Raw genomic sequence first — 72,089 nt, 5'->3', positions numbered from 1 at the left:
GGCTAGCGGCGACCTTCTTTTGTAACTCCTGACAAAAACAACACGAGAAACTGTAAAACCTGGTATCCTTTGGAGATGTCCCTGGGACAGTGACCCCGCACCGCGTGATGCACACCACCCATGGTGTTGTTTTCGATGATGACCTGATGGAGCTAACAGAAGCAGAACTATTAGAAGGCTGGGGCGATCAAAACGTAATCAATGTCAAGAAAATTCTGCTAAGGCGCGACGGAAGAGAGATTAAAACAAAACATCTAATACTTGCCCTTGCTTAAAGTGTGCTCCCTGAGAATATTGAGACAGGGTATGTGAAGATCCGGGTCAGACCATATGTCCCAAACCCTCGGAGATGTTTCAAATGCCAGTGATTTGGCCACAGTTCACAGAAGTGCCGAGGCCGCCTAACCTGTGCTAAATGCAGTGCTCATGAGCACTCCTCCAAATCGAGCGAAAACTCTCTCCGTTGTGTAAACTGTGGTGGGGAGCACGCCGCGTACTCGCGGTCGTGCCCATTATGGAAAAAAAAGGAAAAAGAAATTGTGACAATAAAAGTAAAAGAAAACATCGCACTCAAGGAAGCACACAGGCGGGTGTCCTACCTGCCTAAAGTCAGTTTTGCCGAAGTGACGCGTCAGGGGGCAGCGCCACTACGACCTACGGTGGCTGCCTAGCCCACACACAGTGGGCCGGCGGTGACGCCATCCGTCCCCTTGGCGGCTGCAGCTAACGCTGCTCTGCCACCCCAGCAGAAGGGACCATCGACCTCCGGGCCGGTGGCCTCAAAGGTCTCGTCTACCGCGACGGGGCCTTCACGCGCTCGCAAGAGGCGATGGACACAATAACCAGCCAGACGGCGCCGCCAGTGCCCAAGGAGCGGCGAGGCTCTCGTGATCGCTCAAAGAAAAAAAAAAGGATCTCGCGTCACGGTGCCAGGAAAGGGCCCACGAGCTAATCTTCCTCTCTTAAACATACAACACAAAACACATTTATCATAATGGAGACACAAATAGTAAAATTGAATGTTAGAGTACTTCTTCACAACCTTGAAGATATTAGGGAACTCCTACACAAACATAATCCAAAGTTGCTGTGTGTTCTGGAGACACACCTGAAACCTACAAACACAAATTTTCTGCGAAATCACACCATCTTCCGAAAAGACAGTGACGAGGCTAACGCCTCGGGCGGTATAGCAATAGTAGCCGACAAGCCTGTAGCTTGCCGACACGTCGCCCTTCAGACGCCCCTTGAGGCAGTGACAGTTCATACCATTCTTTTTAATAAGTTGGTCAGTGTATGTACCGTTTATATACCCCCGAACCATCATCTCGAAAAAACAGTCTTTTGTAACCTCATTGATCAGCTTCCCGAGCCTTACACACTCGTGGGAGATTTTAACGCTCTCAACACGACGTGGGGAGACTCACGATGTGACGCGAGAGGTCGACTCATCGAAAACTTCCTTTTAAACTCAGGTGCGTGCCTCTTGAATAAGAAGGAACGAATGTATTATAATCCTCACCACAATTCAAGCTCAATAGACCTGGCGATTGGCTCCGCTTCTATATTCCCTGATTTAGAACGGGGTGTAATTAAACATTCATTCGGAAGTGATCACTTCCCAGTAACGCGGAACTTAATAAACCAACATGACTTCCCTCCGCTCGTCCTTCGCTCGAAACTGGCCTCAGTTGGCTGGGAATGCTTTAAGGAATTCACCTATTTGTCACAAGATTTTATAGATAATTTTAGCGTAGATCATGCTGTTTAATACCTTACCGCTTTTATCACTAACGCCACCGAAAAGTTCATTCCTCAAACAAGTGGCACCCCATTCAAATACGGGTCCCCTGTTGGAATGACGATTGTAGAGAGGCACAGATGAGACAAAATAACGCTTGGGGCAAACTACGTGAATGTCCTACGGTCGAAAATCTAATAGAATTTAAACAGGTTAAATCCTATGGAAGAAAGACGCGACGACAGGCGAATCTGGCACGCTCGCAGATGCTTCTCTCTGCCATAAATTCGTACACTCAAGAAGCTAAAGTATGGGACGGGCTGAGAAGGCTAAATGGGCAAGAAATTCATCCGTTGTCCATGTAGTGAAAGATGAAGCGAATAACTCGGAAAACGAAGCTGACGCTCTTGCCGAATACTTTCAGCGCATTTCCAGTTCTAACCATTATTCCGAGGCATTCCTAAAGCGCAAACAAGTAGCAGAACGCAAGGTCATCGACCGCAAATGCAGACAGAACGAACCCTATAACCTGCCTTTTAACATTGCCGAGTTGAGAGCCGCCTTTTCTGCATGTCAGAGCTCTGCACCTGGACCTGACAGGATCATGTACGATATAATTAAACACCTCCCCAGTGATACTCAACTAACGCTACTCGCACTTTTAAACGCTATATGGGCTGCGGGGTAGCTCCGTACTGCATGGAAAGAAGCCCTTATCGTTCCGACTTTGAAACAGGCAAAGACGCCACATTAGTAACAAGTTACCGCCCAATCGCCCTCACAAATTGCCTTTGTGAACTTTTAGAAAAAATAATAAACCGTCGCCTTTTACAATTCCTTGAGTCAAACAAAATTCTTGATCCATATCATTGTGGTTTTAGAGAAGTACGAGCCACAACCGACAATCTCGAGCGCATCGGAGCAAACATTTGCGATGCCTTCGTACATAAAGAATCCTTCTTATCCATGTTTCTTGTTATGGAAAAGGCGTACGGAATGCTGCGCGACCTGTCGGTGCTGGACATCCGCGGCAATAAGTTACACTTTATAGAAAGCTACCTTCACAACCGTACATTCCGTGTAAAAATAGGTAATGCACTGTCGCGTACATTCATACAAAAAACTGGGGTACCCCAGGGAGGCGTGCTCAGTTGCACGATCTTTGTCGTTAAGATGAGCACGGTTCGTACATCATTACCACCAGCTATCTTTTATTCAGTCTACGTAGATGACAGAAATATGTTTCAATACCTGCAACCCAACAGTCTGGCAGAGACAAGTAAAACAGTGCTTGAACAAAGTTTCTAAGCGGGCAGACGAGAACGGGTTCAAAGTGAACCCCAACAAAAGTTATTGTGTTCTTTTCGCCAGGAAGAAAGGGCTTGCTATAGATTCCACTGTCGAAATGTATGGGCAACAAATACCTGTGAACAAAGAGCACAAATTTCTAGGTGTTATACTTGACTCCAGGCTTACTTTCATTCCACACATAAAATATCTTAAAGCAAAATGTCTAAAAACAATGAACTTACTTAAAATTATATCCCACTCAACATGGGGTAGCGACAGGAAGTGCTTATTGAATCTTTACAGGAGCCTAATTCGATCACGATTGCACTATGGTGCAGTGCTATATTACTCTGCCGCCCCGAGCACTCTAAAGATGCTAGATCCCGTCCACCAACTGGGTATTCGTCTGGCCACTGACACATTTAATTTAAAACAAGCCCCGTCGAAAAGTCTATACGTAGAGTCAGATGAGTGGTCACTCCATTTTCAGAGAACATATATAAGTGTCACGGATCTCCTCCGGAGAACACTCTGGCCGAAAGAATGGACTAGGCGACAGGTGTACCCACACAGACGCACATTTAATACAACCCACGCGGCACGAACAGCAGCACACAAACCTAACAAAACTAACACACAAGATACAAAGACTGTCAGTACACACGTCCCAGTAACACTACACTAGCGTTCTACTGATAGTGGTTGGCGTTCATGCTCACGTCTGGTTCGATGCGGATGTGGTGTGGTGCGGGTCCCGTAGCCGACGTCGGAGTGGCGTTCGACGTTCTAGGGCTGGCGTCGCTGGAGGCGTCGTTGGTTGCGTCGTACACACTCCCGGTCCAAACGCCCGTGGAGGTGTGGCCGATGATGTTGGCGTTGGGGCACCACCCGGAAGGGTGGCAACAGCGGTAGACACAGCCCTGGCCGTAGCAGGTGGTGGCGTCCTCCGTGGACTCCCCGGAACGGGCTCAGGAACGGCAGGAAGTCTGCGGTGCAAAGCCGTAGAACACGAGCACACCGGAGCAGTAGCCGGCGTCGCTCTCTTCCGGTCGAACCGTCCCTGACCCGCCGAGTCTCCGCTGCTTTCTTCTCCCCCTGTGTCTCGCCCCTCCTCGCTCTTTTATAGCCTTCTTGTTAGTCCACGTAATCCTTCTCTTCGTCTTCTCTTCTCCACCAATCGTCGCTTTCCATCTCACCGGATACTTCTCCACCAATCATCTCTTGTCACCTCACTGGAAACTTCTTTATCTTCTTTCGTCTTCGGTTAATCCACGTCATTCTTAACGCCATCCTCGTCGTCTTCTGGAAACCTTTCTTCGTCTACCATTTTGTTTCATCTTCCCTCTTATATGTGACAAGGGCCCCCTCTCTCAAGAGTTCTTCCCTGAAAAACTGCTCAAGTCGTCCTCCTCTTCAGGCCATCCAGCCAGCCGACTATCTTCTGTGGCGATTCTGGCCCCAGCACACCACACAGCACAACGCAGATGACCAGCACACACCAAAAGCACACCACTAACACCTCACTGCCGTTGTCCATACGGTGTTCTAAACATGTTAATGTCCACAACTTAACTGCTTTTTCAGAACAATGCAATTGTCCACATGGTGTCCTTAATAAACATGTTAATGTCCAAAACACACTCCTTTGTACAATCGCGTAACAACCAAACCAACATCAACAACACGATGCACCCCTGAGATACAAACACAGCAGCAACAACAAGATACCTCCCAGAGATACCTAGAGCTGCTCAGTTGGCTCGACTCATGAAGTCCGCTCCAACGTTATCCCTGCCTTTAATATATTCTACCTGAAATGAGTATTCTTGGAGGGCCAAACTCCATCTCATAACTCTACTATTGTTCATCTTGGCCTTGGTTAAGTATTCAAGCGGCTGATGATCCGTTTGAATTCGGAAATGTCTCCCATAAAGATAAATGTGAAACTTCTTTACCGCCCACACCACTGCTAAGCATTCCTTCTCAACAGTGGAATAATTGCGTTCAGAAGCCGATAGTCGCTTACTTGCAAAAAATACCGGATGCAGCACGTGATTTTCTTCTTGCAAGAGTACGGCTCCTAAAGCTCTGTCAGATGCATCCGTGCGCAGCACAAACTCCTTATCCAAATTCGGAGCAAGCAGAACGGGCGGTTTTGCCATATGCCATTTTAACATCACGAAAGCGTTTTCATGTTCAGCAGTCCAATTCAATTTATTGCTTGCCCCCTTCTTAGTAAGTTCCACAAGCGGATCGGCTATGTGGGCATAATCGGGAATAAAGTCCCTGTAGTAACCTGTTAAACCCAGGAACGACTGTACTTCTTTTTTGGTCGTCGGTGCCTGGGCTTGCTGTATTTTGACCAGGATGTCGTCCTTTGTCGCTATGCGGCCCATCCCCAGCTTGTGTCCTAGGAAAGAAATGGCTTCAAAGCCCACCTCACATTTTGCTGGTTTTATGGTCAACCTGGCTTGTTGAATTCTATCTAATAATTTTTCCAGCGTAATTATATGCTCTTCCCACGTATCTGTTGCCACAAGGATGTCGTCAATATAATGTTCTACATTTTGAAGCCCCTCTAACACCTTCCTCATCAGCTTTGTGAATATTGCGGACGCTGTCTTCAAACCAAACGGCATGAATTTAAACTGGAATAAACCTGCCGAGCAAGAAAAAGCAGTCTTCTCTTTAGACGAACCTTCCATTGGTATTTGCCAATACCCTTTAGCTAAGTCAAATTTAGAGAAAAACCTTTTGTGAGCGACCTTAGCGAACACCAGGTCCGCTCTTGGTATAGGTTCGGCATCGGCTACTATGACGGCATTTAGCCGACGAAAATCTACACACAGTCGGTTAGTACCATCGGGTTTTTTGACAACCACGAGGGGCGCACTGTATGCTGACCACGACCTCTCAATCACACCAAGCTCCAACATATCCCGCACCTCATTTTCAATGGACTCTTGAACTACTAGAGGTAGTGGATATTGTTTCACGCTGATTGGTCTATCTGAAGAGAGATCTAGTTTGCAACTTATGACATGCGTTTTTCCCGGCACATCCGAAAAGACATCTCCCTTGGACTGAAGTAGGGCCTTTATCTGTGACCTTCTGTCTTCATTCAAATCGGGGTTTATTATCACCTTATCCCATCCTACAGTTTTCTTTCGACTGCACGTGGGTACCTCGGCAACATCATCTATCTCCTCTGCCACTACCGCACATGCTACCTCGGCGGTGCACCGTACGGGAACTCTTTCTTCGTACTTTTTCAACATGTTTGCATGGAAAACCTTCTTGGTGTTATTTACTAATAACTCATAATCCATGTCGCTTTTCTTCTGTGTCACAAGGTAAGGACCCTTCCACTGCATCAGTAGCTTATTATGATCCGTAGGTAGCAGGATGAGAACCCTGTCGCCCGGCTTCAGATTTCTGTGCGTGGCTTTCTTGTCATAGTAGCCCTTATAGCGTTCGCGCGCCCTTTCCAAGCTTTGATGTGCAAGCCTACATGTCTCCTCCAACTTCTCCCTCAACTCAAGAACATATGTGTATGTTGTCTTGAGATCTGACGCGATCGCTTTATTGGCCCACAGCTCCTTGAGTATTGTAAGTGGGCCTCTAACGGTTCTCCCATACAGCATCTCGAAGGGCGAGAAACCAAGACTCATTTGTGGCACTTCGCGGTACGCGAACAAAAGAGCTGGGAGATATCTATCCCAATCCTGAGGCCTTTCCTGGCACATTTTCTTAATCATACCTTTGAGGGTACCGTTGAACCGCTCTACAAGGCCATTACACATGGGATGGTAAGGCGTTGTCAGTAGCTGCCTCACTGACAAAAGGCGGTTGACCTCCTTCATCAGCTCCGACGTGAAGTTCGCGCCCCGGTCACTCAAAATTTCCCTCGGGAACCCATAACGCGAGAACATCTCCACAAGACCCTCCGCCACTTGGATACTGTCAATAGTTTTCAATGGAACGGCGTCAGGATAACGAGTGGCCACATCAACCAAGGTAAGCACATATCTATTGCCTCTGGCGGATACTGGAGAGATTGGCCCTACAATGTCAACGGCCACTCTTTGAAATGGCAGATCGATGGCCGGCATCTTGCCCAGAGGTACGGGACCAACTCTACCCTTCGGAACTGTGCGCTGGCACACGTCACATGATCGAACAAAGCGTTTCACATCACTCTGGACGCCTGGCCAGAAGAACTCCTCGGTGATTCTTGACACCGTCTTTTGGACGCCCTGGTGTCCCGCCATAATGGCGTCATGTCCTAAGCGTAACACTGTCTCTCTCATATCTTTCGGTAGAACCAGCTGTTGGACCCGCCTTCCTGAGCTAAATGTGCATTCCCTGTGCAGAAGACCATTTACCACTAGATATTTGAATGACGAACGGCTCCTCTCCCGTTCCACTTTTTCCCCTATTTTTTCGAAGCAGGTTTTCAAGCTCGGGTCTTCTCTTTGCCTAGTTGCAATTTCACCCGGTGTTATGTTCAGGCACATCGTAACGGGCGTGGAGAGCGGACGCTGCGTTGCTCTGGCTGTCGCTTGAGCTCTTGTCTCCACTGCCGACGAGAAACTGACTGCCCCATCACCCGCCTGAGCTGTCGTGGGCCTTTCCTCCTTTGGTTGTTCTTCAACGTCGAGCATCCCACTCGGGATCGGGGTCCTCGACATTTCTTGCCCCCGTAATGTTTCCCAAGATGAGATCGTAGATGGGCTGCTCCACGCATTTTGCCGCTACCTGTCCGGTATAATATGGCGTGGACACGAGAATCCTGGCTTCAGGAAGGTACCTTACTGTGCTATCCACAAGAGTGACGGCTGACGTTTCCCCTGTAAGATCCTCGTCCTTCACCAGGCTTCTCCGAACCAAAACTGTGTTGGCTCCGCTGTCTCTGAGCACCAATACAGGACGGTCCCCTATTTGCCCAACCACCACCGGCATTGCTGCTTTCGAATGGGGTTCTCCACTCACCACCTCATTGCCCAGTGGCGTTTGTTCTCCCTTCGGCTGCGGAACTTCCGGTGGTGTGACAAGTTCTGCCCGAGAGTTGACAACGCATGCAGCTTGGTCTTGCGCTCTATACCGACACTCATCCACAGTGTGTCCTCTCCTTTTACAACCCTGACACACAGCCTGTGTCTTTTGAGCAACGTTACTGGTTCGACAGTCAGCTGCACGGTGTCCCACCTTGCCGCAGAGAAAACACCTTACTGGCGCCTTAGATGCACCGCCATATGTTCTTGGTTTTGCCGCATCTGTCTCTGGGACCTTCTGTGTCTCCTCCCTCCCCTTACTCATATTTCTCAGCCCCTGAGCCTCGAGGAATTGGTCTGCAGTGTCGGCAAACTCTTCCAATGAACACAACTTCCTTTCTTTCAAGAATAGTGACAGCTTTGAGCTGCAACACGCTAAAAATTGCTCTGTGACCAGCTTATCACGAACCCCTTCAAAGCTCTTTTCCGTGTTGGACATATCGATCCACCTATCGAAATAGTTGGTCAACCTGCAGGAAAACTGCTTAGCGGTTTCCGAATCCTCGGGTTTCGCGGTGCGAAATCTCTGCCGAAAACCTTCTGCCGTAAGCCTGAATCTTTGAAGGAGTGCCTTCTTAACCTTCTCGTAGTCCATGGACTCAGCAGCCGGCATCCTTCCAAACACATTCAGCGCCTCCCCGACTAAGCACATACTCAATGCCGTGGCCCATTCACTACGCTCCCAGCCTTGCCCCAAAGCTATCCGCTCGAATCGTTGCAGATACGCGTCCAAATCATCTCTTTTGTCATCAAAGGGAGCCATCAACTTTCTTGGACAAACTCGGGCCGGTCTAGGAAATTCGGTACCAGCTAACGAACGCTGATCATCGTCCGTGATCCCCTCATAGCCTCCTGCGATATGCGCCTGTTTCCACAAAATGAACTCCTTCTCTCGTTCTATCCTTCTTTTCTCCTGTTCTTCTGCCTCGCGAGCTCTTCTAGCCTCTCGCTCTTCTGCCTCGCGAGCCTCTGCGCGTGCTTGCGCCCTTTCCTCTCTCTGCCTTCTTGCCTCTTCTTTCTCCTCGTCACAGAGACGCATCGCCTCTTCCTTGCTTAGCCCTAGCTTGAGCGCCAGTTCCAGCGTTTTTGCCAAATCCATACTTTCAGCCGTCGAGAGATCGGAAAGATCCGAGACAAAGCAAGAAGAAACAAGGAAATGAATCCTGGCAGGCTCGCCACTTGTCTTTGTCACGGATCTCCTCCGGAGAACACTCTGGCCGAAAGAATGGACTAGGCGATAGGTGTACCCACACAGACGCACATTTAATACAACCCACGCGGCACGAACAGCAGCACACAAACCTAACAAAACTAACACACAAGATACAAAGACTGTCAGTACACACGTCCCAGTAACACTACACTAGCGTTCTACTGATAGTGGTTGGCGTTCATGCTCACGTCTGGTTCGATGCGGATGTGGTGTGGTGCGGGTCCCGTAGCCGACGTCGGAGTGGCGTTCGACGTTCTAGGGCTGGCGTCGCTGGAGGCGTCGTTGGTTGCGTCGTACACACTCCCGGTCCAAACGCCCGTGGAGGTGTGGCCGATGATGTTGGCGTTGGGGCACCACCCGGAAGGGTGGCAACAGCGGTAGACACAGCCCTGGCCGTAGCAGGTGGTGGCGTCCTCCGTGGACTCCCCGGAACGGGCTCAGGAACGGCAGGAAGTCTGCGGTGCAAAGCCGTAGAACACGAGCACACCGGAACAGTAGCCGGCGTCGCTCTCTTCCGGTCGAACCGTCCCTGACCCGCCGAGTCTCCGCTGCTTTCTTCTCCCCCTGTGTCTCGCCCCTCCTCGCTCTTTTATAGCCTTCTTGTTAGTCCACGTAATCCTTCTCTTCGTCTTCTTCTCTTCTCCACCAATCGTCGCTTTCCATCTCACCGGATACTTCTCCACCAATCATCTCTTGTCACCTCACTAGAAACTTCTTCTTTATCTTCTTTCGTCTTCGGTTAATCCACGTCATTCTTAACGCCATCCTCGTCGTCTTCTGGAAACCTTTCTTCGTCTACCATTTTGTTTCATCTTCCCTCTTATATGTGACAATAAGCTTCACCTGTTTTCTCAAAGTGCACTCTGATCAGGAACATTCTTGTTCCACAGCCGTTAACGACCTGACGTGTGCAACACTTTTTCGTAATAGACCTTCTTTGAGACTACCTTTCTCTCTCCGTGTGAGAGAACTTAGCGAAGAAATGGATGTCCCAATTCTCGAACATCGCCTAATGTCTCCAGCTAAGCTATTACCGCCCTGGGAGTGGCAGGTGATAGACTGTGACATGTCCTTTGTAGAGGTCACAAAGCATGCTCCTGAGCTCGAAATCGCTATTTATTTCCGTGAACTTCAATCGAAGTACTCCTGCTCCGACTTTTCTACACAGACGCGTCAAAGTCACATGCTGGCGTATCTTACGCTGCTGTTGGTCCCTCTCTATTTAAATCTGACGTAGCGAACCCCCTAACAAGTATCTTCACTGCAGAAGCCTATGCAGCACTGTCTGCAGTAAAACATATAAAGAAATTAAAACTTGACAGAGCAATAATATACACAGACTCGTTAAGTCTTGTAAAAGCGTTAATGTCTTTACAAAAGCATACAAACCCTGTTTTTATTGAGCTTTACTCAATCTTGTGCAACATTTATTTATCTCGTAGACATGTAGTGATATGCTGGGTTCCTATAGACCGTTTCATCGGGCGAGGAGGATAGGGCGCGCGGAGAGCCTTTCCTCCTCTCTGGCTTGGGCTATCCGGCGCGGCGCTGCTTGAAAGTATTGCTGTGGTGTGCTGCGGAACGATTTCGAGATGTTTTAGATGGTACTTTGTGAAATTTACGCCGTGTCCGTTTATATAAGGTCGTCAGGGAAGCCTTTCGGTGCATCGGTAACTACAGTAGGCGGAAATATCTTTTGGGGGCGCAAAAATATGACGCGTTTTATCAGCCGCGGTGTACGTACATTATCAGTCGCGGTGTGTGTATGTGTTGTGAACCATTTTGCTTATATCGGTTTTAATTCAACAAAGAAAAGCGGTGTGTCTGTATTAGCAGCATGAAATGGTAAATCTGCTCAATATCTGATCGCTTGGCGTAGGGAGTAAAACATAAAGCATAAGAGCGCATGCTCGTGCACGGCCAACCTAAGGCAACCACGAAGCATCTAAGCGGCAGGCGCAATCAAATATTTGTGATACACCGGCATCGTTCTCGCGCATTTCAAGTTTAGTAGGCTTCAAATTACCATATGTCTACGCTAGCCTTCCTGCATCAGGCCGATGGCGCTGCTCAACAAAGCGATCACTGCGGTTGGTGAACCAGCACGGTGCATATGTAAGCTGTGCGCTTCGGCATTACCTTTTTGGCCTGCATACAGCCATAATATATGAGGGATCGCATAAAAAGGATGCGATGCCTATTTTTGAGGACAAAATTTCCGTAATGCGTGTGAGTGCGTCGTAGAGAATGGAACGAACACAACCGAAAAAGAAATTCGGTTATCATCCTCTTTCTCGAAAAAGCAAGAGAAAACGGGCTAACGCCGCAATAGGGCCTCGCATAGTCACGCCGCACAACGTTTATAAATATGTAACCGCTGATGCGGTATGCTTGGACTATGCGGTATATAGAACAAAGATATATGTAATCCTGCACCTACCACTGCTTAGGACGCTCGCGCAGTTCGTAAACAGTCCCTTTGCTGGACAAGCGTAATTCAGACTGTAAGGTATGCTGCTATCACTTGCCAAAACTATTTTATTCAGGGGCGGAAACCTCATCCATCGAACCAAGTAGTCACGCAATGTAACCTGCAGCGAACAGTTTGAACGCTTGTCAAAGTATAACATCACAGCTCCTATCGTGGTAGAACGATACCCACGCTCACGCTGTTACGATCGTCGCGTATGTTTCACGGCTCCTAAACCGCAGCTTAGAAATAGAGGATAATACTGCAATAAGGTCACGTTAGTGACTGGAACATTCAGAAATACACAATTCATCTCCGAGGCTGATTGTAGACTCGAATATGCGCGCACACATCGTGCTGCGTATTCCGTCCACCTCAACGCCAGCAGAAATTCCGGCCATGACTCCTTAAACCACTTCAGCACGTCTCACAGAACCGTTTACCACATAGAAGACGCACGTCATACTAAGCAGACCGCACGACCGCGAAAACAAACGCCAGAACCTGCCGCCGAGCGTATACCTGCCATGCAAAAGACCGCTTTCACCCAAGCCAGTATGGCGCTGCTCATAGGCGGCGCCACTGCGTTCACAATATGGCGGCGCCTACGAAAAAACGGTCTATAGCCATAGAGGAATCGAAGGTAATGGGCTTGCCAACGAAATCGCCAAATCAATAGCACCACAAGGTATTATTTCTGCTCCTGTCCCTGCCACAGACATGGTGCCTTTCCTACGAAAAAAACTGCGAAGCCATTGGCAACGCTTGTGGGAAGCTGAAACGAGCAATAAGCTTCACGTGATTAAGCCGAAATTAGGCTTCTGGCCCCCATCTACGAAAACACGAAGAACGGATGTCCTATTAACTAGGCTCAGAATAGGCACACATTTGGCAATCATAACTTTCTCTTGACTAGTAACGAGCCTCCAACCTATGGTAGATGTGGTGACATGCTGACCGTCCTCCACGTCTTCCTGGAGTGTCGGGAAGCCGAAAGAGACAGGAAGAAACATTTTCCTCTTGCATACCGCTATTGCGTCCCTCTTCATCCGGCTATGTTTCTTGGTGAAGAACCGCTTTTTAAGACCGAAGCAGTCCTCGCTTTCTTGAATGATGTTGCCCTACATGTTATAAGCCCATTAAATTCGTAGCGCATCCTTTTTCTAGAGGATGTCGCTACGATAGTTGTTTTGTATAGCACGTGCCTTTAGGCCCTTGTGTTTTAAGGGCTTTGGCAAGGCGGTAGTGCTCTAGCCAATTTTAGCATCTGATATATTTTGTATATTGCATAATTCTTTCCCAGTGCGTTTTCCCACGTCATTGGTCATTGCTATAACCTCATTGCACGTAGATTTTACGCAATGTACAGCAACTATTTTAGGCCCCTTTACAGTCACGTCACATCAACTTCACAGAACTCATCAGTCCACTGCGAACTCACTAACACTAGCATGGCGCTCTTTGGCCATACTTGGCCCTTGCGCCACTAAACATCACACATTAATTCCTTTTCCATCCGGCTCTCTTTTATGCTCTTTTTTTCCTCAAATGCAACCACGTCATTGCCTTGGAAAGATTCGACTGTTATTTTTCGGGTGTAATGTGTAATTTAATGCCGCGTTCCCTTCCAGTTTGTTTCCATCTTCGTCTAGGTTATGTTGTTGTATTGTTCCAGACTTCCTGCCTAATAAGTTTAAGTGGTTCCAAAATATTATAGGTGGGGCCTTCTTTTTCTCACGTATTTCTGATAACCAAAGTTCACTTTCACCTCTTTGCTTGGATCTGTATTTGAGCCATATATTTTTTTCTCCCAGTACATTTCCTATTTTCTGGCTACTTCATTCTGCGGCAACTGCACCTCTGTTCTTGCCTGCCTGTGCTCTCGGGATGCTTTGTGTCGTTCGGCGATCGCTTCTCGCATCTCCCTGTTCTACTAGCTTTTCAATTCCTTTTTTTTTCTCCTTTCCAACGATCATGTTGCTTGTCTTTCCGTATTTCTGTCGTTATTGCACTGAGAAGCTCACTGTATTCCCACTCTTTGCTTGGCCATTTGCCAAGTTCTTCTTCGGCCCTTGTGACTATATTTGTTATTTGTTCAGCGTTCAATTTTGGACTCTGGCCATTCTGCGTTCCTTGCTCTTTTTCCCAACTACATATCACATTTTCAAAATGATGCGTTTATGGTCATTCCCTATGCTGCTATACACCTTCCTCGCCAATGACCATTTCTCTCAACTTATCATCAATTACTTCTGTCAGCACACACACACACACACACACACACACACACACACACACACACACACACACACACACACACACACACACACACACACACACACACACACACACACACACACACACACACACACACACACACACACACACACACACACACACACACATACACACACACATATATATATATTGTGCAACAAACACTACACTCAAATTATGTTTTCTTTGTGTCTTCTCTTCGTGAGAAAAAACATAAGCATGGCCGCTTTCCAAGTTTGATTCGGCGTTGCTAATGCTGAAAGAATGCAGTCAGCGGCCGCACCCCCTCAATGGACAGCCTGGCAACTTTCTACACAGAATCGCGTATGTTGAAACAGGCGGCAGTGTCCGGATTTTCGAGACATGTCTTGCCACCAAGCGAGTGCACTTAGCTAGGCAAGTGTAAGGGCGTCCTCTGCGTTTCAAAGCCTTTATGACAGCTGTGCTGCGCATGTTATTTAAGGTACGCCTTCTGTGTGAGGACGCATACCAGCACATTGTGTTCACATACATACATACATACATACATACATACATACATACATACATACATACATACATACATACATACATACATACATACATACATACATACATACATACATACATACATACATACATACATACATAGTACGTCCTCGACTCTGCAACTTTGTACTGATGAGAGCTTTCATCAGAGCAGACCCGTCGCCGTTCGCAACTAGTCGACGGGATTAAAAACATGAGGGAGAAAAAAAAAAAAAGAAACAGACCCGGACCCCCTCCGAGTGTCGCTGCAGAGTTTGTGTGGACTCGCTAGCTGCCTAAATGTAAGAGTGAGGCCGCCGAGGGAGGGCACTGTGTATGCGTCACGTCTGTCCGCGCTATTTCTTTTCTTTCCTTTCCTTTTTTTTTTTTCGAATGAATTCGAATGAACGAGATGCAGTGAACAGCGGGAACACGACATTGTTCGCTGGACTGCTCGCGCGCAGAGTAACAAAAAAAAAAAAAAAAGAAAGGAGGAGGACCGAGTTTCGAACGAATTGTTCGGCGGCCCGAAGTACAAAGTCGCAGCAGAGTTCCACCTCGAATTCCAGTGCCTCTTTATCACACAATGAAGCAACCGGCAGACTCAACAGCCGACGCCAAATAAAACCACCGCACAATAACCTCTTGCCGCTCAGCGCCGATGAGCTGTCCGCGCGATCGCAAGTGGTACCCGCGCTCCGTTATCTTTTCTTTTCCGCTCGAGAATAAAAGCGCGCACGCCGGGCGAGCGCGCTCGGAACTCGTTGTCGATCGAAATTGAAATACCGATAAATATTCTTCAGTCTCCGCACGCCCGGGTTTACTTTTGTAATTACCGGCCGCCTATCAAACGTTCGTTGTAAGCGCGATAGGGAGAGAGAGAGAGAGAGGTACGATGGACGAAGCGGAAAATCCGCGCAGCGAAATTCCGTTGCCGGTGAACAAATGTTCGGTCGGCGCGGCTTTTAAACGACCGCGTGCCTCCCGGGGCTTTAACTGCGGCGTGTGTCTGGCGCGCGCGACCTGTTCACGTGTGAGTAATAAATTGGTTCGCTCGTCGCTGGGCCGTGCGTCGTACATGCATAGGTGGTATGGTATAGCCAGTACGCGGCGTACGTGTCTGACTCCTTAATTCGCGGCGCGCGCAGACGGAGCGACCGCGGCATGGCTTGTCAGCGTAAACCCAGATTAATCGCTCTCCACCGCTGTCGCAGTCCCAGCGCTATATACACTATACATACGGAGAGCTCTGCGCGTGCTGTCCTCTCGGGCGCAAGCCCGGTTTCCTCTTTTAACTTATTCATGCGCGCGGGCTCGCTCCCATCTGCTGTTTGTCCGTGTTCTTTGTGCCGGCCCCGTCTCTCTGACTTTGTCGCACCTCATTCTCGTTTCCCCCGTCTCTTGCGGCGCTCTCCGGCGACTCCGCTGGTCGCGCTGATTACGCGGCCGTCGCGTGCACGCGAATTCCTGCACTTCATTCCGCGCCATCTTTCTTTATTCACGAATCATATTTTTTTTTTGTTTTGCGTTCGCGTTTGCCTTCGGTCGTTCAGAATAATTACGGGCTGGATCTCGTTTTCCCGTCGCGTAAGCCGCGCTTAATTTTCCATCACTTTTCTGCGTCACCGTTCACTCGCGCGTAGAGAGACACATGCACTTACTTACACGGCCTCTCTCTCGTACGTAGTCCACGTCGTTGCTATAACGGTATAATGTACAGGTATATTATGCAGGCTCGAAAATATAAAATGAAAATAATTTTTTTTTTCAATATTCGGAGTACAGCAGTCGATTTGCCGGCCGCGAACGGTGCCTATGAATTTTCGAGTGAGCGAGGCATTTTGAAATCTCGCGTGGGTATATATAAAGCCGTTATAATAAATATAAGCACTCGCTTTCTAGAATGCCTGACGCGTGTTTTCCCGTCCTTGTTTCGTATTTCCCTTCTTGTTTTTGAGTTCGACAGCGTTTCGAGGCGCGCTTGCCGGTCTGTGGCGCCGTAATATTCAGCTTTTACGGTCCTGACGAAAAAATAAAGTTCTGTGTATACTTACGTAGTGACATCAGAAGAAAGATGTCGGGGCGATACATTTAGATATTTGCCCCCCACCGCCACCCAAAAGCACTCTTCGCCAAATATTCGTTCGGCAGCAGGCCCAGGCATTCTGTCTGAGATCGGGGCACGAGTGTTTACATGGAACGGGCCCCCATTCTTTATGCGGATGCACCATCGAGGGCTATTCTCTAAAAAAAAAAAAGAACAAAAAAGAACACGGTCCATGTAGTTGCTCGCGCCGCCGCTTTTGCGCACAGGCAATCGGGCGGCAACAATAATTCTTTCTGGCACGTTTCCGTTTCTCGCCTTTTTTACCCCATTTTTCTTAGCACCCTCTTTACGTGGCAAGAAAAATGTCCGTTTACTGAGGAAAGACAACATTTTATGGCACGGAACTGCAGTAAACAAAAGAAGATAGAAAGACGAGAATTCTGAAAACAAACTTTACATGCATCGCACATTTCTACCGCTTTTTTTTTTTTTTGCCTCATTTGCTTTTTTTTTTTCTTTTTCAAGCATCTAAGTGTCTGGAAAAGCAGTTCCAACTTGCAGTATTAACTCTTTCGAAGGTCGGGCACGCTTTTCTGTGCGACCTGGAATGGCGATCGACAAACAGAGCGCAGGGACATTACATTATATGCGACGTTATACTATATACTCAATGAACCGAGAAAAGCAGAATTGAAAACCAAGAGAGAGAGAGAGAGAAAGTAAGAAGTAATCAAACATAAAAGAACGAGATCTGTGTGGCATTCCGCTTGCGTTGATATATTCGTACTAGCTCAGCACTTTTCGCCATACACCTATAAGCTATGTTATGTATATGCATACTCATTATTGTGCACATTTTGCATTCTTTTGTCGCGATATAGGTAGTGCGCGTGCGCTGGAAGCCTCTTCAAATTCGTTCGAGATCGATTTTTTGGAAGGAAAATATGTTTCTTTTCTTATATTTATTATTATTATTTTTCTCTCTTTCTGCGCTTCGCATTCGGGCCCGATGAAGAGTGACGAGCAAGTATCTCTTCCGGCGCTTCCGCGAACTGCTTCAGCACGCGACGCTGTGTACGTGTTGTTTGTTTATGTACGCGTAGCAGGCACACGCGTTGCCTGCCTCGCGCACACGCATACCTGCTCGGGCGGCCCCGAGAGTTCCTCCATCTCGCTCGCTCTCTTCCTTGCGTCGCGTTCTGTCGCTTCTGCAATTCCGTGCAGGGCGCCCGAAGGCTATGCGAGTCCTTTCAGCTGGTCGAGAAGCGAAGAATGTGACTGCATGTGTCGGGGAAAGCAGTTCATCGCCCATTGGTCCTCCGCTGATCATTCCGTGATCCTAAGATTAATCCGGTGGCGCGCACACGAGGATTGGCCGCAGACAACGGGCGGTTAGCGCTGCCGCTTCCCACTTTGTGGTCGGCCGACGCGACTCGTGTATACCAACCCCTGCACTGCACCGGCCAAGCGGGACGCATTTTGTACATCACACGTTGCTCTCTCCGGCGCACGGTGGGAGAGCGGGTGAGGAGAGAGAGAGAGAGACTGGCAGGCTCGGTATACTCGCACGCGGGGCGTCGTTCTTTCGCGCGGCGCGTTGACGCCGCTGAAAGTGCCAGGAAAATTGCGCGTCCCTTTCCATACACCGTCACTTCGGGGCTCGGGCGTTGCCGATCTCAGAACTGTTTGTAACGAAGACGAAGAAGCGTGGCGCGCGCCCATAGTTCGTCCGGAGAGCAGGCTTTCTCGGCGATCTCAGCGCGTGGCGGTCTTTTCTCTGAAAGTGCGCTGAGGGATATATGAATAAGTAAAAAGAAAAAAAGAAAAGAGGATTAGGAAGAAGAAGTAAAATGTCGCTGGTCCTTGCAGGGAAATTCGGAGACGGTTATGACGTTCAGGCAGCTGTAGCTGCTGAAGCAACAGCGGTAGTGCGCGGAAGTAGCAGCAAAGTTGAGAGTTTCCCTGTATACTGTGCGAGTAGAAATAGCAGGAATAGCTAGTAAGGTAAATAGAGGAAGGAACGAACAAGAAACACGCCGCTTGAGTACCCTCTATATCGGCGCGTTCTTGCACGGTTGATAGTGTCTTGGCGCAAAGTAAACAATCTGCAGATTCCTTTTTTTCTGTTTTTCCTAGGCGAGCAGTACTTGCACGTTTTGTTTGCCTGATCGATTCTCTCAGGCATCTGGCCTCAGGGAACGATCGCGAAGTCTTGGGAATTTAGTTTAAAAAAAAAAAAACGAAGAAAGAAACGGGAGGGCAGCGAAAGGGAGTTGAGCCAGGAGAGTGTGCGCGTATCACTGCATGCGCGTCGCGTCGAACGTCGATGTGTGTATGCTCGCTGCTCGAGTGGCGAGAAAAATTGAGTTTGCGTGCTCCGAGATATATCTTGGCACACGCGGAAAGGAGCTTCACTCGCGAAATCGCTTTTACTTCGGAGGTTCGTTTCGGGACGCCGGCGGTGACTGGGAGGTTTTGCCCAGCTCTCCATACGTCGTTTCGACAAGCAACGATGTTGCAGTAATAACGTACGGCCGCTGGGGCGTATTACTTCGGGATAATATATCCGTTCTGATTCTGCATTCCTAGACTTGAATCTGAGGCGCATCGACGAAAAGGAAAGGGGGCATTACGTTTTGTTGTTAACCAGAAGTCAAGCTGGTGCTTCAGAAACTTTGATGACAACACGAAACTATATTCGTGACTGGTACGAAACATAGGACGGAATGGATCGTTTCGAGTGGGCACTAAGGGATCATTGTGTGCGCAAATATGTATTTGCTTTACTCCTGCGTCGAGTCTATATGTATAAGGAAGCGTGCTTGACATTTAGTTGGAAAACGGGAACGTTCACGGAGTTCCAAGTATCGAACCCCTGGGCGCTCTGAGGGAGCAGTAGTAGCGGATTTTAATGAAGACAAAAAAAGGAGAGGTCGGTCTGGCGAGCGTGTGTCTAGCCTGCTACTCCTTACTGGGGTAAGGGGAAGTGGGAGATGCAGGGAAAGGTAGGTGGCAGGTGATTATGATATGCTACAATGTACTATTTACATGTTGTTCTATACGCGGATTCGCGTATTACACACAATACACGCAGGAATAATCTTGCCCACACAATACGTTATTGCGCAAGCACATTTCGCATTCTCTTAACGTCGCAGGTCCTAGAGACGACCGTCTATACAGCCAGTCTCACATACGTCGTATGGGGACGGCTTTGCTATTCAGTTTTGAACTCTGCCACGCCGTAACCTAGACATTTGCACGCGTAATTACTGAGAGTGGGGCGTTCCTCAGTAGGAATGCCGGTAGGAATTTTACACCGAAGAGAAGCAGGAGAGATCGTGCGACTAGCTACTTGATATTATGGGAACTAAATAGGAAAGGATTTTAAGAGGAAGCTTTACATCGGGTGGTCCTAGCTAAATACATGTAAAAGGAGAATTTGTTTGTCTCGGCAACCACTGCACCAAACTTGACGATAGTTTGTTGCATTTAAAAGAAAAAACTTGAAATCTAGTGACTGTTGGTGCCGAATTTTTTATTTAGGTCGTCAATTTTTTACAATTGGCAAAATCGCAAATTTTCAGAAAACGAAACTATCAAGTTGACAACCCCTTAACTCAGCAATGAAAAATAATATCGCAATTGTGTGAATTGCATCTAATAATACATCTAAACCGGACCCAATTCATATGTTACACATGAATCTCCAAAAAATAATAATGTGTTGTTACAGCTTTTGTAGAACCCTTGTACACAACGTAACAAATTCATGTAATATATAAATTGACATATCGACTTTGTCCACTTTGAATGATCTAATGGATGCCGTTTACAGAATCATGATATCTGTTCTTGACGGAGAGCTATTAATTTGTAAACTTCATGCTTCTATCTTTTTTCGAAGTCTCGAATTTTTAAGAAGTATTTCAACGAAATTCAATCCTAAATCGAAGTTCCGCTTCCAACAGTCACTGCAATTTAACTTTCTCTTTCAAATGCAACAAGTTACTTTAAAATCGTTCCAGGAGTTATCTCAGAAAATTGTTTTTTGCTTTTTGCATGTATTTGAATAGGCCGCGTCGGAGTTGGGCTCGAGCTAAAGCTTCCTCTTACGGGGGATAATGACGACAGCAGACGAAAACGGCAGTGCCTAAATGCACAAACAGAAACGAAGTCTCGAAACCAGACTACTTCCTCAAGTAAGAAGACTGCAATCAGCCTTGTAGCTCTTGACTAATATAGAGTGTCCCACGTAACTTGAGCCAAACATTAAAAATATGCAAATGCCACGTATCTGAACAGAACCAAGATAACGTGGTTTGCCGTTGCTTGGAGATACTCAGATTATTTTTTTGTATTCCTCCTAATTATATATTTATTATTAATTAATTAATGAATCAACTTCTCAAATATTATAATTAGATTAAAAGTGTCAATGAGAAAATTGCAGAGCAACATGAAAAACTCCCGCTACAGCTTTCTTTTGCTCAATACGTGCTGCATAAAAGTGTTTTCTAAGCCTGAAAGAAGCTCGTGAAGGCACGAAAAATTGCCGCGCAACTTGCCGCTCGAGGCACATATATTGTATATATTCACGGGATTCTCTCATGCTTGGAAAAACACTTCTATGTAGCAGGTATAGAGCAACAGAAAGCTGTACCGGGAGTTTTTCATGGTGCTCTACAATTTCTTCACTGACCGTTTTCATCTAACTATAATACTTGAGATGTTGATTAATCAATTAAGATTAATTATGTAATTATGCGGAATGCAAGAAGAGTAACCCAAGTATATCCAAGCGACAGCAAACGACATTACCTTGGTTCTGTCCAGCTACATGGCATTTGCATATTTTTGAAGTTTGGCTAAAGTTACGTGGGACGTCCTATACAGTATAGTCAAGAGTTACAAAGCTGATTGTGGTCTTCTTACTTGAAAGTAGTCCGGTTTCGAGGCTTCGGTTCTGCTTGTGCATTTAGGACCTGCCGTTTTCGTCTGCTGTCGTCATTATCACCCTTAAAGCCTTTCCTTATTTAGTTTCCGCAGGTTCGTGTAGCTAGTCGCACGAAACATTGCGCTTTAGGTAGATCTCTCCTGTTTCTCTTCGCTATAAAATTCCAACCGACATCCCTACCGATGAGCGCACTACTGTCAGTTATTGCTCGTGCAAATGTCTAGGTTACGGCGTGGCAGAGTTCAAAAGAGAATAACAAAATCGAACATGCTGCATGGAAGTGTGTTGTCTATATCCATTCAAGTTTTTCCGAGTGTGCAATACATATACCTATAGCGCTTCGAAGTGCTGTAAGGGTTTTTTTCGTGCCCATCCACGAAACGTATAGAAGCATGCGTTGGACTTTATTAGGCCCTGAAGTACCGTGCTGTTAAGACAGTCTCTTTGGATTTTCAGGACGGGCTGTAATTTGACGAACCTTTGCTTTGTAAATTGCTTGCAGCCCATAGCCGAGACCGGGCTTTCGCTGAAGAGCGACTGCTTGCGTCGTAGCGCTTGCGTCGAGGATTTTTCTGTATACGATTTGCGGCTGTGATGGCCGCGATTTGTGCGCATTGTAATTTTGGTGAAGCGTATTCGTCATTCTTTTGGTTACCCTTTAAAATGACGCGCCGTGGTTGCTTGGTGGCTTTGGCGTCGAGATGCTATAGGCTCACTCACACTGTGCCTACAATCTGCCGACGGTCGGCGGAGAGCTCGTCGTGGGCACAGTGTGACAGAGGAGCCGACACGAAGGTAAACACCGCTGTCACCGACAGTCGGCAAACCTAAATCGGTGTTGGGTCGCCTAGCATGAGGGAGCCTCAAGCACGAGGTCGCGGGATCAAATCTTTGAATTCAATCCCGGCTGCGGCGACTGCATCCCGATGGTGCCAAAATGCAAAAACGGCCGTCTAAAGAACCCCAGGTGGTCAAAATTAATCCATAGTCCCCCGCTACGGCGTGCCTCATAATCAGATCGTGGTTTTGGCACGTAAAACCCCACAATGTAATTTTTAAACCCTTTCACGCCTACAGTTCCGAGCTAGAATTCAGAGAGCCGCCACCCAAACTGCTATCTACCTCCGTAATCGAGGCCTGGAAATTTCCTCCGAGAAATGCGCACTAGTGCCATTTACGCGCAAACCCCTGACAAACTACAGCGTAATGATAAGTGGCCAAACAATACTACGTGTTCGATCGCACAAGTTTCTAGGTGTCATAATCGAGAGGGACTTGTCATGGAGCCCTCACGTATCATACCTGAAAAAGCGGTTGATAGGCATCTGCCACCTGTTCAAGTTTTTCACTGGCAAGACTTGGGGAATGTCAACAAGTGCCACGTTACAACTATACAGGGTGCTTTTTCTAGGCGTTCTGCGACACAGCTTGCCAGCAATAACCAACACAGGTAAAACGAATCTACGCACAATACAAAGTGTTCAGGCTCAAGCGCTCCGGATCTCTCTAGGCCTGCCTCGGAGTGCATCAACAGTGACTACGATAGCAATCGCTGGAGACTACCTTGTCAAGACCCACATTGACATTGAAGTGCTCAGGAGCCATATAAGGAATCTAACCAGGACTCCTCGTCGCCGCTTAGCCTCTCTAGCAGCGGACAGACTTCGCACGTCTTTCAGCCAAGCGATTACCGCACATGATGAGTCACTGCCATCTTGTTTCACTCCGGCAGCGAGACCCTCGATCCCTCCATGGTACCTCACTCAACCAAAAATCAACCTCACAATACCTGGCATTACGAAAAAAGCTGATCTATCATCACCAGCCCTGAAACTGCTCACAGTATTTTTGTACAATAGCTACCGTGACATGCACATATCTACACTGGTGGATTTGTCTTGCCAAACAGCTCCGCGGCGGCAATCGTGATACCAGCGACAGCCACAACAATCAAATTTAAGACAACTCAGGCGACAACGTCGACGGCAGCAGAGCTCGCAACACTCCTTACTGTCCTTCATTACATTGGTAATGAACAGCCACACAAGTAGACGGTATTCTGCTATTCGAAGGCGGCACTGCAGTATCTACTGTCACCTTTACGACGCGGACCGCACGAGCAGGTAATATTTCCCATTACAGAGACGTTACACCATATAAGTGATGCAGGCCATGAAATAACCTTCCAATGGCTTCCAAGTCACTGCGGGGTCATCGGCAATGAACGGGCCGATAAAGCTGCCCTTTCAGCCCATACTGAGGAGCACCACGCACCAATTCCACTTTCTAGAACTGACGCAGCACGGAAGCTCCGCCTGCTTGCTCGGCAGTGCACCACGTCGCAATGGAATGATCCCCATTTAAGAAATACTCGACTGTACTCCCTTGATCCTACGTCTCCGAGCGCCATCACAGCTTCGCCGTGGAGACGCCACGCTCTTGTATCGACTATGGTTGGGCGTTGCTTTTACCAAAGCCTATGCATTCCGCACAGGGATGACCGACACCGCAGCCTGTGACCACTGCGGCCATGAAGAATCAATTTACCATATTTTGTGCGCTTGCCTGCAGTACAGTCAACAGAGGGAACGCTTTCGCCACGAACTTGACCAACTGGATGACCAACCGCTATGGGAAAAAAGAATTATACACCACCGAAGGGACCTAACGTCACAGAAGAAGGCCGTGCAAACGCTATTGCGCTTTCTGCGATCTACCGGCCTTTGCGAACGTCTTTAAGAGGAAGCTTTAGCTCGGGCCCAACTCTGACGCGGCCTATTCAAATACATACAAAACGCAAAAACGTTTTTCTGAGATAGCCCCTGGACCGATTTTAATGAAGTTTATTGCATTTGAGAGAGAAAGTAAACTTCTAGTGACTGTTGGAAGTGGAATTTCGATTTAGGTCCTGGATCTTGTTAAAAGAATTTTGAAAAATTCGGAAGTTCGAAAAAAATAGAAGAACGAAGTTTATAAATTCATAACTCTGCATCAAAAACAGATATGGCGGTTCTGTAAACGGCATCCATTAGACCATTGAAAGCGAACAAATTTCATGTCATTTTATATCTTACGTGAATTTGTTACGTTGCTTACAAAGGTTCTGCAAAAGCTGTATTTCCATATATTACTAAATTTTTTTAGATTCATGTATAGTATGTCAATTTTGTCCGCTTTAGGTGTACTATTAGATGCAATTCAAAAAATTGTATTATCGTTTTTCGTTTTAGAGTTACAGAGTTGTAAACTTCATAGTTTCTTTTTTTGAACATTTGCGATATTTGGTCAAATTTTAATAAAAAATTAAGGACCTAAATCAGAAATTCAGAACAAACAGTCACTATATTTTAAGTTTTTTCTTTTAAAAGCAACAAACCTCGTCAAATTTGGTGTAGTGGTTGCCGAGAAAAACGAATTCTCCTTTTACATGTATTTAGATGGGAGCAACCGAGCTAAAGCTTCCTCTCAACTGGAACGCCTTTTGTGTGTGTGGGTCTCCATGTGTGCGCGTTTCTTTTTGTTTTGTTTCTTTAGCGTTTTCCTCTCTGTCATCTTTCTAACCCCTATATCTCTCCCCAATGTAGGGTAGCAAACCGGAGACGGATATCTGGTTAACCTCCCTGCCTTTCCTCTTCATCTCTCCCTCTCTCTCTCTTTCTCTTCAACCCTTTAAAATGGCTGTAGAACGGAGATACCGTGTAGTATAATACAGGAGAATCTCTGCAGCCACCAGGCAGATGAACCTGATAGCGACCAAAACAAGTTTCGGGGATTCCCGCACGTGCGAGCATTCAAGACTGGCGGCAAAGACTGCGCGAAGAAAGGAGAGGGCAGGCGCGCTTCTGCTTTTTGAGCAAAGCATGAAAAAAATGCGCGCGGCCAAAAGCCGTAGATTGCGATCTGCGCGCGCGTGCACGGCGACGTGTATGTAACAGGCGAAGCGCGCAAACGGCCGCTCAGTGGCTATTGCGGCAGCTCTCCGAAGTCTCAATTCAGACAAGCGAGCTGCCGCGTGAGCCTCCCGTAATAAATCGCCGGAGGGCACGGGCGAGTGTGTCAGAAGCATACCCGAAAGCAGCGCAATATACGTAGAACCGCGAGTTTCCTCCCCAGTTTAATAAAGCTGCGCGTATGTGTCTTTATTTTCTTTGTTATTATTATTTTCGTTCACTTTAAGTTACAACTTTCCCGAAATTGAATGTGCGGGTGGTGCGCAAGCTCTTCTCGAGCCTGGAGCTTGGGAAAAAAAAAACGAAAACGTAACTTGCGATAGGCCGATATTTGTTCGTAGTTGATTTCGGTATGTAGTCCACGCGGTCTCCATGCACAATGAGTGTTTCGTTACACTGGCATGTCAGCGTGCTAAACCTGCACAGCTCCTATTGAAGAAATTTGTTGCATTCTGCCGTCTTACTATGCCCTGCGCATGGTTTCACGTATTAGCAACCAGCCGTTTCTGTACCGAGCACACAGCGCTCGTTGTGCGAGCGTAGAAAGGAATGGTGGCGAAAACGCATCACGTGCTGTTGTGCCTGCATCACAGGGTTTCGTGCGTTTATTCGATGCCCCTTTTATTCGTTATTTACAACATACGTCGCGTGACAAGTCCCGCGAATAAAAAAGGGACACGCACACAAAAAAGAAAGAAAAAATGCGCCGCTAACATCCGAAAAAACCATATACGGGAAGGAGCATATTTCACGCAACAAAATCAGCTATGCACGCATATGCGAATACCATAACGCGCGAGTATACTGACGCGTAAAAGCCAATTAAGTTTATCATGTAAGCTCCGGGCGGTATACATGAACATGCACACCCACTGCTGCTTATGATGTATCGCATTTACAATATTTACTCGTTAGGCCATGGCGCTTCTGTCGCGTTTTTAAAAAGAAATTGGTTTAATAAATGCATGTATATGTACACGAGAGGCTGGCATTATGGGTGATAACCGCTAGTCCTTAGGCGTAATCGCTTCGTGTTATATATTTCGATACGGAGCATGAATACTGCACTGCAACAAGGGATGCTCAATATCTTCTTCTGACAACGAGCAAGAGCACACCGCACTTTTGGCTCGGCTTATTTTATGTAAAAAAAGAAATAACTTTGTGTACGTGCTGCCTATGGCGTATTGTGTATTATTGTTTCGACAGAACGGCGGACCGCTACTGGAATATCAAATTGTATTTTTGGATATACCCAAAATAGAACGCAGTTTCAAACCAACTAGTATATCTAGACATTCGGATTGACTTTTGACATAAACTGCTGCGTACATCGCTTTGTGGTAGATTTCATTTTCGCTGTGCGCCGCGCGCGCTGTATTGTTAGCGACCGTGTTGCCTGGAATGCCACAGTGACTAGGAACCCACTGAAATGAAATCTCACGATGGAAGTTTATCGCCTTTGAATATGTCTTTTGTATTTAATATACCAGAGTTGATGTCGTAGAAGTAGTGACGTTTGACAATTCGAAGACTCCTTGCTCCTTCGTAGAGGGTATGTATAGAATGAGAACGTTGAAATCCCATTCTGACGCGAGCCATATCAGTTCCCCGTTGCTCGTCAGCCCGATTTATTCCAGCGTTCTCGTATGGCGTGCCCACTGCACAAGCTATCGAGTTTGTAAAGGAAGAGGTATTTGTTGCCTGTGTTCTGTTTACAAGAGAAGAGGCACGATAGGAAATCTTGCCGTGTTACGCTTCCAGCCTGCTTGTCTGCCGTGCAATCGTTCTTGCCGGTTTTCTGTCGCACCACTGCTTGACTTACCGGTGACCGCTTCATGGGATCGTGTCACGTGACGCAGGTAGAGTCCAATCGGCCAGTCTGAGCAAACGGCGGGGGGCGATATCTGAGCAGGTCGGGTATGTCGGCAATAGCGCAGATATCACTCGGCCGTGTGATTTCGTTTTAGACGATAAAGAATTAGAAAAAAAATCGCCTTTGGCAGATAGCAGAATTCCAGTCTTTAACTGAGACGGATTACGCGAGGAGGCGGACATTACTTGAACGAGCTATCATAAGGCGCAATCGCCTAATTAACAAGATCTTAGTAATGAAGCTTTAACTAATTACCTTACGTGGCATGTACTGCAATTTAATAATTGTAGTGTTTGAGTGTGCAAGACATATCCGCTTGACACGAACTCTGAGAATGCACCGGTTTCAAGATATGCACGGCCATACTTGAAGGGAAAGATGCACTGTTGTTCCAGTTACTTTCCCTCTTTAAGTGCCATTTTAAGCATTGAATCACAAGAATAAGTGGACAGGTAATGCATGTCGTCGAACTTAGCAAATAGATTTCTGGAAACTGCTGTCATCGCGAGAATTCGTTGCAAGTGGATACATTTTGGGAACTCACCGGCTACAGATCGTAAACTGCAATATTTACCGCAGAGAAACGAGTTCAAAACTTATTAAGTGAAAGCTTGTTAATTAGTCGATTATGCACTTCGTAGTATCGTGCAACTATTGTCCACCTGTTCAATAGTAATCCAGCTCAAGGACGAAATTTTGCTATATGTCACAGGAGATTTCTAAAGAAAGAAATCTGTATAGTATATATAAAAAAAGAAACAGTATGTACAAATGTCTTGCACAGTAAAAACTGCGTATACGCAAGTTGAGTGTTCAGACAGACACAAGAGGTTTAAAAAAAAAGAAAAGGTCAGGACTCGCAAGAGTCCGCTACTTTTATTTATTTGAACACTTGACAGCCCAACAATTTCGCTTCGCAGCGAAGGTACCTCTAACTTTACTGGCATACATGGTGTCAGTTTATATACATCCAAATGCGCGTCACGATTTGTGCAGTACATTTCTCGCGCGCTCGTAAAGAGTCTGCCCGTATGCCTGCTTCTGTTATGCCATATAGAGATACATTGCCTATCTTGATGACTATACCAACTATACTATGAAGATACCTTTATTATTTACACAAATAGACGGCAATGCTGCCATTGTTGCGCAAGCTGAAGGTTGCTTCCCTGAGCGAAGTTCTAATATATATTCTAAGACAATAAATTCACAACGTCGATATATGTGTGCCTCACTTTGACTCAGACAAATTTCATTCTTGTTGGCTCGCTTACAAAGGAGGCCTAAGCTACTTTCGATGTACACTCAGTTTACGTCTACATAGCCTACCGTTATCTAACCTGACTCCCTGATTCGTCCTTTATATGTTGAAAAAGAACGCAGCGGAAGCGTTGGATGTGTTGGGTTAAAAAATAATAGGCGCGATAAATCAGGAAGCTAGATTGAAATGACAACTGGGAGTAGGTTGGGCATACAACCCCGCACAAAACCAAACGGAACGTACGGCTGCGTTCAAACAGCGCAGATGCGGTAACATAACGAAAACTGGACATTTTCGTGTGTCTGCACGCGCTTCTTGATTGAGCTCGCCCAATTAGGGCGAGCTCAATCACAGCCGCGACTGCGAAGCACGCTCCGTGTATGGCTTTGTCCATGGCTGTATACACCATATATACGGCGCCAGAGAGACCGATTCCTCATGAAGCACGTTTTCGCAACAAGCCAGGGTATTAACTCGACTGTCGCGCAACTTCGAGCACTGCTCCACTAACTAAGGGAGCACTGGCACCCCGAGTCAGCGGTCTATACAGCGCGTGATCCGCCAGAAACTTTTTCCTACATATAGACTTTCTTATTTTATTTCTATATTTCTTTATTTCTTTCTTTCTTTATTTCTTATTTATCTTATATTTCGTATTTTCTTACAAATGGCCTCGGTCGACGCGCGATTTCTTTCGCGCGGTGTTTCTGGATAGTTTGCCTTAGGAATGCCATTTTTTCGATCTCACCGGGGAATTCTGTGCGCGGTGTATACACGGTCGCCCCGCCGCGGCTCTGCACCTTCGAACGACGATTCGTGCGACGCTGTTAACGCCGTCGTCCCACCCACACGCGGCGGACCACACACGCACTCGCGTTTTCCCACCCCCCAAACACAGGTCCAAGCATGGCGCACTCCGGCGGTAGAAACGCATGGAGAATGTCCAGAAGGCGCTGCTTCCTTCCTCCGGCTGCGCGGTGCAGTTTATCTTGGCAAAGTTTCAGCTCCCTGCTGAAGGGATCCGCTGTTGGGTGCAGACCGTGCTCGCGCGCGAGAGAACGGCGCGACGTCTGTGTCGGAGCGTCACCACTTCTTCCGGCTACTTTCCACGCGGTCTTCTCCACGGCCGGTCACGTCACGTCAGAGACACTGCACGGGCTGCACCTGTAACGACAAGGAATGAAAAACTTTTGAGACCACTGAGTAACCGTAGCATTAAGGCTGCGCTCGTCCGCGTTCCTTTGAGCATTGTGTCTTGTGCGAAATATACACAGATGTCCTTGTTGTTTCCAGTTCGACAAAAGACCAAGTAAATCCTGCTCACCGCACGCGAAACATTAATGTCTTTTCTTAGCCTTCTTTCGGACTCGTGGCCTTGGCCAGCAGTTCAGCCGACTTGAGCAAGGCGTGAATTCGTGCATGTTGGCGCCATTTCATATGTCGTCCATACCAACGTAGGTAGCACGGGACACGGATAGACAACCGAATGTCTCAAAGGTTCATTAAAAATAATATCTCTCTATGTCTCTCGCCGAGGAATCCCTTTGGTCCAGGTGTATATATAGCTACCGTCATTGATTTCTCGGCTAAACGCGATTCTGCAGCGAATCTCAGGGTAAAATGTTTCCTTTTCTTTGAATTTTGGAGTTGGAATGATTTATTTTCATATTGAAAAACAAGTAATCGAACACATGTCGTACCTGTAGGCAAAGCCTATTGGAGGCCTCAATCTGAATCTGAGTGTACTTTTGCATAAGTAGTGGCGTTGTTTTGTACATATTCATTTGCTCCGCATACAATCTGAGAGAAATGAATTCACATGCGTCACACGTTTCACTTCCGATATAATGTCGACTGTGCAATGCCGTATAGGCGTCACAATTGTTTCTGTTTATGTGGCTACTCGCACGAGGACAGTGCGACTTAACGATACCCGAACGTTTCATTTAGCATATATGCGATGTTTTAACATCCCCGCCTTCCCCGTGTTAATTCCTTGGGTCTCCTAAAGTGATGGCTTCGTAACGTTACCACATGAATAGATGGTTAGAAACAACTACGCAGCTGCTACGCATTCAGGCGCGCTTTAATGAGCGCGTAAAGCTTTCGGCTACATCACAAGTGTAAAACGCTACGATAGAGACTGATTTTATGCTTTCGTTAGAAGTGTCAAAATGAAAAAAAAGAAAGATTATGTCTATGAAGTGTGGGAAGCCGGTCACATTGCAGAGCTAGAGAGGGGATGTGTAATCTTAGAAGAATGTGTGTGCGCGCGTGTGTGTGTGCGTGTGTGCGTGTGTGCGTGTGTGTGCGTGTGCATTTGCCAAGTCAGAACAGCGTTGCCTTTCAAGTGTGTGCTCAGCAGTGCTTTACTTTCGAGCGCCAAGTTAGCACAGTCATGGTAAGGGCAGAAAATTTGGAGTCTAGCTTGCCCGGTATGCAAATAACAAAGGCAAAGAAGATTGCGAGAGCTCCCGGGTGATGTCGTGCAGCTTGCTACGCGTTAAAAGTCGGTCGCCGCCTCTTCGCGGCGTTACCGGATGTCCCGGGACCGCAGTAGCAAAGGCGCGCATCTCGGGAGAGTCAGCGATGCGGCAACCCTTTTTCGCGCTCTGCAGCACCCGCGCTTGCCGCGCAAATTTGCAGGCCGCTCGGAGGCCGTGTTACGTGTATGCGTCGGTCCCTCCCTGCAGCTCGCCGGTTTCTACGTGCGCCCAATATAGAACGCGGCCGCACAGGCTCCGTCCCGCAGCGCTTCGGTGACGACAGAATGCGTTGACTGAGGCCACGCTCCGATGGCAAGAGGAGCCTTAGGTGCTCACCTCTGCCATATATGTGCCGCGCGCGGGGCCAGATCTCGTCGAGCTTATGGCTCGGCTCCGAAAACTCCGGCTGCCACGGGCAAAGAAGGAAAACTGCAGTGGCGATGAGCCGATGCGGCGCGCCGGGGGTATATAGTCAGCCTCCTATAGCTCGAGGATTCATCACGCTTTTCCAAGCGCTAAACAAAGTCATCGCACCGCGTCACCTCCGGCCGCCTGCAGAGCCTGAGTCAGTGGCGAGCTTACGCTGCTGATGAGCTATTTTTGCGTCCTCCTAAAAGGCGAAAAAAAAAAAAAAAGCGGCGTGCTGACCGGCGTTCTTCGGCGTGCGCCTCCGTTCGGGTCATCTACAACTGTCTCCTTACCGCGGCCACTCAGTAGCTATCCCTAGAGCGGGAGACGCGCGAGCGTTGTTCTGCGAAGTTGCGTGCGTGTATATATATATATATATATATATATATATATATATATATATATATATATATATATATATATATATATATATATATATATATATATATTATGACCCTAGGTCTGTTTGCCTTGTTTGACCGTCGCTTGTTGCCGTTCGAGAGAACAGCCAGTTAGACGGGGGGCAGGGCCTCGCGGGCGGAGTGTGGCGCTTCTTTTATTTATTTCTTTCTTTCTTTCTTTTGTTTCATCTCTAACTCTTCTCTTTCCGCCGTGTAGGCCACTTCGTCTCTCAACAGACGCTGTGGTGCTGTCGCTGCTCTTCGAGGACCTTGTTTCCACGTCCGCGCTTGGCGCCAGACGCGGTTGAGCGAGTGTTATCGAGCGATGCGCGGCGTCCAATTTCGTGCCGCGGCCACTCCCCTCAGCTCCTCCGACCGTGCTCCGCCGCTCGCTTCCATTCCCCCACCTACCCCAATGTCTTTGTTGTCTCTCGCCCGTCCTTAGCGTTGTTTTCCGGAGAAAGTCAATTTTCCTATTTCTCCTCTCGGAAGTGTGCCCAAACGAACGTGGGGGGCAAAGAGGGACCCACGTCTATAAATACGTGTGCTGAAGAAGACGGGACTTGCCGAAACTATATAGCGTTCCCCGTGAGTTTCTCTCGCCTTCGGTGACTTCGGTTACAAGCGGTCACTCTGAGACGCGAGTTGCGAAGAGTAACAAAACAAGTAGAAAGGCAGAAGCGGAAACAAACTCGGAGAAATCGCACGGACGTCTGTGTCTATCTCACAAGACTGAAGTGGGTACAACCGCGGACTATAGGACTTGTACTGAAAAACAGCAATGTTATGGGGAAGCGAGGAAGTGCGCTTAAACATGCCTTGCCAATTTGGTAGCGGAAATAGTTCGGTGCAACAGGTCGAACAGAGCACTCCCCTGATTATGAGAGTCAGAGATAGAGCAAACACCTTTATTTATCACTTAGTCCAGTGCATTATGGCTCCGAGACGGCGTTGTTATGCGTAGCTAGGGTTTCCTGAAGTATTGCAGGGAGGGCAGGAGATCAATTTAGCCAGCTCCAACGCGAAGTGGGGCAAGGCGGCGGAGTGTTTTTGACAGGGAGGCTCCGAGGTACGTTTGGGAGTGTGGGAAATCCGTCAGATATGGGAGTTATCGGTATAACCGCCGCAGTATCTGCTTTGCGGATGCCCCAGGGTGCCCTAAATATAATGGACGAAATGAGGACAAGAGTGGATTGGTCTGTGCATCCCACCAAAGCGTGCTGTCTTTTCGAGAAAGTTTTGGATGTGGGGGGAGGATGAGATAGCGAGAGAAGAGCGCTTAGAATGAGGAATTGTACGCGCTTTAATTATGGTGGAATGTCTGTCGGATATATATCTGCTGATGCTTCAGAGCGCATTTTTTCTTGAAGCGAATCGCGCGATAAGGTATCAGCGCGGCCGCTTGATCGGTGCATGAAATTTTGTTTCGCGCTATATGAAGCCAGAGAAAATAAAGCAAGAGAAAGACAGTGCGGCTGAGGAGACTATGTTTCAATTTGCTATGGGGAAAACGGATACGAGCGAACTATTACAGCGTCGAAAGATAAATGAATGAATTACTTCGTTTATTGAGAAAAAGAAGGAGCGAAGGTAGCAAGTGGGGAAATAGGGAGGGCAGGTATGCACTCACTAAATCCCGCGCACCAGGCCACTAGCAACACCGAAGTGGGCTAACGTGACTAGGTAATCGGTGTGCTCGAGACTGTCTGTTTGTACAGCTTCAATATCAAGGTGTCGGATAGAGTCGAAAGCTGTGCAGAATGAGATGTCGTGTTGGCTTCGCATAAGCAGCGGCAAAATTTGCATATGCCAGTGACAGAGGTGTTGAACCAAGAGAAAAAAAAAAACACGCAAATGTGTACACACACTGACCGATACATTTGCGGCGCGTAATAGTTTCCCTGTTCCTTTAATTAAGGTATGGAGAGACATAGAGAGAATGCGCGTAAAGTCATGCATTGCTGCAGGTAGACAGAGTTGCCGCTTGCTAACGGTGCAGTTCTTTTTTTCTGCTTTTTGCTAGACGCCAGTTTATGCTAAGTGTTATGTCCATTCGTTAAAGAGCCCCTCACTAGGCCCCGTAGCAAATTTTGGTCATACTCTGGAAGTCGTTACGCGTCCTCTAGGGAGCGTTCTGTCGCAAAAAAAATCTTCAAATCGGCTCATTAATAGCCGAGATAGAAATATTTAAGTGCCGCGAAGCCATGCTTTCAGAAGGCGAGCTCCACTGCCAAGCCCTCTCTCCACTTGCCCCATCTAGCCTCCGCAAGCGAAATTCCTTACCTGCGTTCACTCACACCGGACCTCGAAGATCGCGTAACGCATGCGCCACGGGCCCCGCCTTCATTCTTTTCTACTTGTTTTTTTTTTTTTTTTTTTTACGGCGCGGCGCACTTCCGCTGACGGCGTCGCGCGCGAGCTGTTGTGATTAGAGAGTTTTAGATTAGCGGACGCAAGCAGCTTGCGTACGCAACTAGAGGCGACGGTACTGCGCATGCGCAGACCTACGCTAGAACTAGGGGCCACGGTACTGCGCATGCGTACACAAGCCGCTTGCGTCCCCTAACCTAAAACTCTATATTGTCTCGTTTCGTGCAGCGCGCGATTTTGCGCGCTGTGCACGAGGGCATCTGACTAGCGGTATACGTCAGGGCTACACGAATACTGAGGCAGACACAAGCGGATCACTGAGCATGATCACGCGTTGAAACACGGTAGAAAATGACATAGTTTCGGTGTCTGCGCGCGCGACTGCACAGATAGGGAAAAGGCAGACGAAAAGGAAGTACACCTCTCTTCCTGCGGTGCGAATTAAAACAAAAAACACGCAGACATTCGGTTTGTGTGTTTTATTATTATTCTAAGCTTTAATTCGTCTACTGAAGCATCATATTACACAAATAACAGATGTTTCCTTGAATAATTCTTGAAGTCGCATGTCACCACGAGCGATGTCACCTCACAAACACGTTTACGTAGGCGCGCTAGCACGTGTACGTCATCCTCCGGCTTGGAGCGCGGCGACAGCAAGGAGAAGGGAAAACGGCGTTCGGTTTGAAATTTCATATCTTTCCGCGGCGCGTAGCGGTGCAATACTTTGCAGACAGGATCGTTATCGCGCATTGCATGCTCTGCGTTTGTCAGCTCAAAATGGCCAGACCTGGTGAGGGGCCCTTTAAAGGAAAGAAAGAAAGCAGGACACACACACAGAAAAAAAAAAAACAAAAAAAACGGGGCCTTTCTGGTGTATGCGAAGGGCAGGTAAAATGAATGCTGAATGGTCAGCGGTTAGTCATTTGCTTTAACGCTGTGTAGATGCGCCGGCACGAAACGCCCACACCCGCCAACAGCTCCACAACGTTGGTTGTGGCGCGCACCCACCGGGGGGCTCTCGCGTCGCCTAATCGCCTGCCGGCCCTTTTGTGCGGCAATTAGTCGGCCAGTCCAGGATCCCATCAGTTACTCCGGACGCCTAGGAAATTTCAACGCGCCAGCAGCGTGACTCGGTCGTCACGTGACCGCAGTGTACCGGGGCTCCCATGCAAGACCATCTCTCGATTCCTGGAACACCCCTTGCCGCTTCCCTCCTTGAAATATCCCCCTGCATGCGGCCACGGTCGCCTAGCCCCGTAGATGGAAGTCAAAACCTGCCTCGGCGCGCACGCCGCGTCACCCGGAGGCGCCAAGGCAAATTGCCTCGCCCCGTCTCTTCGCCGCAATACGCTTCGTATAAGCAAAGCGAGAGCGCACATCTCTCCGTGCTCTTTTAACGTCTCCACCCTCCCCCTTCCCCGCCCGACTCGTATTCTGCCGGCTTTCATTATCCACGTATATACGGTGCCAGGAGGCGTACGGTTCATTCTCAACTTCTTTTTCTTCTTTAATTTATATCGCGGCACGTACCTCGGGCTTGCCACTCCAGTCGAGTTTTGTTCTTTTTCTTTTTTATATTCCCCCCTGCTTTTCTTACTCACAACATACAAAGGCGCGCGTTTTTCTTTTCATTCTCTCGTTGTCCCTCAGGATTCGGAGAGGATACGAGAAAAGAAAGCAAAGAACGGTCAGGTCAAAGGAAAGTAAAGACGTAATCAGGGCTCTGCTTGCGGATCCTCTTCTTTCCATTCCGCGTCAGCGGCTTCAAAACTCGAGGGAGTGAGAATCTCGTACACCGTTTCGCCCTCCCTTCACACACACACACGAACTTCGCCGTCTGCTTCGGAGAAGAAAAGAAAGGAAACCCTAGAAGAGGGCACTAGCGTTGGCGGGAGAGAGATGTTGGCAGAAAATGGCCCGAAGCCGGTTTTGGAACGTTTCCGAGGAAAAGCAGCAGCGGGCGGAAGGAGAAGACGAGGTCTCTTCACGCCGCGGCTTCGGCCACCGCGCTCCGCCACGTTCGTCGCTGCATCACTTCGCGTTCGTTCGTTGAAGTCTCGCGGCCCCGGCGACGATCTCAGGCCCTCACTTCGAATACACCTCTCTCTGTTTTTCTGCCCCCGGGCCCGTCTCGACGTTGCCCTCGGGGGCCCTCCCGTGCTCAAGCTCGAGCGCAGGGCGGTTTACGCTACGCGGAACCAGCTACGCTCCCTACAGCGGAGAAAAAGGGAGAAAAGCGAATCACCGGGCCCTTGGTTCGCTGCTTACTTTGGAGGCAGCGCGCACCGTGCCGTTTTACGCAACAGCTGCGGCGGGGATCGGAAGCGAAAGAGTCTTCAAGTTCCCCGCTCGGCGGCGGCAACAGCGCGCTTTATATACCGAACGAAAAGTCAAAAGAAGTTTCTTGCCACACGGCCGCCAGGCACCGCGATCTCGAGAAAACGAGCAGCAAGAGCGACAACGAAATTAAAGTTTCACAAACGTCTAAAGAAAGCACCGCGCGCGCTTGCGTAATGGGAAACACTGGCAGGAGAAAAGGATTTGGGAAGGGCCGTGACACTCTCGGGAAAGGAGCCGCCAGTTTGTCAGGGCTCCCTCGATCTCTCCTCCACTCGGTGCGTACGTGTGGGGCGCGCGTGTGTCTATATGTTTGTGTTTAGCGGAGAAGCCATCTCGGCTCGAGAGGGGGAGGTGTGTTTGGGGGGGGGGGGGGGGCGGAGGGTTGAGTCAATCCGATTGAAGGAATATCCTTACGATCCGGAGAAAGCATACCGATGCCGAGCCTTCTTCAGCTGGTGAGTAGGCCCAGGCTCTTTTCTTGCAGCCGTCGTGCTCTTCGTGCTGTGAATTGGAAGGACACCTAACTCGTTGGCCGCAGGGTCGTGAACTCTGCGGGCATGCGTGGAGGACCGCCGTCTCTTTTGTCAATAAAGTGAATCTGATGCGAGAGTCAGATGTCGGGAGAACCGTAACCGAGGCCCGCTCTCTCCCTATCCCAGCTACCGGCAAGGCGCCGCGTTTCGGAAACCGAGTGGCCAAATGTCACCTTTTCTTTGTTCTATTGCCTTTAGCCATTTGACTCTGGTATGTTTTTGAATGCAGTCGGAATACTTATTTCGCCTATGCACAGCCTCTTTTTTTTTTTTCATGTGTCTGTGGAGTACGCGAAACCCACTTTACTTGGTACCTTTCTTTATTTCTTTCTTTCGTTCTTCCTTTCTTTTTCGCCACGGAAGAAAGAAGAAATATCAAGACACAAGACCTATAGTATAGGCGCAGCTGCATTCGAAGCCGTGTAAGAATCGACCGAGTGGAAGGCTGCTTTTTACTGAAGCCCTTTCACTGCAAGCCCCTTACTTCTGCCTTCCTGCTTCTACGCCTTTCCTCTCCCGATCCTGCACAACGCAACTTGTCGAGATTTCTCCCTTCTCAAGACGAGAGACGGAAGCAAGAAATATGCGCGCCGGGATTTCTCGTACAGTTTGCAACTACCTCGTCTCCCTTTTTTGATTTTCTGTCTCGCATCATTGTGCCGGAAATGGAAGAACCGTGTCCCCTGCCACACTTGTTCAACAGAGATGCTTCAAAAGTTCTATCTCTATAGGCCTACGCTGCAGCGTAGGCCATATATTTGCCGTCGTCCCTGTGACTATAACACCCACACGCGAAAGACCGCGAGTACGTCTGTGATATATTTCCTCCCCCCCCCCTTTTTTTTTTACTCGAACGCTACTTGAGACGTCGGTGTATGTGGAACGTCAGGTCGGCTGTTTCCCAAGTGCACATACATTCATGTTTGCGATGCACCGACTAGATTTGTAGCAGCCACTCGATGGCTGCAGAGCTGAAGCACCGCAGATGGCGACCCATAAACATGGCGGAAGAGAAATGACTAGATTTGACTCATATGACTTTCTATTTTATAATAATAACAATGCGATAAACGTGGTTTGGCAGAGAAGACATTTTCCGTGTTAAGTAACGGAACGCATACGTACGGTTACGTCGCCATTTCTTTTCTGTGCACTTTTTTCTGTCTTTCTTTCAGCATTAGACGCGCATGCCACAGCTGCTAATTTGTCAACTAATACTAAAACTTTAAAGGTTATCTCTAAGAGAGCAATGTAGATTGTTTGATGCAGGCACCACGAAAGGCTTGCAGACCGACAGGGTCTGCAAACATTGTCAGGGAAGCGGTGTCACGCTATAATGCACGCAGAATTGTGTATCTCGTAAGTGCCGACATTTACAACTAACACATCTTAAGGTTTACGCCTAAATAGGGTCAATGAACTGCTAAGAAACGCAGTCCAGCGTAGGTCTCATAATACCTGGGAACGCACCCGTCTTTCCCCGAAATTATTATTTTTTTTCGGGGTCTTTCGCGGTTTAGTCGCCCACCAACCACCGCGATCTCAGGAGTGTTCCCAAGAAGCCGCCAGCTGCGTCACAAATAGCAGAGCGCGAAATGGATCACAGAGGCTGAGCAGGTTGTCCTCGCGCGTGAGTTCCTCTCTCTCTCTCTCGCTCTCTTTTCATCGGGCAAAACGCACCACCACCACCGCGGTAGGTCCCCTGGACCACGTGCACCCGGCCGTACGCCCGTGCGTGCGTGAGTACGTACGTGCTGGGGGGAGGAAGATGGAGGGGTGTGGACGGGGGGGGGGAGGGGGCTACGTCATAACGCACTGGCTATGCGCCTCTCACGCCTGCGTTTCCTCCCTCACCGCACTCCATCGGTGCGCGCGTAGACGCTTGCGCGCTAGCGCGCGCATTCCCGTTCACCGCCTTGCGTGGGCACGCGGCAAGCACAGTGCAGCGGCGAGGGGGAGATAGCGGGTGTCCCCGCTCCGCTGCCGCGGTCTCGTTTCACGCTGGGTGGCCACGCGCGCAGGTTCCTCAGACATCTGGTCCCTTTCCCACGTACTTCCGTGGCCCGTGGTGCACTTACATGCACCACAGCTGAGCGCTGTCGCGGCGTCTTGCGAGAGGAAGGTCCTCACAATACCGCCACACGCATTTCTTCGCCAACCTTCCAGATGCGTCTGCCGGGTTACGGCCGAACCAATGGGCTCGAGTTATCCACTGCTGTATACATGTCCTATAGACATCCTGGCGGCGAAGCTCTCGATGCTATGTGAAGGGACTAGGCAGACTTGATGAGGACAGGGACGATGCCTGTTCCCGCCCTAACGCTGTCGCTGAAGCTGCACGTTACTTGTTTGGCGCTGGGCCGCAAATGACGGCCGCCACGAGGAAGCGGTGCGCATGCGCTCCAAACTGGCTGCTGGGAACCGGGGGCCCGAGACCTGCGTGGCTCACGATAAGACCCATGTGTGTGGCTTCGAGGGACTCTGCCTGGCCCGCAGCACGGGAGCACGCTGCCGTGAGCGTTTGAGCTGATAAAGGTCCCCCACCGCGGGTTGGGGTGGGGGATGCTGTGCCGGGCCCGTTATTACCGTAATGACCGCTCATCTTTCTCGTCGACGTATCGCGGAGACAAGCCAGTGGCCACCCCGCGTGGACGCGCCGTGGGTGTTTGGACGTTGCGCAGGTTTAGACGCGAAGCTGTGTGCTGGCACCTGAACTCGATCATGGCGCACAACGGCCATGGACGGCGCTCTGCTGCTGAGTATGAAGACGCGCGTATCATTCATGGCGGTGGTGGCGGGATAATTTATGCGAGTTCGTAATGCGGAATCAACAGCGTCTTGTGCTTCCGGGGCCCCAACATTACGTAAAACGACGTGGTTTGCAATTAACAGAATATATACGCCACGGCACGTCTTCTTGAACGCGTGTCTAGCGCTAGGACGTACATAAAATACACAGATACACCAATTCGCAATGGCATTTAATCGTTTGGCTCCCTGTGCGAACATCAGAAAAGACCTTCGCACTTTTGGTGAAAAACGTTGACGGGTCGATTCCTTTGAGATCCCCTTTTGCACGAACAGACGTCTTTCACTCGAGACAAGTATGTCCATGCTGGGCGCGTGCTGGCCCTGGCAGTCAGCGACTGCATGCAACGGCTGGAACTAGTGAATGCGAGAGAGAGAGAGAGAGAGAGAGAGAGAGAGAGAGCAGGGCCGCTTGAGTTCAGAATCGGCGTAAGTTAACTTAAAAGCTAAGTGCTGTGTTAAGCATTCCCGTGGCACCCTTGAGGTAATCCAACTTCCCTAAATTTAAAGAGCTGGGCGATCGACAATTCAAACGTGCGCCCGTTGCGATATGCATGTGCCCTCGCAGAGGTAAAAGTGATCGAAGATCGCAGGAAGCCTAGCCATAAATGCTGTTCAGTTCAAAAGACCCAACGTCAAATAAGTCATAACAACAATGCGAAAAGGCGCGAAATGTGCATGTGTGAGAAACGGGAAAGGATCGGAAGAGGTAGATATACAGAGAAGGAGAATGCTATTTAAGATTTTGCTCGTCTTCAACCACACAAGAGTACAGCAAAAAATTATACACAGCTCAGAAACAGCTTCTATAGCATAACTATACTTTTTCCGCGAAGCATGTCTCTAGTTCAACTGCACGCCAGCTCTGACGTAACTTTCGTCAGAGATTTTGACAGCAGGTAAATATACTTGCAGCCATAAAATACTTACGCATTGTCGCCTCGATGGTGGAACGGCGAATGAGTGAATTTGATTTCCGCTTTGTCTGATCAAAATGAAACTGGTTGTACGAGTAATGTTGGTTTGCTTTTAGTAGTTCCATTGGTTCAATATTTGCAAAAAAGAAAACGTGCTCACTTTAAAAATTAAGTACAAATTTTATAAGCGCAGCGTAGAGTTTTGCTTGCGAACTCGCTTAAGAGAGACAGATAGCACCAAAGGGAAGTTACCTATGGCCCAAATTACGAAGCTCTTCCCCTGTACACTTTCCTATACCTTGACTTATTACGATTGCAGACACATTCCCAAGATCCTTTCACAAATCCCCCAGTCGTTACACCAATCCCGCTCTACTTCCGTTCTTTTGACGATTCCATGGCTACACCAGCACGTTCCAAAGCACAGGTATTAAGAAGAGAGCTCCTGTGTCTCGACCCCACTCTGCTTTCTCATTGGTGGTCAGCCAAACTACTCTTTTTTTTCTGTTAATCATTTAGGAGATCCTCGAAATCCCAATGCACAGGTAGTTCAACACCGCCCCTTCTCGCGTCCGTGATTACTGCAGCCACATCCTCGACATTGCGACGCACATGGTATTAACAACGGAGCTCCAGAGTTCCTGTGCCGTCCACGTTTCGCTTGGCCGGCCGCCATGAAGCGACAACGCGGCGCAGCGGTATGGAAGAACAGGAGTCATCCTTCTCCCGGCCCAGCGGCCCGCAATCCGCAATCTCGGCTCGGCTGTGATCCCCCAAGCACTGCGCCGAAACCGTCGAGTCGAGAGAAGGAAGGAACAACAGACGCGGCGAAAAGATGGCCCCACCACATCGGGGTGTCGGGAATCTGGAAACGATGACGACGGACCATCGGTGTGCGGCGACCCCGGCCTCCGCCGCACCGGTTACACCGGCCAGCGCTAATCTCCCTCCGCGGCTCTGCCGCTTGTATATACGGGGTGTGCAGACGGCCAGCAGAAGACGAGCCCGGGGCGGACACCGCGCGGCGTTCATTCGTGGCGAGGCTTGGACCACGGGCTCTCGCGGAACCTTGCAGCAGCCAGAGGAGGGGTGAGAGACGGTGAGCGCCTTCAAAGCCGATTACGAGCGCTCTTCCAAGCAAGCACGGGTCCTCGCTGGGCCCCCCCAACAGCTACGCACAACAGACACATTTTTCCTTCTGCTGCTGTCGCGATGGCCGGGGAGAGACAAGAGCACCAGGAAAAGAAACGCTCGTTGTAACCCCGTTCAAACGACAGATCTAGCGTGCGAAGAGAGAGAGAGAGAGAGGGAAAGCAAAAACAAACGCTATAGGCTTCGAGCGCGCGTGCTTGTCTCTCTCCTCCATTACGGGCCTCACACACATTGAGCTGGCGGTGGGGTTGACTTTCTTTAGTATCGCGTTGTCTTTTGCTTTCTCGGCGTAGCAGCGGCGAGAAAGCGAAGAAAGATGGCGAGGGCTTACGAAGACGTCACATAAACTCCGCGAGACAGGCCGAGCGGAAGCGTGCAGTTTACGGGTGCCGATCCATCACCACGGGAGCGCGCCTGCGCGGGGCGCTGTCTCTGAAGGTTGGCGGCCGCCGCTGTCACCACCGCCACCAGCACCACGCACGGCACGAACGCGACGTAACTCTGCGCACACCCCTTCCTTGTCTGGCCGCGAAATTGCCCACAGAGCTCTGCGCTGCGAAAAGTCAATGGGATGCTATCGTTTCTGATCTTATAACGTTTATTGCGAGTCATAAACAGAGCGGCAGTTAGTAGAAACAAATTTACGGCCGGCTTTGAAAGAACTATGGAACATCGACCAATGTTGATAATTAGTGTAATAACGAAAGGCAGACGTCTTAGCGGCCCCTATTGGTGCTTCCAAGTAGTTGAGGAGACATGATGGACCGTAAGAAAACTTAAGTTACGGCCGACACTAAAATTGACAGCAAGCGCTGGAGACCCGTCGTAAAGCTTTTTAACTGACCAGCTCGTATATTCTAACGATCCATTTAATCTTCCATTCATATTTTCTTCTATCGCGCAAAGTTACAGATCCGGGCTTTCGAGCGAATGACGAAGGGCGAAATCAATGAGAAACGGATCGCTACGAAACGCGGCTCCTGTAACTGAACGACATGTGAAATGGTATTATTTACCACGCAAGCGCGTACCTGGCACGTGCGCGCGCAACGTGCCCGTCAACCGACTAGCGGTAATGGGGCCTATACGCTGCCGCGCGTCGACCCTCTTCCCCGACGGGTCTTTTCAATATAACGTGACCACAGCACGCAACCGACCGCTGGATGATGACAGAGATAAGAAAAATAAAGAGTGCCCGGCATGAGTCCCTAATCCTTCACCGTTGATCACACCCCGCTCCCAGTTAACGCTGACACACGCACGCACGCACACTTCAGTGTTCTCCCGCGGACGTTCTTTCCAGGCCTCAGGTCGCCGCCCACAAGCCACGCGGCGGCGTCAATACCAGACACGCAATTTCGACCACGCCCCACTAGCGACGGCCATTTCTTCCCCGCTACATACAACGAGCTTTTCGCTCTTAACCCCTCCCTCGCGGAGCTGCTTAGCGCACACCAAGACAAGCGAGCAGTTGCTGCTTTTATAGCATTCATAGAGCAGTGCAAGGCCGCTGCCAAAGCGCCAGCAACACTGCAGCAGTATCAGCAGCATCAGCTGGGAGGCCTCTCCATTCTTGACGTTGCTGCCGCCGCGTGCGCTCCAGTCTCGAGGTGCCTGAGCCAGACTCGTTTGGCTTCTACTGGCGGCCGGCCTGCCGGCAGCGGCGCGTGGGTTACCTCGTCCGACCAGTTGATGTCTCTATTGGGCCAGCATCGGTCGTTTTCCTCGTTTTTTCTATCTTTCGTTTTTTTTTTTCTTTTCTCCGTCGCTTGCTTCGCCTGCAGGCGCCAGAACCAGGCTCGCCGCCGGCCGACGTCGGCTGGCAGTGTCGTCCTCCGCGGGCCAATCGGCCGGCCCTTATCTGTCCCTTCCCGGCAAGAGTCGGGAGAGCGCGCGCGCGCGAGCGCCGCTTTGTTCTTGGGCAGCGGCAAGCTTTTGTCTTCCCAGTGTCGTCGTTGTCCGCTGGGCGGGAATCTCTCTATCCGTTCCTCTCCTCCGCGCGGAAGAAGCAGCGGTGTGCTGGCCTTAGTACGTACAGGGCCTTTCAAGCGCGCGAGCGAGGGACAGAGTCGCTGCTCAGCGGAGACCACTAGGTCGCTCGCTCGCTAGCCTGCCCGGCCGACAGCCGTCCGCGACATGCCGCCGGTCGCGCGCAACCAGAAAGATTAAACGTCCGCGCCGCCTATTGTTGTCCCTCTCACGGAGAGCTTGAAAAGCGCCGCACTTACGACTGGGCTGACTTTCTGCGTGTGTTTGTGCTGTGTACACGCAGGGTCGTTGAGAGTGAGTTTGCCTGGCGCTTCGTTTTCGCCGTGCCGGATGAAAGCTATCTCCGAACGAGCGGACGCGCAGTAGTCGCGCCTTTTGTTTCATCCTCTCTCGTCGTCTGCGCGCTTCGTGTCTCCTTAACTATCCCGCCATTCTGTTCTTTGGCGCTAGAAGTGGGACACGCGAACTAACGCGGCTTTGCCTATTTCGTTCTCTTCCTCTCCGTGCAGGGCTAGAATCACCTTACTACACATAACTAATGCAAGTACCAGTGGACGATATATAGAAGCAGCGAATCAGCTTAGACCGCAGGAGTACTATTCCGAAACCACATTTTTATTGCTTCGGCGGATAAATCTTAGTCACTAGCTGTGGAAGTGGTTCGCTCCCCCTCCCTTCCTCCCCCAAAACTCCTTTCACCTCCCTCTCTTCTTTTTTAATTTGGCGTCAAAACAGTATTTCCGTACTTCAGTGTGACCTCACACACTTCAAAGCATTCTGTCGCATCTGGGCCCATTTTAGCGCAGAAAAAGTTATCAATACCTTCTAAGCTGAGTCTTTGGCTCATTCAGAATGCAATGTGTTCCTTCTTTATCGATAAACAATTGACTAGACAGAAAGAGACTCTAGAAAACCATGACATCACAGGATGCAAATGCAGGAACATCAAAGGGGCGTCGCCGCGTCGCTACCCGTCTGTCGTCGTTGCTTATTTTCTAGATTGCCGAGCCTCCGGTCGCGGCAAGTGACCTTTTCGGTATTCTAGAATGCCAATTTCGTAATGCAGCTTAACTTAATATTATAATCTCTTTAGTGTCATGCAATGACATCGGCGAACAGACTTGCAGAAACCGAGGGATGGCTTAACTTTGCAGACATCCGCTAAAAGATTTGCATTTGACATTTGTATAACGTAGATATACCAGATATTAAACTTATTCTGTTCTAGTCCTGCAACGACGACAGCACACATTATACGCGTAGCTGCAGCTCTCAACTCGCCGTGTATGTGTTGACTAACTGTGCGTTTAATAACGTTGGAAGAAATCTGCCGATTTGTTTACTCTTTGCTCAGATAACAGTTATACATAACGATTCTCAATTTCACAACGAAAAAAAAAAAAAGAAGAAAGGCTTAGCTCGGGCACTACATTAGCGGCACTTAAACTGTTATTGCCGACCCAGAGGACGTTGCATTAATTCTGTGTAAATGTGATGCGACGGCCAGGCTAAGACAGAAGTTGCGTCAGCTTGAGCACCTCGCGAAGCCGTCCCGGAGAAGGTCATACAGCGCACCTATGACCGTGGTAAATATAGCAGCCAGCAGCACATGTAGCCAAACATTTTTTTTGTCTTTCCCCACCATTTTTGAGAGATTTTCTCGGCTTTTCTTGTTAGGACGATGGAAGGTTCATTAGTTTCGGAATGACGTCGGCGCACCGGGAGACATGTCCGAGCTCATAAGGCCGAGTACTGGGTCGTGCACAGTGCGGAGACGAGGCGTTCCCTGAGACTAGGAAGTAATTATAAGAAAAGTGCGGCCCCGGCCAAATTGCACTTCTCATAGCGGCTGCGTCCGTGTGATTAGTCCCGCGTCGCGAGAGCGCCCATTTTAGTCTTCAACGTGGAAGTACTTTATTAGTAACAGCGCGCGTGCCCGACGCAAGACCATCCATTTTAATGACCGCTCAGGAGTTGAAGTGGGAGAATATAGAGCAAAAAGGTGTGCCTAGCTTACTGTCGCCAAAAGACTTTTTTTTTGTAGTTGTTGCCGTTTTTCTGCGATTTTCTGGGAGCGACGGGCACCACTGATAGGCATTCAACGTGGTGCGGTTTAAAGAAGTGGTTAATGTCCGTGCTATAAAGTTTGTTCTTACGCTTCAGCAGAGGAATAAAGAAAGATGATTGCGTTTGGTTTCAAACGGCAAACTGTACCTTTTCATTGTAATTGTTATCATGCAATACTTTGCGTATTTTCTCGTGGCACCTGGTGGTGCGGGCCATGGCGCACAGCGCCTCCAAGTAGGTGTACCGGGGATATGCAGCACTAACATACCGTCCTTAATTCGACGCCGGTTAAATGAAATCGTCTCTGCGGAGTCGTTGACTGGTTGAAGAAAGCCGCCACCGTTTCAAGACTGCTTGCAACTAAATCAAGCCAGAATAGTAATGGCTGCACAAATTTGAGTCTTGGCGTATGAAAAAAAAAATTTGCATTTCTTCTTATCTTTCTGCCCCCTATCCCGAAGTGTGCGGTATTCAACCAGGCGCGACACCTGCTATCTTTCATGCGTGTTTTCTCTCCATAAATATCGCAATTAAATACCGATACTGCATGCAACTGGCGATACATTCTTTCGTATTTAATCTCTCTCTCTCTCTCTCTCTCTCTCTCTTAAGTTTCGAAGAAAGCAGTTAACCTACCGCCAGTCAGGCCAAGCTATGTTAATCGTTTTCGTTCTTATATTTTGTGACGACGTACACGCGCATATGTTAAAATCATATTGAAGTCATGTTAGCACATAACGGCATGTTGTGCGCCTAAAGTTAACGAAGCGTCATCAAGATTAAGGGCAGTTTGGGCCTGGAACCTCGGAAATAATTTAGCGGTGAGCTGTGCAGACAAACCACTAAATTCTGCATACAGTATGCGAACCTGACTATAATACGAATGACAGTTTAGAGGTGCAACGACTAAAGCGCACATCGTTCTTGGTCACAAAACGAGCAAACTTTGGTACTCACATGTAATACGAGCAGTGAGTTTGACCAGCTAAAATATGAAGCAGAAGTTTCAATTGTGCGCAGAATTTACGGTAGTAGTGTCAGGTCGCGCACTTCCCCAGAAAAATATTTCGCAAAGGCTTTAGTTTATTGCGTTCGCTATCACATATATGACTGCGCAGCTTCACGGAAACATTATTCTAGCGTACGCGTACACTACACTTTGTCAACCTTTATTTTGTGCCCTAACTAGCAGAATTATCGTGTCAGGCTGCAAGCTTTCACACCGTTATCGAGGTCGGACGCTGCCAGGAAACTTCGCCCATTTTCACGCAAAAAATCACAAGATCTCTGGATTTCAAGTGCCTTCAATTGCCGATTACATAAACTGGACCCCACGCTACGGCTACACTGCCATCTAGCCTTTCCCGCGGCGAAACAACCTTGCTGTGCCGTTTGTGGCTGGGAGTGGCGTTCACGAAGGCACACTCCTATCGTTTGGGAATGGCCGAGAGCCCGATGTACGACTCCTGTGGGTGCGAGGAAACTATCGAGCACCTATTGTGTAGCTGCCCTCGCTACGATGTACAACGCCTCTCTCTGCGGGCGACTTTGCACCGACTGAACTCGAGACCGTTCACCGAGTCAAAGATACTCGGACCGTGGCCACACCCGTCACTGGCACGAAAAGCGATTCGTGCACTAGTGCAATACTTGAAGTGCACCTGCTTAAGAGGCCGTTTATAGTGTCCCTCTGTATAGTGTCCCTCCCACACGCATTCAGTGCTTAACTCTCTCCCTTTTGTCCTCTTTCTATTCTGCTTTCCCACACCCCCAGTGTAGGGTAGCAAACCAGGTGCTCTTCTGGTTGACCCCCCTGCCTTTCCTGTCCTTGGTTTCTCTCTCTATCGCAGCAACATCCGAACGACGGTCGTGCCCTCCTGAGCAATGAACATTCGATTCACACATTGAACCACAGTATAGAAAATTGTTGCCGATAAAGACATCCGTTGATTGCTAACGCACCTGCAGACGATTTATACGCCTGTGAAAACATGTCTACTCACCACCTTACATATAGAATTGATGGCAACGCAATTGGGGTAATCCCGGATGAAACGTCAAGAGAATGGGATATTGCCAGCGTGTTATCTCTATACGCGTCATGCAAGAACAAAAGGTCACCGCTGCAATGCCCACGCAACACTGCAAATTTCCAACCTAGCTACAGGCAACGGTCCGAAAGCGTTGCTGTCAGGCTATACGCATGCCAGTGTTAGTTCCGGGTTGCCGTTCGGTTTATTAACGACCACGTAAAGGGTGCCGCCCTGCAGATCAAACGTATACTGCGTAGCTGCATCACTGTCGCTATGTTATTTTACTGTACACCTCGATCGATCGACCGGTTTTAACGCTCCCGTAGAGCAACGCGGGGCCGGGCCGCGAAGTACGCTATAGCAGGCGGCTCTGGGTTAATCTCGGCCACCTGTGGTTTGTTAACTCTTACCCAGAGCGAGATACACCAGCGCCTTTGCGTTCCGCTGCCACTATAGGATGCTGCCGCCGCATCTTGGGATCGAACACGCGACCTCGTACTCACCAGCAGAACGAGCCAGTGAGCTATCGTGGCCGAATTTCACCGTATAATATTCTAGCTGTCACAACAAGTCAGAAACGAATGTGGGACGAAAGTTTGCGCAAATAAATGTGTTCAAATCCCTTGCTCCTTTTTTTTTTGCTTTTTCGCGGGCTTTAATGAGGTTTATTGATAACTGGAGGCGCTGTTTCAAGAGCCTTAAGCGGTGGTGAAGGCGTCTAAGTTCCGAGCACAAAACACATATGTTCTTGCGAAAATAATAATCACGAAACTGAAAGCATAGTCAAGAATTCTCACTAGGGTTTCATGTTTATGTGCCATGTCGGCTCAGCAAAACCTATAATATCAACAGCACAAACAGTGGCAGTGAGGTGGAAAACGATGAGGCAAGATCGATTGTGGCTGTACTTCGCGATGATATATAGCGTGCTGTAGGAAATGTACCCGCCGGGGCAAGATGATCTCTTGGCTATAACAAGTTCAACTATACTGCAGCGGCGCTCTTAATTGTCTGCCGCTCAGCGTCATAAATCCCCTGGTTATTTGAGATCGAGCCCGGAGTTGAAGCATAGCGTGTCGCACGTTTCGTACGTGACATACGACAGCATCTTAGCGCACGTTCTATACCACACACATGTACAACGCGGACCCGTCTACGTCGGCATTCCCGTAAAACAGTGTCGTCGCGCTAAGAGTGACTACAGTTCGCGGTTTACGCCGCGCCATGTTTGAGGAACACGACTCCGCTCAGTTTTACACCCCAGGAAACGGCTGGCTGTTAAGACTTTAGGAGGCTACGATTGGGTAGGAGCAGCAAGCTTTAATAAAAAAGAAATGAGAGAGAGGGGGGAGGGAGAAAGAAGCTCACAAGGCGTGTATGCTTGACAGACGCCATACTTGAGCGTTGTACTGTTGCCTTTCTTATATACGCTGCCCTCTGTGGGAGGAGGTTGGAGAAGGGTTTCCTGGACATTACTATAACATGGAAGACGACGACAGATGGCAGCAAATTGTTTTTAACGGTCAGAGTTCGGGACAAGCGACCGCACGTTTACTGCACTTTTACGATTATCGAGATATATGAGCGCACTGTGGACCTGTTGGCTACGTGCGACTGAAGTATTCCCTCTGTATCTCACATCTTCGTCGTCAAAGCTGGGAGGCTAACAGATGACAAACGTGGAACAAGCGGGCGCATGCGCTTTTTACCTCGCCGTAACAGTGGTGCGAAAGGGCGCAGCAACAACCAGGGGTCTGCTCGCTTGACAAAACTTATAAGACTGGAGATGAGACTGCGGTCGGTGTACGGCCATTCTCGCTCGTCGAATTTCAAAATACGGCTCGCGCCAGTCTGTTTGTATAACATCGCGCTCGAAGCAGCTGGGCTATTGGTTTGAGCCTGCGCTTAAGCTATGGCTATTCCTTTTCTCATGTCATCGTCGTTCTTTCTTCATCATGATGTTCTGTTACTCAAACAATCTTGTGTACTCTATAGCGCAAACCAGAGAGGAAGTTTAATGATAACCGGGAAGATTAACCTAGCGACATGCTACTCCAGGTGTAACAGATGTTATCTAGAAAATGTACAGTACTGTCTTGCTCATGTCTCATGATGATCTAGGCTCGTGCGAGAAACGGCGTTGTGTGGGTTGCAGAAAGCCTGCGGTGCTGAGTGCTGTGGCTCTTTGCTTTCCGTTAAAAAATAAATAAATTCTGTGGTCTTACCTGCCGACACCGCGATCTGATATTGAAGCACTTCCTAGTGCGGGACTACGGATTAATTTTGACCATCTGTGATTATCTAACGCGCAGTCGTGCGCCTAATGCAAGGCACACGAACGTTTTTGCATTTCACCCCCATCGAAATGAGTATTTTTCTTTTATTTCTTTGTCCCGCATCACAACGCTCTCTGTTCTATTACTGAAGCCCTATATACCTTGAACGACACACCGGTGCGCTTTGCAAAAAAGCTTCCAGGACCCTTAAGGCATTATACGTTATTACCGAGGTTCATACCTAATCGACGCCCGGGGCTGTTAGGAAATATTCTAATCTCAAGTTCAGCCTTCGAGCTCAGGAGCAAATTGTGAAATTTGATAACTTGACGAGTATGCTATAGTGTTTTCAATTATGTTATTTCCTCCCCCTCAAGAGCCATTCCGCCATTTCGTTTAGGCTTCGCCCTACACGAGAACATCGAGTGCACCTTCGGGAGATTTAATTTCATTGCATAAACGAAGAAACCATCGCAGAAATGAACCCGGATATTACCTTACGGTTTTAGCCGAACTGTATAATATACGCACGCAAATACATGGTAGGAATTGCTCGACGCGGTCCCACACGGTCGCACGCGGGGAAATAGCCTTTTTCTTTTATTTTCGTACTTCCTGCGTGCTCCTTCACGGTATCTGCGCTAGTTTAATAGCTTTAATGACAACGTGAGAAGCGAGCAGCGCACCGCGCATCAAGGTAATATCCGGTTTCTCTTCCGAGATAATTGCGGCGGAAAAATGACTCCGGGTCCCTCTTTGTGTTCGCGTGGCGATGCGAAGGAATCCGACGCGTTTACTTGAGCTCTCCCATTTCCTGGATCGATCCAATGAAATTGGAATCTTACGCAGCAGCGGCACGACCTCACCCCCTACCTCCCTTCTCATGCCTGTTACTTCTTTTTCTCAGGTCGAGATGGGGACAACATAAGCGGAAAGGCGGAACGATTATCGGCGAAAAAACTGCGAGAACTCGCCAAGTTCCCAAAATGGTTTCCGCCCCAGAAGGGAAGACGACCCGACCCGGGAAGAACTTATTTTCCGTCGGCGCGGTCTCACCGCGTGCCAGCAGGTGAAGACCTCTTACAGGGCAGGGGGGGGGGGGGGCGCAGTAGAAGTCCCGACGTAATGGGGTTGCCATTACGGACGCAATTTATTCGAAGGCCCGGTGCCTGGCTTACGCAACGGCAAAGGTAATGCGTTTACTTAAGAAAGTCATCCTTGATGAGACGGAGGAAAGGTCGCCGGTGTAGAGGAAGTGAAAGATAAGTCGAACGACGCCATCGCGAATAGCCTGCAGACAGCCTCTGAAAGGATTTCCCAAGACTGTAGTTGCTCCCAGCGCTGCTGCGCAAAATGTTGAGATAACGACGTTTGTTTAGTGACAGTGTTCAGCGGTAGAGTTTGGCAACTCAGCCGGGATGTCGCGGTGGCGGTTACTGCTAGCGTTGACAAAAGAATCGAAACGCGCGAGTTTCAGCGTAGCCACATGCCGATGGTCTAAACCTATCATAGAACAGCCCAGGCTCGTGGTCTTGATAGGCGTGATCGAACGTGGCTTCATCGAGTTCGCTTGAATGTCCCTTACACGAGAAACTATTTATTTATATTTTACTTGTGCAGCACGTAAGTGAATCCCATCCTGTGGCGCTGATGACGAGAATTTAGTCCACTTAGTTTGTATTTGTGGACGCCTCACAACTGAAGGATCGTCATGACGAAAGCTTTAAGCATGCGCGCGTTGATGTGTTCATGTGTATGTGTCAGCACATTGTAGTCGCAGTGTAAATGTTCTTGGAAGAGAGCGGCATCGTTTGCAAACTCAGGTATGTACATTGTGTGACCAGGCACATTACTGCCAAATCCCATTTACACTAAACGCAAACGCCGGATCAGATTGGACAGACATGCTTTCTATGGCAGAAAGAGAGAGAGAGAGAGAGAGAGAGAGAGAGAGAGAGAGAGAGAGAGAGAGAGACGGTACTCTGAACAGCCAATGCACCTGTTAATGCTTTGAGCGGGCGACATTGGCAGTGATATTACAGGTTATAATCCTGCAATACCAGCAGTACTGCATGATATCCAGGCCCATAGCGTTGCTTAGCTATAAACGCGTGCTTCTGCATGTTTTTTACGGATTAATCAAGGCGCATTTACAACAAGACTAAGAAGCGACGATTAAACATACATGGATTGATGCAATCAGTGCATGCAAGGTAAACTGTCGGAACTTCGACGGCAATCAGCCTTGTTAAAACATATGCACAGCAGTGAAGCCAAGACGCGATTTCGGGGCTGCGCTGGTGTATAGTCATGCGCACGAAAACGGCAATGAAATTTTATGTGGACATGTATCGTTCAGTATGATTGAGTAATAACTTGGCTTAAAACTAATTTTTACTGCCTCAGTACGGAATGATTTACTTTCCGCTACAGACTCACGCGAATACATACTCGTAGCCAGGCTTTCCTTATGTGGATCGAAGTAACGGTGTTCGCTTGCAGCATGCAATGCCGTGTTGAACTCCATCCTACTGCGGCATATTTAAGTCTGGGAGACATTGTTGGGAAAGTGAACACCGTGTGAAGATTCCCACGTCTTTTGTTTGCGAGCAGTGAGTTCCTGAATCCGAAACAATACAACCGGCGTAGGGAGCACATGTTAAAGTCAGAAAACTGCAAGGTAGAGGTCAGCCGAAGGACCTTTGCAACCGACATGGGGCCATATAACAGGCATGGATTGAGCTCCGAGTGACACTGTCTTCCTCGAGAGTTCACGCTCGTGTTAAAGACGCTTGTATCACGGCGTTCATCAACCATGTGTTATCTCGTACCACACGAGATAACCGACGCTAACGTCTTCCATAATATTTAAAAACAGCGCTAAAGACGCAAACCGAACAACAGAATAGAGGATGGGCCACACACGGCGCTGACTTACAACGTATTCTGTTGTCCGGTGTACGTCTTTAGCACTGTTTTCAAACCATTATGGAAAACCACCAACTTTCCCAATCTGCCGTTCTTCTTCAGATAACGTCTTCTTGTATATTCACTGCAGGTAGTAAGAACATATGCGGTAGTGAAAGTGGCCATCTTGGCTACTCAAATAACAACGGAGCGCTTACAATACAAGTCGCGTCGTCTGCATACACTGCGCGATACGCTGCTATGGAGGTAGATCTCTTGCTGTCGGTGTCTATACTTCCACACGAGCACACAAAAAAGAAAAGAACCACTCTGCACTATCTATGCAGCGGTCGTGCGCAACAGGAGAGTGCTCATGAATTCAGTCTCTCGCCACAAAACATTTACCGCCAGGCCGGCCTCGCGTTAAACGTTGCGATCGTACGCATATAGTACGTCGTTAGACGCGTGCCTCCTCCTCCCCCTGCCCCACCCCCAGACATGTCCCTTCATAAAGACCTGGAAACGTTCACAGCTGCGTATTATATAAGCTTTTTTTCCTAGTGTTTTCGCTATATAGAAACTGGTGATGTTTTGAGATTATGACTGAGGAGGACTGCATCAAGGCATCGCATAATGCTTCTAGCAGAAAGTCATGCAAAGATGCGGGGAGAGTTGGCTCTATACGACGAAACAGGTCGCGTGGCCACGCAGGGCAGGGCAGTAAAACTACCCACATTCTTTCGCAGTCTCGATACTTTTATCGTCGCGCGCGCACGTGTACTGCGAGGCAATAAGAAACACTCGGGACATAAAAACGCAACAAGGCGCGATCCTTTCTCGTCTAGGTTATGAAAGGGAAACTGCGGTGATATGTGGTGCAGTAAACCTGTCAGGAAGTTTCACACCGACCGAACACCAGCCAAGAAGCGGGTTTAGTAAGCCCGCCACGCGACGGTTTTGGATGCGTTCTTGTTCGGTGCATATTCGAGCTTGTGATCGCTACCTGAAAACGATAGTTTGTCGGTACACGTTTGCGGCGTTGGTAGTGCATACGCGCGTATATGCAAAGGTGGGGTATGATCTTCCGTAATTGTATCTCGTAAGCAGGTTTTCTGTTGCGACTTCCAAGCGTCAGGTTAAGCGCAATCTAAGGCAAAGAAAGCCGAAAGTGACGTCCCTATTCTGTCGATTTCAATAAAAGATAATTGCCAGAACTGATGCATTCCGTGGTTACTACGTGCGTGCTGTCATGTGCCGTTAGTAGAACGAACTCTCCATCCCAGATCACTGCAATCGTGCAGTAGCATCGACTTACACTGGCGTACGTGACTCGCTAATAAATTACTCTTTAGGACGTGGCTTCCCCACCGCTTTACTAGCTTACCACCGTCCAACACGTCGGGGACAGCCGTCAGTACTCACCGCGTAGCGACAGCGACGAGAAGCAGCGTGACTGCGAGTGTCAGCTGTGGCCATCCGGCCGGAAGCACAGCGGTTCCCGCAGAAGTGGGCTTGGGTGTCGTGGATGGTTCCTGCCTGCCGTAACACAACTGGTCTGTCCTGTCGCGGATCTTCTGGCAGGGAAATTCCTCGGAGCCGTCACAGTAGCACGAGCGCAGCGTGTCCGATCGCGGCTGGCGGTTGAGGATGGCCAGACTGTTGTTGCACCTCGGCGTGCACCGCTTGCCGTGGAACGCGCCGCGACAGTAGCGGTAGTAGTAGGCGAGCGCCGTACCGCACTGGGGCTCGGCCTCGCACATCCAGAAGGCCACGCTGCACGGGATGCGCGCCCCCGGAGCGGTCAGTTTCTCCACGGCCTCGCGGCACACCTCGACGCGGAGCTTGCTCTTGCGGCACACGGCGTTCTCGCCGCACTCGCAGTCGGAGAGGCCGCGGCCTTCGTCCGTCGAAGTTAGCGCGGCCAGCGCGCGTTGACAGGGCACGGGACATTGCGAGGCGCCCGCCTGGATCACCTCGTTGCACTGGTACAGGTAGGCGTGCAACGCCGAGCCGCAGCCCTTGCGCTGTGCACACCGCATCTGCACTTCCTCGCACGAACGCACCTGAGGCGCGTCCTCGTTGTTGTCCGCCGGCGTGGCCGAGGACGACGACCGGCCGCAGGCGACCGCCGCCACGAGCAGCAACAGGGCCGAGAGAGCGGCGTGACAGGCAGTCATACCGGCAGTGGAAGCAGCAGCATGTCGGTTTTGGCCTGGCCCAAGGCGAGCGAGCCAGCAAGCGCGCCGCGCGCTCTCCAGAGAAAGCCGGCAGCAGAGGCAGGTCGAGTCTCCACGCGGTCCGCTCGATCTTTCGCTACTGACTGAGGTCCGCTTCGTTTTTTCGCGCTCCTCCGGCCTCCGTCCGGAGGGGCCGGCACCGGGGAGCGAGAAGGCGACGACTTGTTTTCTTCAGGCTGGAAAGGGAAAGCGAGCAAAGGGAAGTGCGCGCTACGATGCGCTCCCCGCCCCCCTTCTTCAATGGTGTCCCTCTCTCCTTTCCGGCTGTTTCGTCCCTTCCTCCCGGTGCCCCGCACTGCTCTTTCCACTTCGCCCTTTCTCCTGCAACCCCCCTTCTACCGCGCAGCGCGCAGGTCGCTTTTGCTATCTCATCCACTTTCTTCGCGTGCGTGGGGCAGCCCGCGTTCACTCGCTCGCTCTGGGACCCCGCGCCGCTGCTTCTGCGACCGTTCTTTTCCCATAGCCGCTTCTTGGCAGTCGGCATTTCGGTGCTTTCCGCCGGCACGGCCCCTCTCTCTGAATGTCAGTAATGCTAATGTTGACGCTCGTATTTCCCGGCTTTCTTTCGCTTACGCTACCGCCCCACCCCTTTTTTATGCTGCCCCCTTCCACGTTTTTCTTATCGCGGCGGAGTTTCGATAACTCTATTTCTTTTTTTCCTCGCTCGTTACGTAGAGGGAGGGGGGGGGGGGATGCAGAAGACGCAACGCAGGCCAATGTGCCCCTGTCGAAGCAATTCCTGCTCTGTCCCAGGAGTGCATTAGTTCCGGTTCCGTGTTTTAGGCGATCGGACGCGCCGGCTGTGCTGAGAGGGATTTCGGAGCTGCTCCGACGTTCGAGAAATAGCAGCAGCGACGTCCGGGGTCTCCGCGCGTCCACTTTCTTCGGATGCCCGAGACATGCGCGCAATGTCTTTCTGGGCACTTAGACGGTGCCGCGCAGCCATCTGCACTCGCCTGCCCGGACTACGTGCGTCTGGTGCGTTATTCGCTAACGCCGTCCCCTTTTCGCGGCGCGGTCGTGAAAATCCAGGGACTTCGAGGGTCCGGCGGGAATTCTTCCGCAGTGTCTCCCTCATTCCTGTAATGGAAGGCACGCGTAGATCCGTCGACACGAGCAGCCGGATGCCGCGCATGTCACTGAGCATCACTAAGTCGCTTTGTGAATTCCTGTCGTCACGTCTGCTACCTTTCGAGCAGCATCGTTTTTTATGATTTATGCATATCTATATATAAGTAGGGGCATGAGTGTCTCGATGTCGTGCGTGATGAGACTGTGACTTCACGCTGACCCGCCTCGGTGACTCGACGTCTACGACTCTTTATTGCTGCGAACCAGGTCGCAGCGAAGTGCGACAACAACCATTAAAAAATTAAATTAAATTATAGGGTTTTACATGCCAAAACCATGATCAGATTATGAGGCACGCCGTAGTGGGGGACTCTGGAAATTTGAAACACCTGGCGTTGTTTAACGTGCGCCTAAATCTAAGTACCCCGCGGGTGTTTTCGCATTTCGCCCCTTCGAAATGCGGCCCCCATGACGGCGATTCCATCCCGAGACCTCGTGCTTAACAGCCCAACACCATAGCCACTAAGCAACCGCGGCGGGTCGGCAACTAAAAGGATCCAATATTAGTACATCAGATGACTTTTCAGAGGCAGTGCGCAGAAAAAGAAAGTTCCTTTGGGAATTCGGCAAAAGGAATGCCCTTGATGGTGCTCGCGCAAGCCTAAAATATGATAAGCTGTTTATAAACGGGCAAGCATATGTATATGATGAAGGTAGTGAGCTCCGTAGCAGATGTAACTTTCCTTGTTGTCAACTGCCATAGTATCAAGAACAAAGTAGATGATTTCCACAACCTTCCATGCATGACCAAACCAACTGTAGTGCTTGGAACGGAATCATGGCTAGATGAAGAAATAACAAGCAATGAAGTCTTTCCAAACGGCTACACATGCTTTAGGAACGATAGAAACCGCCATGGTGGTGGTTTCCGCTCTCGATATTCCGAATTTCCGCTCTCGATATCGGGAGCGGAAATTTCGAGGATATATGATGTAAGATTCGGTTACCAAACGGGAAAACATTATCAGTATGTTCATTTTATAGGGCTCCTTCAGGCCCTCTTGCTGTCTTGTCTGATTTTTCAAAGGCGATAGAGACAGTCAATAAAGATTATCCTGTCATTGGCGGGGACTTTAACATCCCAGAGCTTTCTTGGAATAAGCACCCTTCTAATACTATGGCTACATCTGCAGTGGAAAAGGAATTGTTGATGATACTAAGCAGTTTTTCCTTAACCCAGGTGGTAACAGAAGGTAAGAGAAAAAATAACGTCTTAGACTTAATTTTAGCTAATCAGCCAAATTGGGTTAGAAAAGTTTTGGTGGTGTCAGGTATTAGCGACCATAAAGCTGTGGTTTGTGAAATGAAGTCGACGTACGAAAAGACGCAAAATTCGGGAGCCAGAAGGATGTATAATTACAGCCAAGCCAACATAAATGAAATAGGACTTGCATTAGAGGAATTCTTTCCGGAATTCGAAATGCTATCTGAAACAATCGGCGTTGATGGGTTATGGGTCCTTTTTAAAGCAAAAATGCTTGAGATGCAAGAAAACTATCTGCCTTCGTGGGTGCAGACCAAACGGCGTGCTAAATCTAAGCCATGGTTTAATGGTGAGCTGCGATGCCTTACTAGTAAAAGGAATAGGATATACAGGAAATATAAAAGAAACTCCATTTCGGAAACTTGCGATCAACTTGCGACCATAACCGAAATGCTGCAAACAAAAATCCGCCAGGCAAAGAAAGAGTTCTTTGACGCTTTGCCTTCTCGATTTCAAACAACAAAAAAGCTATTCTGGAATCTTGTCAAATGTAATAGAAAAGAGAAAGTATGTATTCCATCACTTCAGCATGACGGAGTGGAAATAGAAAATAGCTTAGAAAAAGCAACCGCTTCAACAGGTTTTTTGCTTCCATTTTCTCACCCAGTGCCTCGAGCGCAATTCCGCATCCGTCTGCTAATGAGATCATTGAAAACATGGATGATATAATTATTGATGAAAGTGGAATACGGTCTCTTCGTGAACGTATAGATTCCAGCAAAGCAGGGGGGCCTGATGGATTGACAGGCGCTTTTCTCAAATTGTGTGCGTCGTTCATCCCTCCCTTTTTTAAGATACTGTACTCGAAGTCATTGAACACCGGGGTCCTACCACACGAATGGAAGATGGCCTGCGTTGTGCCAGTGTATAAATCGGGGCCTCGCGAACTAGTCAGCAATTACAGACCGATATCTCTAACAAGTATTGTCTGCAAAGTATTAGAGCACGTCTTGTGCAGCTACATAATGAGACACATTACCAATCATAACCTCCTGAATCAGAAACAGCATGGTTTCAGGCAAGGGTTTTCCTGTACAACTCAATTAACGGAATTCGTTCATGAAGTTTGTGGTGCACTGAATGCTCATTCTTGTGTTGACTCGGTGTTTGTAGATTTTAGAAAAGCTTTCAACCTGGTGGATCACACATTGCTTGTATGTAACCTACGTTGGTTTAATATCAATGAACAAGTAATTGCATGGATTCAGGAATACCTTCCTTTGTGGTTTCAGCATGTAGTGGTAAATGCGGTTTCACCATGAAGTGCAGAATCTAGTGCTGCCCGCGTAACGTCTGGCGTCCCCCAGGGGTCGGTATTGGGCCCATTACATTTCTTAATATTTATAAATGACCTTCCCAACACTATTGTTTCTTCCATAAGATTGTTTGCTGCCGATACTGTTATTTTGCAAAATGATTTAGTTAAACTACAAAACTGGTGCAGAGAGTCACATATGCAAATAAACACACAGAAAACTGTCCACGTGCGCTTTACTAAAAAGTGTATGCCAGAAGCCGTATATTATCTATCCGGTTCCCCATTGCAGATTTTTTTCGAATACAAGTACTTGGGTGTATTCCTCACACCGTCCATATGTTGGCACAGGCACGTTGATTTCATTACAGCAAAGGAATGCAAAGTGTGAGGATTTCTACGGCGCAATACAAAACTATTTCCCCAGCAGGCTCGTGATCTTCTGTACAAAAGCTACGTTAGACGCATTTTAGAATATGGATGACCCGTATGGGACCCTCCTACGTGTACCGACCGAGATAAACTTGAGAGAGTTCAGAATATAGCAGCACGGTACGTAATCGGCAACTATGACAGAAACCTTAGTATTACTAGTGCAAAACAAACATTAATATGGGACACCTTAGAAAAGAGAAGGCAGGCATTACGCTTGAAACTTTTTCACAATATATTTTATGGCCAAATTGGAATAGTCCGTAATAAGTATATTCTTCAGCCACATTATATATCCAGACGAGCAGATCACGAGCTCAAGGTTAGGGAATACAGTTGTAGAACTAAGCTTTTCAAAAGCACTTTTTTCCCCAAAACCATTTTACCATGGAATCGACTGTCTGCTGCCGTAGTTGGTATACTTAATAATGAACATTTTGCAAATGCTCTTTGAAATTTTCTTCTTTATTTTACAGTATATAGTAATTGCAGAGTTTGCTATCATTACATAGTGCTTTATTACTTAATTGTATGATGCCATTTCCTGCCTTTTTTTGTCATTGTATTGTATAGATTAATGCTGTTTATTGGATGCCATAAGCTGTTTACATTGATGTATGTAACCCCCCCTCCCCCCTCACTGTAATGCCTAAATGGCGCTGTGGGTATGAGAGTAAATAAATAAATAAAAATACTGGAATATTTCAGCATACTTTAAAGAAACAAAGCAGATGTAGTTAACCCTCTCGAGAAAGGCCACTACTGGACCTGACAGGCCGGTTGTAATGTTTCCGGAAGTAAACCTGCGATAATTTTGATCATTCTTGCAACACTCGGATGCTCGAAGCATCTCTCCGTATAAAGAGAGCATTCTTTGGTGGAAAAATACGGATGAATACAGGATTCTAACTTACAAAGGGACCCGTGGCGGTATTTATGCGATATACGAGGACGCATATAGAGCAGTGCGTTTCAGAATACATATTCATGCCTGCGCTTCGTATGGAAACTATAACATGTTTTATTTCGACCGCACATGTTGTATTATAGCGATTTAGAATTCAGGATGTCTTATCGAACAGATGCAGCGGCTATCGCGGGTAAAGAAAGCGCACTGCCCACAGACCTTTGCTTACAGATGCTGGCAAGATGGCGGCGTATAAACGTCATGAATAAGTTATAATCACCGCAGATACGATTGCAGAATGTATATTTTTTTAAATACTTGGGGTTCCTTGCGACACAATGCGACTTTGATGTGATAAGATTCAAGTACTACCACAAGGGGTGGGGAAGCAGCAGACTTGGGCTTAACAAATTGCCTGTAGTTAGTTACTTGTAATCAATTAAGTTTTTGGTAATTTTGTAGTTTACTGATTACTTTGCCAACGCTCACTGTAATTCAATTACTTTTTTCAGTAACCAATTACATGTAACCAGTTACATTTTCGACGAAACAAGCTATAACAGGCGATGCAGCTTTGGGCACTTAAATTCAGCAAGAACTATATATATAGCATTCAGTTGGATAAAAACTTCTCCATGGGTTACTTCCTTCCGGCAATCAGCAGTGCTGCAGCTATGCCTCGAGCACCTGAACATCGGGGCTTTAAGAATTGCACACCTCTCTTGGAAGTCCGACCTATGAGGTTTTCTCTTGTAATAAATTGATTTCACTTTTCTGGAAGTGCTTTTGAGTGGCAAGTTCGTAGTCGGCAAGAGCTGCTGCTCAATGCTCTTTCGCTTAGTGCAGTGTATAACTTCTCTGACATGGACAAAAGTCTTAGACCGCTAAGCGCATGTTTCTATCTGTTTGATACTAACGTGACTAGCGTACACCCATTACAGTGATTGTAATACACGAAGAGTACTTTTATGGCTGAATACTATGCAGCTTTATATTAAATTACATTACATACTTGACTACCTTTTCGATGAGCATGAACGTTCGATGGCGTCCTTTACAATTAATCGTTTGAGTGCAAATGGCTAACCACTGAAGGTCCACCATATATTGGCCGGCAAACTTAAGCGGCGCTTTCATGGCTCGATATCGATGGATACATAAAATGTTTATGCGAGTGAATTACATATATATGGTCGTTTCTTCTTTTTTTCTCAACTTTTCACTGGTCTTACCTATCGGAAGCGCCTTCCCCTAGCCCCAGCAACAATGACACGCATAGAGGACCCAGTCCCGATCATCGCGACATTTTGAGTAACAGTCTTGTGAGCGGGATACTACGTTATAACACATTCCTCCTCTTCAGCGAGCACATTGAGTGAGTTTTCTGTGAGTGAGTGTTCCTACCAGATATCGTCACAAGAAAACGAGGGAAGGTAACTGAAGAAAATTTTGAAATGGTGAAGATAACGTGTGAATTAAGGGTTGCAGAGGACGCACTGAAAGAGCCAGGCGAGATCGTTCTATTTAGTTTATATGTGCACTGTTAATAAATGTAGAGATGAAAGTAAAGTTAAAGCAATCGATTAATTTTTAGTAACTGCTCAATTGTTCTCGTGGGTCAATAATCGGTCACTGCAATCAGTTACATTTTCGTGAAAAGTAGTTATAATTGGACTCGGTTGCTTTTTTTTTTCTGTAAACTGCACAAGTCTGGGAAGTAGTCAGTTGGCCACCACAGAGTTGCCTCGTTAACAATTTAGGGCGAGAGGTGCCTCCCCCCCCCCAAAAAAAAACGGCGCCCCCTCCTGTCCCCGTCCTTCACCTTCCCACAACTTGCGCCCACACACGTACCTCCGACTCCACCGTAATATCTTATTTAACGGAAGTATTTATCGGTGAGGGCTACTGCCTTTTCCTTCGATGCGAAACAGACAACATTAAAGGAACTGTGTCTCCGTGGCACGTAGCAAGACGGACCAAAAGTTAACTTTCTAAAGGAGGAACCACACAACCGCAGCACAGTGTGTACTGCTCCCGACAAAACTTTATTAGTAGTCATTTCGTTTCTTTGACACGCCGCTGTTCCTTCCCGCACTTCGTTAACGTGGTTGACCACTCCTTTTTCTTTCTTTTTTATTTCGCTCGTCATCTCTTTCTATTATTAAAGTTGCAGTCCCTCTTTCTTCCCCTTTACTGTCTGACGGACGAAAGCCATTTAAAGGCATTTCCTCCCAGAGCTTCCCGACGTCCTCGCTCTCGCAGAGGCCATAATTTATCGAATCCTCCCCCTTTTCCGCAGCGTGTAGCGAAAAGCCGAGCGGAAACCTAATCCGACATTATTAATGAGGATAAGGAGGCTTGTTCCCCAAAAGAACGGGGAAAAGCGACTCGCTACCGGAATGCGGCGATGCCGAGACGGGAGAGCTGAGCGTGTTTTTTCGGGGAGTACGAGCGAAGAAAGAGAAATATTAATTAAATAAAAATTTAAAAAAAGAGAACGAAAGACGAGAAGAAAGTCGTACACCCGTTTTTCATCAGAGTTTGAAAAACGGCGCAGGCCCGCAAGAGTGAGTGAAAGAGCACAAAGTATATCAAGGAAGAGAGACGAGCTGAGTGCGCGGCGAGCTCTCGGAAGTGCATCGATTAGTCTAAATACGATTTTCAAACTCTCGGAGCACGCAGCTGGTGGTCCGTGGGCCAAAGTTGCGGCGCGGCCGGCGCTGTCTAGCACTCTTCCTCTTTTTACCTCTTGGCTGTCCTCGGCAATTTCTTGCCGCTTGCGCGGAAATGATCGAGGGCTTCTTATATACAGCATAAAACACTCCCGAGAGAATCCGCGAGTATATTTAAATTAAAGAAAAAGAAAGTGTAACGATGATGAGGAGGAGGCGCTTATAGGAGTCGGCGAACTCGTCGGAATCGATGAAGCGTTTCCTTTCGCGGTGCTGCGCCGACATCTTTTCTTCCCGTTCCCGTGACTCACTCATCACCTCGAAACTGCCGTGTAATTGATCGTATATATAGGGCGACAAACAGCGGTTGCGTCTGTGTGCGACGGCTGTTTTTTAGCATCGATAGGCTTTTCTTCGAGAACGCGGCGATTCAGTCTTGTACTTTGTGTATATACTCTCCCGAACAGCTTTTGTTCTTACGAAGGCCAGTGTATTACTCTTTTTGCTCTTGAGTAAATTGTACCCGCTGATGCGGGAACTTCCACAACACTTGTTCGCGGCGGATTAGACAGATCAACAGCTGATACGCTCTCTCTTGTTGATCGCTCCCCCATTGTGCCCCTTTCTATCCTCTTACCCTCTCGCTTGTTTGGTCTCCACAATAACACCTGCAGCTGTTGGGGGTCATTCAAACTGAATCACGAGAAAACGCGAAGTAACTGATATTTTTGTTCAGCCTGCGTTAGAGAGGCTTGGACGTGAACTAGTGATGATTTGGTGCGTGTTGCGCTTCCAGGCGAAATTAGGGACATGCGGGTGGTAAACGTTGAATGCACACTAAAGTAGAAGTAGTAATTAATTCGAAGTAGGAATGAACAGGTTACAGAGGCTCCTTCTATAACTAGCGATGAAGTTAGAAGGGCCTTGCAAGACATGAAACGGGGAAAAGCGGCGGAAGATGGACTACCAGTCGATTTCCTCAAATGCGGAGACATAATGCTTGAAAAACTAGCCGCCCTTTATACAAACTGTCTATCGACTGCAAGGGTCCCAGAGAACTGGAAGAATGCCAACATTATACTAATCCACAAAGAGGGAGACATTAAACAATTGAAACATTATAGGCCGGTTAGCTTACTTCCAGTATTATATAAAATATTCACCAAGATAATCTCCAGTAGAATAAGGGCAACACTGGACTTTAGTCAACCAAGGGAACATGCAGGTTTCAGGAAGGGATACTCTACAATGAATCGCATCGATGTCATCAATCAGGTAATCGAGAAATCCGCATAGTACAATCAGCCTCTCTATATGGCTTTCATAGATTACGAAAAAGGCACTTGATTCAGTAGAGATACCAGCAGTCATAGAGGCATTAGGTAATCAAAGAGTACAGGACGCTTACGTAAATATCTTGGAAAATATCTACACAGATTACACAGCTATCTTAATTCTGCACAAGTAGGAAAATATCTATAAAGAAAGGGGTCGTACAAGGAGACACAATCTCTCCAATGCTATTGACTGAGTGCTTGGAAGAAGTATTCAAGCTATTAAACTGGGAAGGCTTAGGAGTAAGGATCAACGGCGAATATCTCGGAAACCTTCAATTTGCAGATGACATTGACCTGTTCAGCAACACTGGAGACAAGTTACAACAAATAATTGAGGACCTTAACAGAGAGAGTAAGAGTGGGGTTGAAGATTAATATGCAGAAGACAAAGATAACGATCAATAGCCGGGCTAGGGAACAAGAGTTCAGAATTGCCAGTCACCCTCTAGAGTCTGTGAAGGAGTACGTTTACCTAGGTCAATTACTCACAGGGGACCCTGATCATGCGAAGGAGGCAATTTACAGAAGTATAAAAATGAGTTGGAGCGCATTCGGCAGACAATGACTCTGACTCTGACTCTGACTCAGACTCTGACTGGAAGCTTACCATTATAATTAAAAAGGAAGGTATGCAACCAATGCATTTTACCGGTGCTGTCGTATGGGGCACACACAGACTTGGAGACTGACAAAGAAGCTCGAAAACAAGTTAGGGACCGCGCAAAGACGGATGGAACGAAGAATGTTAGGCGTAACGTTAAGATATAGGAAGATAGCGGTGTGAATCAGAGAGAAAACAGGTATAGCCGATATTCTAATTGACAGTAAGAGAAAGAAATGGAGCTGGGCAGGTCATGTAATGCGTAAGTTTGATAATCGGTGGACCATTACGGTTGCAGAATGGGTGCCAAGAGAAAGGAAGCGCAGTCGAGGAAGGCAGACGACTAGCGGTAGGGTGATGAAATTAAGAAATTCACAGGCTCTAGCTGGAATCAGTTGGAGCAGGACAGGGGTAATTGGAGATCGCAGAGAGAGGCCTTCGTTCTGCAGTGGACATAAAACAGGCTGATGATGATGATGAAAGTAGAACACAAATCACGCTATAAGGCTGGCACAGCTTGCACCTCTCCGGAAATGTTTCTGGATTTCCTCAGTAGAACTGAGGAAATTCAGAACTCTTGTATCCTAGCATGTTTTTATTTTTTTTAAAACAAAATGACAATCAAAGATAGAACTACTGCTTCTCTTCATTTGTCTCAACAGTAAACAGCGGTGTTGATGATGCAATTGCTTGTTGTTTGAGGGTTCTAACATTTTCTTCCGAAGTTAGAAGTCCACAAAAGCTGCCAGGTTTAATTTTGCAGAAGTTATTAGTGAACTGTATAATTTCTTTCGTAATCAACCATAACTAGCTTCGGCGAAACGTTGCCACAATCTCTGATTTCACAGAGGGCTGTTTCAAGAAAAAATGATGAATGAAGAATACTTTTACGCGGAAACCACACTGATGCGTCTCTGACATTATTTTTCCTTTAGGCATGGCGCCACTGCACCTATTCCACTCCAAGCGAAATATTCACTTAAATCGTTCGCAATTGGCCTTTATATCTTAAAGCCTTGTTTTAGCCATGGTGATAATGTCAATAGAGGGCACCGTAAACTAAAATGCCGCAATATAACGCCGGAAATGCGCCAGGGATCGGCGCATGGTAGCCAGCACGAGTTTACAGAGTATAGCATAATATAGAACACTGATTCCATACGCGAGTATCTTTGTCGTATGCCCATGTAGTTGCTGTAGTTGTTGCTGTCGTCGTCGTCGTCGTCGTCGTCGTTGTTGTTGTTATTGTTGTTGTCTCATCTTTTCACGATACCTGCTAGCTGTAGCTACAATCGTTTTCTTCAGTGAAATGATACGGGCAAAAGGCAACATCGGTGAAAGTAAAAGAGGGGTTCTGTACTTAACCGACGGAGCTGCGGCTATGAAGTGGTGACGTTTTCGTGAAAAATATAGTATTTTCATTCCTTGCTGGAGGGATCATAACAATACCTGGTTTAAAGGGCCTCTCCCCAGGTCCGGTCATCTTGAGCTGACAAGCGCAGCGCACACGATGCGCGCTAACGATCGTGCCTGCAAAGTACTACATCGCTACGCGCCATGGAAAGAGCTGGTAATTCAAGCCGAACGCCGCTTGCATGCCCTTCGCCTCGCGGGCATCGCACTCCCAGTCGTCAATCGCTAAAGTGCGCCTACGTACATGACGGTGTTGGGACGTCACTCGCAGTGACACGTGACTTCGAGAATTATTTAAGGCAACATCGGCTATTTTTTTAATCTGTAGTTTCAATAGAGGAACTAAAGTTTACAGAAATAATGAAACCTAAAAACCGAATGTATGCTGTCAAGATTGGGGGCTCAATTCCATCGCTCGTGATCCGTTGTCAAGATTGGAATCCGGCATGAATTCGAAGGTAGCTGGCCCATGCCGTCGTCCAACTTATCTACACTGAGGACGTTGATGAAGGGAAGGACTGCTTCTCATCGAGAGCGAGGAATATGGGTTTATTTACAGTATTTATATCAGTCTAACATGACTGTTTGAGAAAGTACATCAGTCTAACATGACTGCTTGAGAGAGAGTCTCAGTCCAACATGACTGCTTAAGAAAAGTGTGTCGAGAATCCGCGCAACAGCAGTTTTTAAACACTCGGTCTTCCCGCGATACAAGGTGACGCGAACGTTCGTTTAGTCGTCGCAAACTAGCCGCCTCTCCGCAGGACGGTTTACACACACACACGTGTTCACGGTCCGAAACCGACACCACGAGAATTTCGTAGAACTCGGAGCCGTTCCGAGAAGCGCGTTGTCTTGAGTCTTGGTCGTTGCGTGGGAAGGAGCCTCCGTCGGCGTTCCCGCGGCAGCTGCCCCGCCCGTAGGAGATCAGGTCCACGTTGTCGTGTTGCGCACAAAGCCTGCTTCGTCGAACCCTTTCAGTCACAACGCCTTTTAATCTCGTATTTTAATGAACCACTCTGAAAAAGTCTTGCAGCAGAATGCTCCCTAGAGGCCAAGTAACAACTTCCAGCGTATAACCAAACTTTGCTATGTGGCCTGGTGAGGGGCCCTTTAAGTGTCCTTTTTCAGTGCGCTGTTGGCACCGGAGGCATTGAGCGCAGTAACGCTGCATGCCTCCTGTGTGAAGCAGCTTCGGAGTGACCGCTCTCTTATAGGCGCGCAGAAAAAGAAAAATATATAAGAAGAAACTTGAGCTTGGTACATGGGTGGAACGCGAAACAAAAATGCAAAGTAGATAGAAAGCGCTATAAGAAAAAAATGTACCAGAGGAGTGCGAGGAATCGTATAAAAAACGATATGAGTAAACTTATAAAATGGTTCTCCGGGAATTCTTAGCAAATACCCCATACTCGCGGACAACTTTCTGTGGCTATGAAGGGAAAGCTGCGGAGGCAAAGCGCGCACAAGTGAGAGCGCTTCTGAAAAGAGTCCCGTGTTCTAATCCACGTTTGTTTAGGACTGGGAAGACAAAACATAAATATCTTATTACCAACAGTTAAATTAGATAGAACACACCACTGATCGCACTTATATTGCGGCTTTTGCTTTCCGCGTCTGGGGAAACGCGATACCGTCGCACCTGGAAGCTGCGTCGATTCAACGCTCTCTCGAGCAACCGAAAGCACTGTGAAACGCTGCCGGACTACTTGGCGTGGTAGCACATGGGCAGCAGCCAGGCGCCCGTAGCTTTCCCTTCATATACAGCCACAGAAAGTTGTCCGCGAGTATAGAACGCATACTTCAGGACAATGTTAATACGCTCCCCGTGTTCACGCAACCATAAACAACACGCAGAGGAAACAAAAAAACCTTTTTCTGAAGCGTCTCTAAAGGCAGGTTCCACGATAAAATTCACCCGCCGTTCTAAAAGCGCTTTTGTGCAGCTCAACAAAGCGCTCTCTAATTTTGAGCAAGGCAGCGCCTGCAATTATGCAGTTAGAAACCCAAGTGTGTATCGCTGTAATTAGCGTTTTCCTCCTCCTATACAAGCGCAGCTGGCACGCAGAAACACGATGAAAGGACCGCGTATACGGAAGCCTCATATTGAAGGCCTTGCTCGGGCCCGGGGTTTCCTGGCGTTGGTTACGCCAATGACCGCAAATTCTGTGCAGCATTACGACTGCTGGGTACAAATGCGAGCAACTCGAAACGGACGTGGATGCGAGAGGCGAGGAACAGCCAGGAAAACAGGCAAATTGGCTGTTAAAATTCCTTCTTTCAGGCTTTATACAAAATTTTGAACCCAGAATTGGCGACATAAGTAGGTAGAGAGAGAGAGCGAGAAAGAGAGGAATGCAGGAAGAAAGAAACGAAAGGGGAAGGAACGTGAACTTCCGATAAACTTGAGGTTGTTTACTCTGTAAGAACGAGCAGCAGTCGAATGAAAGAGAATAACGATGGTGACAAAAAGAAAAAGAAAGCAGTTGCCATTGTAACACGCGATGCAGCACTTAACGATTGCAGCAAGCCCGCCCCTCTAGCAAGGTGAGCATTGAACAAAATGGCAGAACATTCTGTGCGGGCACGCTACGTAGCTCTAAGGCGCTTGTTAAACAAACGAGTGGGCGTTCCGCAAAATACAATAGATTGGGAGAGCACCTCATGCACTCTGCAGAGATCTTCATCAGCACACCATTTTTTACCTTTACATCAGCAACCTTAATAAGCCCGCTATATATATTGTTTGGAGTGGAAATGGGGGCTGTGTCTGAAGCGTATTTAGGTACCTAGTATACCCGTAGTTGGCCAGGCAGTAAATCCGTAGTGTTGTTGGGTAACAGAGAAGTGCGTGGGTATAGTGTGAATTGATGCCGGTTCTTTTTCATAGTACTGCGTGGTTGTATCGCGTTTGTAAAATAGACCGCTGCGGTTATCAATGAAAGTCAATATTTCGAATCTTGTCGCACGCTGTCTCTCCATTGTTAACGTTTTCTTATACAGCTCATAGAAACACAGAATCCTAGGTTTAAGAGACGTGCCTAAGTACTCGCGCAACGCCTAAGGACTTAGGGACTTTAATTTAAATGTTCGTGATCTCGTTCAGGTATGGTTTCCGTGGAGATAAAAGCTTCCGTGCCACAGATATTTGCGCAGGGAAGTCTGTGGCATTCCCTACATTCCCTCAAAAGCCGAGTGATGAGTGTCCATACTCGTGAGTGTACCGCCCTCAGTTCTTGCGGCACTGTACGGATTTATAGAATGAGGCTAAACAGCATTCAGCTCTGTATCCGACTGCCCGTGAGCACACCCGACCTGTGGGCCCGCCAACTGCATGCGCCGCATTTGAGAAATGCGTATAGGCGACGTGTACCGCCGCGTTGAAAGAGGCCATTCAGTGTCTGCTCTGACGGAGAAGGGCTTTGTCTCTAACTCGGCCGCGTTGGCAATATACCGTCGAGCTTTAACGGACGGATCCAAGTTCACAAGTTTAATCAAAGGCGCACGTGTCTAACTTTCTGAATGAACTGCTAAAGCCGTTAGTCTGGTGCCAAAGTTGTCGCCCCCGACGGTTTTTAGGCAATGCATGAAGCTCCCTTAAAAAAAAGAAGAAAAAAAGGAAGAGAGAGAGAGAGAGAGAGTAACTTAGTGTAATTCTTTTCTTTCTTTAACGTAGGCTTTGTGGGCCCTTGATGCGGTGACCCAGTGGCTGTGACATTCTACTGCTGACCGCAAGGCCGCGCGTTCGGTACCCGGCCGCGGAAATACCATTTCAATGTAGACGAAATGGAAGAACTCTCGTGCACTTTGATTTAGGTCCACATTAAAGAACCCCATGGGGCCGTAATCAATCCGGAGCAGTCTACTACGACGTCTCTCATAGTCCCCAGTGTTACTTTGGTGCGTTAAAGATCAATCAATCAATCAATCAATCAATCAATCAATCAATCAATCAATCAATCAATCAATCAATCAATCAATCAATAAATAAATAAATAAATAAATAAATAAATAAATAAATAAATCAAAAGTTGACTCTCCATCCTGACCCTGCCAAAGTGGTTGTTCAGTGAAGCTGTTCAAAATCACCACTACAGCTGCTGAGGGAGGTATACAATACTTTATTGCTTTAGAGTAATGGCAGCAATAGGAGTAATTTTGATAGCACACCGCGGCTGGTCATATTGCCGTTTCCTTTTTGCCGCTCTTCGTATTCACGCTGCTCCTCGGGAGTCCTAAGTAGGTGTTGCCTAACCATAGCGGTGCTGCAGTAACAATGAAATCAATTGCTAGACTGGTTCTTTATACTAACGGTACGTGACGTCACTCCTCACGTCACAAGCTGCCGTCGCCGCTTCAGCTTTCGCAACAGCAATTTTCACCGGGAAACCTATTCGGTGAGCGATACGTGCTTTGCATTGTTATCAAGAGCGCCTTATCAATTATGTGGCTCGGATGCTTGTTTTGTTCTGGTTCTTTATTGAAACAAATTCTATATGTTGTATACGGAATTCGAACGAATATATGCACTTTTCACTTCACTTTGCTGAATGCCTGAAGCTGCGTTACCTCCGCCGCGGGTTGGGCCGGTATTGCACTACCTCCAGGATCGGCCCACATTCTTGCCCATGGAGGCGGATACGAATAAGCCCGACCCACGAGAGGCTAACAGCTTCGCTGTATGGGCAACTTAGCATATGCAGTGGAATAGTCAAATGTAATTCAGACGAGTGGGTCTACTTAAGTGAGTTTTAGGGTAATTAAGGACAGATTGGAAGACTTACCAGAATTTGTGCACATGCCTGTCTGTGTTGGGGCGGGGGAGGGCGGTATGAGGCCATGCGTCTAGTTTCATTGCCCCCCCTCTTTCCTAAGTTTGTGTCACTCTAAACCTTGAATTTAGTTCGGACATAAGTGTGCAGCATAGATGATGCGGAAGTCCTCCCTCGCCCGCCTTTCCCCTGCACCCCCTGGGCCTTTATCCCCAGGCGAACGTGTCATTAAATGACAGCTTGCAGCAAAATACAAATGCAAGGTGTGCATACTTCTGATGCAAGGCTTCGATTGTAAGAAGAATCAAGGGAAACTAGGTGCAAAATGCACAATACCAATATGAATTACCAGAAATATAACAGAGCGTGCAAATATTACATATAAATCCAAAATCAAGAAAGGGGTTGACAGATGGAATAGCACAATGTGGTATAAAGGTTATAATCAGGGATAAGGTGCGTCAGAAAGGGCGGCCAACGTTTCGATAGGAGGATTTATCTTCGTCAAAGGCGACCTCATCATCCTCGGCACGTTAATTTTAAAACGTTAGTAGAGTGACGTCACATGCGGTTGTTGTCGGTGGTGGCTGGTTGTAAATGGAGCGACTTCCAAAAGAATGAGCGCTGTCGCCTGACGTCTGTGAGCATGATTCCTAAGACAAGGGGACAAGAGTGAGAGAGTGGGAAGGCGGGGAGAAAAGAAAAGACAGAAAGGGAGAAGAGAAAAGACACAAG

The 72,089-nt window shown here is 48.1% G+C and overlaps 1 protein-coding gene across 1 annotated transcript; it reads right to left on the bottom strand.

Annotated features, from left to right (window-relative positions):
- Window positions 1-28,213: 28,213 nt before the first annotated feature.
- LOC142571921 (growth arrest-specific protein 1-like) lies at window positions 28,214-55,730 on the bottom strand. Its single transcript, XM_075680638.1, has 2 exons — window positions 54,756-55,730; window positions 28,214-29,807 (listed from the first exon to the last, which is right to left on the bottom strand). The coding sequence occupies exons 1-2, from the start codon at window positions 55,508-55,510 to the stop codon at window positions 29,774-29,776; spliced, it is 789 nt and encodes a 262-aa protein (XP_075536753.1). The 5' UTR covers window positions 55,511-55,730; the 3' UTR covers window positions 28,214-29,773.
- Window positions 55,731-72,089: the final 16,359 nt, after the last annotated feature.

Source organism: Dermacentor variabilis, chromosome 2 (assembly GCF_050947875.1).
Source record: "Dermacentor variabilis isolate Ectoservices chromosome 2, ASM5094787v1, whole genome shotgun sequence".
Classification (NCBI taxonomy): Eukaryota; Metazoa; Arthropoda; class Arachnida; order Ixodida; family Ixodidae; genus Dermacentor; species Dermacentor variabilis.
This window is presented reverse-complemented; position numbering and strand designations above follow the sequence as displayed.

What these genes read in the sequence shown, in the direction of transcription:
- LOC142571921 (XM_075680638.1), bottom strand. Translation starts at nt 55,510, where the DNA reads ATGACTGCCTGTCACGCCGCTCTCTCGGCCCTGTTGCTGCTCGTGGCG. An exon ending in CTCGTCGCTGTCGCTACGCG is followed by an intron (nt 29,808 to 54,755) that starts GTGAGTACTGAC and finishes TTGTCGTTACAG; the next exon opens with GTGCAGCCCGTGCAGTGTCT.